This window comes from Peromyscus eremicus, chromosome 12, assembly GCF_949786415.1.
Source record: "Peromyscus eremicus chromosome 12, PerEre_H2_v1, whole genome shotgun sequence".
In the NCBI taxonomy this organism is placed as follows: Eukaryota; Metazoa; Chordata; class Mammalia; order Rodentia; family Cricetidae; genus Peromyscus; species Peromyscus eremicus.
The window spans coordinates 67,591,447-67,663,535 of NC_081428.1; the positions used below are offsets into that span (position 1 = coordinate 67,591,447).

At 39.2% G+C, this 72,089-nt stretch overlaps 3 protein-coding genes and 1 pseudogene across 3 annotated transcripts; 2 read left to right on the plus strand and 2 right to left on the minus strand.

Annotated features, from left to right (window-relative positions):
- Positions 1-1,412: 1,412 nt before the first annotated feature.
- On the minus strand, positions 1,413-10,328 carry LOC131922260 (low molecular weight phosphotyrosine protein phosphatase-like; annotated as a pseudogene).
- A 1,442-nt stretch (positions 10,329-11,770) lies between these two features.
- LOC131922558 (large ribosomal subunit protein eL30) lies at positions 11,771-12,183 on the plus strand. The gene has a single exon (XM_059277378.1). It carries the CDS (start codon positions 11,800-11,802, stop codon positions 12,145-12,147), a length of 348 nt encoding a protein of 115 aa, XP_059133361.1. The 5' UTR covers positions 11,771-11,799; the 3' UTR covers positions 12,148-12,183.
- Positions 12,184-12,496: 313 nt separating this feature from the next.
- On the plus strand, positions 12,497-33,288 carry Tmem207 (transmembrane protein 207). The gene is made up of 5 exons (XM_059277663.1): positions 12,497-12,623; positions 14,427-14,464; positions 22,366-22,410; positions 23,238-23,380; positions 33,114-33,288. The coding sequence occupies exons 1-5, from the start codon at positions 12,549-12,551 to the stop codon at positions 33,242-33,244; spliced, it is 432 nt and encodes a 143-aa protein (XP_059133646.1). The 5' UTR covers positions 12,497-12,548; the 3' UTR covers positions 33,245-33,288.
- A 16,052-nt stretch (positions 33,289-49,340) lies between these two features.
- Positions 49,341-69,860, minus strand: Cldn16 (claudin 16). The gene is made up of 5 exons (XM_059277677.1): positions 69,404-69,860; positions 58,860-58,962; positions 53,709-53,873; positions 50,321-50,512; positions 49,341-49,474 (listed from the first exon to the last, which is right to left on the minus strand). Exons 1-5 carry the CDS (start codon positions 69,515-69,517, stop codon positions 49,341-49,343), a joined length of 708 nt encoding a protein of 235 aa, XP_059133660.1. The 5' UTR covers positions 69,518-69,860.
- Positions 69,861-72,089: the final 2,229 nt, after the last annotated feature.

The following is a 72,089-nucleotide window of genomic DNA, read 5'->3' on the forward strand; positions in this document are numbered from 1 at the left end:
AAAGGAAAAAATAGAAACACCATCCTGAGAATTACAGCAGAACCCCCCAAGTAGACTCAAACAGCTGAGGAAGGACAAATTCACCTGTTCATTTGGTAATGAGACATTCAGTCCCTGTGCCTTTGGGTCTTGTAGCTCTACACTTTGCAAGCATTTGACCTCAGATTGAGCCTTGGCTAATCTAGTTTCTCAGCATTTGGATGTGGACTGAATACCACCACTGACTTTACTAATTTTCTAGATTGCAAATAATTTATACTAGATCTTCTAATCTTTGTCATTTTATGGACTAACTTCTACAATAAATCCTCTCTTCTACCTTTTTTTACATCCTTCTGGTCCTGCTTCTTTGGATAACTCTACTATGAAGGGAAGAAGGGAAGAAGGGAAGAAGGTCATATCACATTTTCTCAAAGTATGAATAAATTAGAAACGTAAAAATAATTCAGCACAGTGGTGGCGGAGAGAAAATTAAGTTGGGTGAGTATGGAGGTGAGGTAGACCTAGGAAGAATTAGGGATGATGAATATGATTAAAATATATTGCATGAAATTCTCAAAGGTTAATAAAAACATTATTTAAAATTTTTTTTCTATTTCAGTTGTATTTGTTAACTTCCCAGTTTAACTTACATTCTTTTCTGACGTATAGCCATTTGAATTTGAGGTTACTTTTCTGAAAATACACTAAAATTACTTATGCTTGCCTGTTTACTTTTTAAAATGCTGATGAAAGAACACTACAAACATACCACTATTGAGGCAAAATAGGAACAAAGCTCAAAAACACCAGACAAAAACCAAGTAAGAGTAAAAATGCTAATTTTATCAATCTGTTGCTCCCATCTCCAATGTATAGCCCAAGATGGCCTGCTGCAGGCCTGCATTATCACAGCCAGCTTCTCCTCTTACAAATATTTAAATGCCCTCAGTGTCTGAGTTTAAACTCTTCCAATGTTAAATGGAAGGCTGATATGGATGGAGTTATTGTCACAAGAGTCTAGGACAGAGGTATAAGGCAAGCAAATGGTACCACTGGGTGCTGCTCATGCACATACTCTAGTTAGACCAGACTACTCAGGCTGGCTGGGCTCAGAGGCTAATCTGGACCTTGTAGGTCATTCTTACTTTATTGGGTTCTATTTTGTTCCATATTTGCTTGTTCCACTATTTTGTAATTAGGACAAGGTGAGAGGTTCAATTAGTCTAAGAATGCTTAGCCACACCTCAAATTGTCTTACTCAAATATTTTCATCCTTCTGAACATATTCCTAATTTCCACCTACAGTTATTTTAAAGATATACAGTAGTAAATCAGCTGAAAAGACAGGTGGGGCATGAGTCTAAGGACTGCTACCACCCTTGGGCATGGCTCTGGTGACTAAGTTGCTCAATGGTGGTGGGCAGGACCATCTAGTGAGTCTTCTCCAGGAAGGCCTTGCAACACCTGAGGCATTGCTGGTACACCACTTTGAAGTCAGAATCATTGCCATAATAGGAATCTTCAATAATGAGTTGTTTCTGTGGATCATAGCTCCCAAGTAACTCAATTTTAGCTTTGCAGTTTTTAACTTGATTACTTCTTCTATTCAAATCTCTCAGATTGCTTTCATCCATACACAGTATATAATCGAATGTGGCAAAGTCTTCTTTTGTAATCTGTCTTGCCTTATGGGCTGTGCCAATGCCATGATTTCTTAGGCAGCTGACAGCTCTTGGGTCTGGGGGTCAGCCCACGTTCCAGTCGGAAACAGCGCTGCTGTCAATGGCCCAATTATCTGAAACATTTTCATCAGTTACCAATTTTCTGAAAACTGCTTCTGCAATGGGTGACCGGCAAATGTTACCGAGACACAAGAACAACACTGACTTGGACCCAACCTCTGTCGGTACGGACGCTGGCCAATTTAAATATATTTTGAGATAGGTTTTCCTACACCACTCTGGTTGCCGTGGATCTCAATAAGTAGAGTAGGCTTACCCCATATTTGCAATAATCCTTCTTTCCCTTTCACTGCTAGACTGATTTGGAAATATTTTAATGGTAACCAATTCAATGATTGCATCTATAGAAAAATTCAGTAGTAAAAACTGACTTTCTAGTAATATGAATAGTCTTTTACCTATAATATAAATTAAATTCATGGTTAAAACATCCCTTAAGAGAACACTCCAGTCCCCCTGGGTTACTGGTTTGTTGGCTTATATAGTCCTGGCTATGGATGGGGAGGCTGAGACAGGGAGATGATGAGTTCCTGGTCAGTCTGAACTACACAGTAGGAACCTGACTCAAGGAGAATAGGAAGAAGAAGAAAATGAAACCTCAACCTTCATGGACAGCTGGTGTGAATGCAACATGCTATGGCATGGCCACTCTGGGAAACATTCTATCAATTCTAGGAGTTAAATTTGAAACAAGTGTGAAGCTTTGAAATTAAAACATGGACCAATTTCTTTGCTAAGTTAGAACAGGCAAAAATTCATTAGAAAATGCACAGAAATCATAAACTATAAGACCAAAAATATTGGATTTTATAGAAATAAAAATGCAAACAACTGAGCGAGAGGAAACATTTGCAGCATGTCACATTATTTGTATCCAGAATATATAAAACTTATACAACTCCATATAACCTACAACTCATTCTTTAAAATGGTAAAATTTGGACATAATAAAAATATGTCCTAGTCAGGGTTACTCTTGCTGTGATGAAACACCACGACCAGAGTGACTTGGGGAGGAAGAAGTTTACTTGGCTTATGCTTCCATATCTGTTCATCACCAAAGGTAGTCCAGGCAGGAACCCAAACTTGGCAGGATCCTGTGGGCAGGAGCTGATGTGGAGGCCATGAAGGAGTGTTGTTTCCTGGCTTGCTCTTCATGACTTGCTTAGCCTGCTTTCTTATACCATTCAGGACCACCAGCCCATGGGTGCATACCGGCAATGGGCCAGGCCCTCCTACAATAATCATTAGTTTAGAAAATGTCCTACAGGCTTGCCTACAGCCCTGTCTTATGGAGGTATTTTCTCAGTTGAGCCTTCCTCCTCTCTGATGACTATAGCTTGTGCCAAGTTAACATAAAAGTAGCCCACACTGTATATAAACGGCCAGTAAGCATATGAAAAGGTGATTAATAGCTTTAGTCATTACAGTAATAAAATTTTTAAATGTAGTATGTTAACACACGTCCTTTGATCAGTAAGCAATGGAATGAATCAAATTTTGACAAAAACATTAATTAGTTTTAACAGTCATCTACTACTTCTCATGATGATGTAAACTATTAGGCATTGACAAACATTTAAATTTTTCATACATAGTTAAGTGCAAACCTCCCTAATCACATACCCATTCCACACCTAGGCCGTTTGCTAAAGAGGGAGAAAACCATGTGTTCCCCTCAAAGCTTGTTTGTGTATGTGCATGTAAGTTTTATTTCTAATCCATTATACTCGTAGATGACAAATTGTCTACAAATAAGTGACTCTATCAATAAATTGTGGCAAGCAGGATATTAATCAACAATAAGAAGTGAATGATTAAAATATGAAACTGCTTGCCTCCTAGTGTAAATCCGAGTGGAAGAAGGCAGACATAAAAAGCTCATGCTGTATGAGTCTATTTGCATAAGTTTCTGAAGCCTTCTTGTGATCAGTGTATCAGAAACCAGAGAATGAGCCTGAGAACTTGGAGGACTGAATATGTCACAAAGCAGCTATGGGAATGTTGAGAATTTGGGGGATTTTTCAGTATCTTTATTACGGTAAGGTCACAGGCACCTAATAGGTAAAAATTGAACTACAGATGATTTGTAATTTATTGAATACTCAATATGCTATAATAAATTTGTAAAAATGAAACAAAATAAAGTGATTGAAGCAAACTATTGATTATTTGATCTAACCTTTGGAGAAATTCTTTAGAATTGTTAGAACCGATGAACTCATGGTGCATTTTGATACAAGACTCCATAGTCTTTAGTCAAAACAGAAAGTGTGAACTCGACAGTTATGTGGATTCATTAGACAGCTAAAGCATAGGTAATGCATCCCTTGCCAATTTTTAAAGGAGCATGATGGACTGGATGGAAGCAGTAAGGAAGGTTTCCTTTCTCCATCCTGCCACTAACCCCACCTTTGCCCTCACCTCTCTTTAGATTGACACATGTCAAGGTAGTAACAGTCACCCAGAAAAAGATCTGTTCATGTAAGAAAAAGGACAGCAATTTACCTCTGCCCCTGGAATTTCTGTTTTGAGTTTATAGGTGAATGTGTTGACTGTGACCACACATCCATATAATTCTAGCCAAAGTGAGCACTCCTCTCTGCCACGGGCTTTCAGAAAACACAGAATAAAGTTCACTCGGGTCTCCCTTAGCTTTGTCCCATCTTCTTTCTTCCTTCCTCTTCCTTATCCATCTTTACTGCTGCCTCTTACCCCCACCACCACACACACACACTCCTCTTCCTCTTCCTCTTCTCTCCCTGCCTCTGCTTCTCTTTCCTCACCCTTCTCTTCCTCTCCCTGTCTCTGTTCTCCTCTTCCTCCACTACATTCTTTTCTTATCCATATTTAAGAAGGATTACATTGACTCATTAAGATCCAGAAACACTTGATCTGCCTCCTCCTACTTCTTTCCTTTATGCACAAAATTAGAGAGACTGAAATTTAATTCCGGAAGCTGTTGGAAGCCAATATGTATTTCTTAAGGGGCAGAATCATGTGATCAACTTTAAAGCTTGAAAATTCAGTCTGCCTAGAAAATTATAATGGGAGATGAAGAGAATGATAGGAAGTAGAAAATAGTAAAATCAAAATAAATCTATAATAAAAATAATAAATGGTTGAAGAGACTAGTCCTTAATTAGTATAAATAGAAGGCAAATAGGAGGCTTTGAGAGACATTGGAGGCAATGGAAACTGTGTGTTGGTGGACTGAGAGCTGGGAGTAAAATGATGGATGAATTATTATTGAACTACATTATTTATATATATGAAAATTCACAGAGAAACTCATTATTTCATACAAATAACATATATTTGTTGGAGAAATATCACACAGACAATACAGAATGAGTGCTGCCTGAATATAGGATTCTGTGGATAGATTTGGCTGGAAGAGTGTGTGTAGCTTTGAAAAGGATACAGCTGTATGGTAGATGAGGACACGGGCTACTGCTTAGAGAGTTCTCATTCAGTGAGAGCTATAAGTAGGGATAGCGTATAGATGACAATTAATGCCAAAGGCAGAATGAAGTTATCCAAGTTCCACCTAATGACCAAGGCAATCAGTGCTGGGCAACTCAGAAGACTTTTGTTGAAGAGGTTACATAAATAATAACCTTCATCTGAGCGATCGGAAGAAAGCCAAAAGAGAGGCATGCCACAGAAATGCAGACTAGGAAAACTGGAGGAAATGAAGTTGCCAACCTTTCCCCATGTACATGAATTTGGGACTACCACATTCCAGATGAGGCAAGCAAAGTAGTTAATCCAGAAAAGTGAAGAACATAAGTGTGAGAAAAAAATCAGTGTGAAACTGGAGGCCTAATGTCTAAAGACTCATCAAATGCAGGATAGAACAGATTAGGCTTTTTTAAAATGACTCCTGAAGCCAGGATTAGTAGCAAAGTACAGAAATTTGACAAAGAACCAAGTTTAAGGAGAAAATCCTCTTCATTTTGTAAAAATTACTCAAAGATTAAGTGGGAGCCTCTGGAAAAAATTTTAGTACTACATTGATCCAAATGGTCCATGTGTAGACAACATATAGACCTGTCGCCATCAATCAGATGTACTTACAAGGCAGTGAATAATATATTGAATAAGATATAATTGGCAATGTTAAGCAAGTTAATTAAAAGTGATCATTTTAATGATTCAATCTAATTAAATAAACAAATGAGTGAATGCTGGACTGGGAAGAACTTTTGATTTTCAGTGGATGAAAATGTAATTATTTCTCAAAAACATTTCTAAAATGACTAAGGACAATAAAAACATGAGCTGACTATAGTAGCAGAAAAATACAGAACAATATTTATATTTCATTTGAAAGTAAAGGGTTTATCTTCCAATTTAGATTATATGATTCCATTTCTGTTGGCTTTTACCACCCATTTCTAAGGGTCATAAGTTTCACAGAAAGAAAGAAATTGCTAGTTGTAGATTTTTTTAATGATTCTGAGTTACTATGATTATAATTTTCTCCTGTTGTTGCCAGGGAATCATAAATGTCACTACAAGTGTAATTTTTTGTTCTTATTTTGATTTTCATTGACAAAGCCTTTCCATTTCCAGCCACTTAGTGTCACCCTATTACAACCCAAATTATAGTCTAAATTACAAAGACAAAGTGTTCATTCCCTCAGCCACAGTGGAACTTCAAACTCATGGAGCAGGGACTGCTCCCTGGAGCATTGACGAGCCAACCTTTCATTTCCTTTTGCACTAATCATTCATAAGAATTTCTGGCAAAATCAGGTGATAAGAAAATAAATGTTTTTCGTCTTGGACACTTTGTTTCATTTATATTCTAAAGTCTATTTAATCAAACTAACTACTAGTATGTTTAACATCTGAATAAATACTAAGTGATTATATGATATTAATTCTGTTCAATAATCATTAATAATATTTGAAGTATCTACATTTACTTTCTGGTTAAGATGTTAATAATGGCAAGACCTTCACTTGGCATTTTTTCATCCTGAACCATAACCAGATAAGATACTGATAAAATATCCCGTGAACAGTTTCTTTCATAAAGGTAAAAACATGCCTGATTTCTTTATTCTGATAATGCAAGCCCCTGTGAGCTGCCCCTATACTCCTGCTCATAGCCACATGATAACCTTTGGATCCAATCCTCAAACAGTCTTACATATCTTGACTTTGTTTCAATTCTTTGCTTTATGTGTTCTTCAGAATTCATCTCCAGCATCTTCTTTTCTACAAAATCTGCTGTGAAATAGATGTAACACTTAAAACACTATCTAGTCCCCAGGCTTCTCTGGTCACTATTTCCTAAGACTTCATCTCTTGATCCTCAGGATCTGGTATACAATGGAAACCAAAAGGTCTGTAAATCCCAATAGAGAGAACATCCCACATATCCTTGAAGAAGCAAATGATGGCTCTGTGTATATCCCACATGTGAGAGTCAGTAAGTTGAAGATAAAGAGAGAATGTTTTGTTACACACACTGCTGGCAGACAGTCCTCTGTGCTGCACATTCTGTATCTACTCTCCTCACCACAGGAATGTTGGCAAATTGTCTAAGTTCCATGATGGTATTTACCCCACATGGATAAGGAATGGCTCCCTGCAGATCAGTTACAGAAAAGCCCAGGTGAATCAGCCTGAAAAAGTTCCACAGACCAGTTGTGGAAACTCAGGACACAGAAAGCATAGCTAATATGACCTGCTTGAATCAGAAAACCATTGGCCATTTAGGTTAATTTGGAGTATAGAAACAAAATATGTTTCCCAGAGTTGTGTGTGATCCACAATCCAAGGAAAGCCAGTTTCCTAACAATAGATGTGAACGGCAAGTCATGTGTACCACTTATTAACTATCATGTAAAAAATAATAGAGTTAAATGCTAAACTCATCCATTATCTCTTCTAGTTTTGAAATAACAAAGCAGCTCTGAAAATTTTTTAACCTTTTTAAAGTTTATGAGGAGAAATGAACACCAACATTCCAACTGGATTTAGAGAGGGAAGCAACATGATATGGAAGTGAAAAACTAAGAACAGAATCCCTCATGTATTCACAAAGGTTTTTGTAGTGTTTTATAAAACCGATTTTAGAATTGAGACTCCTGTGCTTCAAATATTTGGTCAGAAAAGAAAGTCTACTGAAATCTGTGCAAGGAACTGCAAGTTAGAGTTTATTATCGGTCACATAATATGTACTACATCAATGTTTATTCAATGGCTTTGGAAACATAACCAGAATGCATTATTTTTCAGGAATTCAGTGATGTCCTGAGTAAATAAACCAACTTCTCCTCTTACACACATCCAGACTAAGCAAGGCTTGTCAATTATTACCATAACCATCTGCACTTAAAGCAAATGTTTAACTCTAAGTTATGTCAAAGCACTTTTCAAAGGGGTATAATTTGTGTTAAATCTGCAGAGGACTACATTTAACGGTTCATTTCAGACATGGTCTCTTAGTAGCTGGTACAATCTAGTAATGAGTGTAGAACAAACCAATGTCAAGTTTTTCCACTCAAAATGCAATAGACACACTGTGTCCCCAAGCTGCTGTTTGATTCATCTAAATGGTTTTCCTCTGAAGTGGCCTGATCTGCTTCTTCCCATTGCACTTCAGCTTGATCTGCTTGACACCTTCTCATATTTATATAGAATTAGCTTAATAAAATTTCAGCAAAAGTGATCTAAAATTGAAGCTCATTTTTGCCCTCTGACATCAACTGGACTGTGACGTCACAGCAGGAGGACGTCTTCCTCCTATCTCCCAATTTCTAGGACAGTACACTAACAATCAATCAAGTAGTTAATGTAAATCACCAAATGTTTTTGACTGTCTACTGTGTAGAGAGCACTGTTTAAGGTACTTCAGATACTCAGTGAGTAAAACAAGAAAACATGTCTTTGTCAAGTTTCCACTCCAGAGGGTGGAGAAAGACAATGAAGAATTGTCATTCATTTGGTATTGTGACTTGGTATTTTCAAAAAAAAAAAAAAATCTCTGAAAAATAAGGCCGACAGAACAAATCAGGAGTATTGGCTGGGATATTATGGTGGTGTCACACAGAGTGAGAAGGAAATGTTAGCAGATAATGCAATGCCACAGCAAAAGAGGCCAGGGAGTGAGTGGCCTTGATACATGAGGGGATGCATTTCCAAAAACAAGAAAAGCAAGAATCTTGTCTGTTTGTGAGGCAGGAGCATACCAGGGATATTGAAAGAAAGTGAAAAACCAAAACCAAAGATTAATAACTATTTCAACACTTGCCTAAGCAGCAACATGTGTACTAAAATTGGAATGGTTGCAGGGGGCATGTAAGGACGACTCCCACATTCATAAAGCATTCCATTAAAAGATACATAACTGATTTACTGTTACACTGATAGTTAGTGTTGTCTTCAGTCATGATCTCTCAACTCCTAGAGCCTCACTCTGATCCCTCACTTTCTATGAAGTAAGCAAATGACCGCTTCTTTTTGGTTGTTTGGACCTTCTTTATGCATGCCACACACACTCATACCTTTTATTTATTCTCACTTAATCCTTTGAATTTCAGTCCTTAGCCCTTTTGAACAGCTGGATTCAATGACCTTTAAGGACAAACATCAATATGACTTCTGAGCTTCAGGGAATTGGGGCTTTTGCTAGGCTCAGAAATAGTTTTCATAGTCAATAGTCGCCATCCGTTTGGGCAGTGTTTCATTCTCTGTAGCAAAGAGAAGGCCCGGGGAAATGAAACTGAACAGACAAATGTATAGTGCCTGTGCTCTTGTTACAAACTTAAAGATCTAAGGCTCACCATGCAAGTACTCAGGAAATTCAAAGTGCTCAGTTTCATCTGTTATTACAATAACAATATTTATCCTTTTTCTTCTCTTCAGTTCTTCTTGGGAGTTTTGCTTCCTCAGATCCTTATATTCAGACATAAGAGTGTGTGAACCTAAGTGACCCCATTAGTAGCAAAATCAATTGTCCATGTTCAACTAGAGTTTCCTGTCATTAGGATTCACTAACACGTGTCCATGCTCATAAGCACAGTTAAAGAGATGTTTTAAATGATACAACACAAATAGTAAAAATCCTGTGGGTAGCTGTTCTGTCCCTGTGCATTTCCTCACTGTGCTTCCATACAACTGTTATGGAAGATGCTGCTACTAGGGAAAACTGGGTGAAAAGGAGATGCAAGCTCCATTCTAGCTCTTAAAACGGCGTGTGGCTCTCCAATTACCTTCAAATAAATAGCCAAACAAGAATTCAGGTCAAATGTCATTCATCATCACCACTTTTCCCCCAAGACCACCCAAGTGTGCTGATCCTTGGGAGTCAATACATAGAGAAAGCACCATCTTAGGTCCACTGAATCATGCACACCTTCAGACCAGCACAGAGAAGTCATAGAAGTAAATGCATGATAAACCGGGGGATGAAAGAAGTAATGAGCGTGATTTTTCTGCCAGCAGAAATGGAGCTGTGGTGCTTGCAGCATCACTGTGCCTGAAGATTGCATCTCCATTCAGTGGCTGAGCCTTTAGCCAGCCACCTGCTGCACAGTCATACGTTATTAGACAAGAAGTATTTAATCCTCGCATTTGGTTAGTCATTGTGCCGGTTTCTAAGGCTAACCCAAGCATGCTGCCCTTGTCTCCATTCCATCTCTTTTCTCATCATCTGGCCTTCCCTTCCTTCCCAGCAATTCTTAAGATCATTGACTTCGCTGACGGAAGTCAGGCTTCTGACCGACTAATAAATAAGTTCACCAGTGAAAAGCCTATTTTTCATTCTGTTTAATTACAGGCTTCAAAGACACTCAAAATGGAGGCTGTCTTGGGCACAAATAATACTGTAGGCTTGGTTTACTTTCCTCCTGTTGGCCTTGGCACTGAGCCCTTCCTCTGCTTTGAAATTCATGGCTGTGTCTGTGTCTGCATACTAAACAGACCATGGCCACCACTGAGCCTGCTTCGCCTGTCCAGATGCAGCTCAAATAATCCAGAAGCCTTAATGGCCAGTTCAGAGCTGGAGTTTAGTTAACTAATATGGTCCATTTGTTTCCAGTGTAATCTATGTATGTGATCATAAATGGGTTCCTATATAGTAGTTTGCATTGAATTTGTTAAACCTAGAGTGGGAGTTAGGCTGCAATGTGCTTCTGAATTCCAGATACCTGACTTCAGATTTGGCCCTTTGAATACGAATGCATAAAACATTTGAATGGCATATAGACACTGCAAAAGATACACTTAGCAAACAGACAAGAAACTAATAGTGAAAAGAAGTTTCCCCTTCCACACTTCTTTTCTTTGTGTCCCATTCTCATTTACAATCACTTTGAACAATTTATGCCACAAATTTTACATTAAGAAACACCCTAACTATGCCTTTCTTTTTGTATAAAAAATGCAACACGGTATAGGCAAAGTCCTAGAATTTATTCCTTTTGCTTAAAGATCGTACTTGGAGCTCTCTCTACATTATTTTCTGTATTCTGCCCACAGACTTAAAAACAAATTCCTAGAAATAACCACCACAGCCTCCAACTATTTTGTTGCATGGATGTAGCCATTTTGTATTTGTTCATGTTGATGGACATTTGATGTTTTAGTAGACAGCATTGCAAATTACTATAAATTGCATACAGGTTTAAACAATTTAAAGGTACAGGACACATTCTACAAAGGTAAAGTCTTGGCCAAATGGTGCTCTTTAATTTAGTAGATAATGCCCAATAATTACTTTCTAGTATTTTTAATTATATATGAAAGAATGTTTCTCCATATCTATCACTTCTCATTGTATTTCCAAATTTTAAACATGCTAATCTGATCATTGTAGACTCAAGGCTGAGGTCAACAGCTACTCAAAATGTTATGTAGGAAAAGAAGTTCAAGGATGAGATTGAGGAGGGAAGGGAGGGAAGTAGAAATGAAGGAAGAAAGAAAAGAAAGAAAAGAAAAGAAAAGAAAAGAAAAGAAAAGAAAAGAAAAGGAAAGAAAAGAAAAGAAAAGAAAAGAGCCCCCGGCCATCTTGGCGGCTGGTGTCGGTTGGGGGCTGTCCTGCACCTAAGGCAGGAAGATGGTGGCTGCAAAGAAGACGAAAAAGTCTCTGGAGTCGATCAACTCTAGGCTCCAACTTGTCATGAAAAGTGGAAAGTACGTGCTGGGGTACAAACAGACTCTGAAGATGATCAGACAGGGCAAAGCGAAATTGGTTATCCTCGCCAACAACTGTCCAGCTTTGAGGAAATCTGAAATAGAATACTATGCCATGTTGGCTAAAACTGGTGTTCATCACTACAGTGGCAATAACATTGAATTGGGCACAGCATGTGGAAAATACTACAGAGTATGCACACTGGCTATCATTGACCCAGGTGATTCTGATATTATTAGAAGCATGCCAGAACAGACTGGTGAAAAGTAAACCAGGAAAGTTTTTCTTTAATAAAACTTTACCAGAGCTCCTTTTAAAAAAAAAAAAAAAAAAAAAAAAGAAAAGAAAAGAAAAGAGAAAGACCTCATATGTTCCCTGGAATAAAAAATGTGCTTGAATGTTGAAAGTTATTCAAACAGCCAGCTGGCTTTGCAGGTCAGCATTTAAAAGCCTTGACAAACAGTACCAGTGTTCTGACCGTAAACTCCTTGAGCTCTTAGTACCAGAGAGCATGAACCTAACATTCTGTCCCTGGACGCCCTTTATTGGTCACAGAGTCCATCATTAATGCATACTGCAGCAGGACACATAGCATAGAGCAGCTAACAGAATTTGGGAGAGTTCATCAGAGTGAGCAAGCCTCTGTGTCTGGGCAGATCATTCCTTTGAGTATGTCAAGATCCAGTCCTTTCTGGGCCACTTCCAAAATCCCAACAGCAGGAAGCCTGTGTTTACCGCTGTTCCAGGTAACCATCAATACTTCTGGGAGCTTTCTGGGGTTCTCTATGGGCTTGATTTGCTGCGGGTTTGTCCTTTGTGTAACTCCCGCACATAAAAGATGTTCCCTTCCAGGTGTTGCTAGCACCTTGTGCGTTGTGTTATTTATTGCTCCAAGACTGAAAAACAAAACATTCACGACCTTAGACTCATTTCTTTGTTATTTAGCTGCGATGTTGTGGAACTAAGTGATGCAATATACCCTTTACTTTACTTTGTTATGCTTTGGGATGTTTTTAAACTCAGCAGTGCTGTTGACACAGAGATGCTATGACTATATTAATTTAGAAAATATTTATCAGTTTCTTCAACTCACCGGACTCTTGACAGTTTTTCAGTTCCGACTTCTTTAGAAAGAAGCATTTTAGGGTTTATGTGGTCACTCTGTGCCAGTATCTCTTTCTAACCAATAACGGCATCCTTGTGTCTCTGTTACTTGAATGTGATACATCTGAAAGATATAGGTCTACAGCGTATTAATCCCTCCTTTCACTATTTCATAACAACTTGGGAGACCAGCAGCTAATACATTGGCAGTTCAGTAGTAATAATGAGATACCATGCACTCCAGTAAGAGTACAGCAGAGTGAGAAGACTAGGAGCTGACTTGAAAGGAAAATGCTGGCTTAATTTGTTTTATCTGCTAAGTGAGATTCCAAATGGTTGCATCTACTCATAAACAAAGTTTCTTTATAGACAGAATTTGAATGTTCATTTTCCTCTCGGTTAGTATGCAAATCTCTTTGCAGCATTCCAGCAAAAGAGAATGCAACTCATTTTCTGTGCTTATAAATTGTTCATTATCATGCTCTCTGATGGTCAATCCATTGCTCCATCTGGCATAAATACTAGGTGCTGAAAAAGGCACATTTGGGATCAAGGGGGAAACACAGACCCCATGCAAAATCCAAAGACTATCACTTGAAATTTTGTAACATCTTACTTGTATTTGTATTTATCTATGGTAGTCTGGAAAAGTAAATGCTTCACCTGACCTCAACCACCCTCAAGGCTACGTGCGAGTGATGTTTGAAAAGTCTTCTCATTGTACAAAGGAATCTTAATTCACAGAGTTAGAGTAACACATCAACACAGTCTCCAGAAAGAAACATCTCTTTTCTTGTGATTGTTGGTGTGAAATGTTGTAGCCTCCTCTAAGGTTCAACACTGAGAACTAAGATAATTTTGTTAGATTGCTTAGGGTTTGGGCCTCTCAAAGATTATTTCTTTTTTCCTCTTTGATAAGGAGAAAATTTTATTTTATGAGTTTTTCCCAAACAGAAATATCATGTGACCATAAATTAACCTCAGTGATTCAAGTCACCCCTTTTGTACATATATTTAACTTCTGTCAATGCCAGCATGGTTGACTTCCCTTTCCCATGACTGGGAAAGTTTTTCCTTTGCATGAAAATAGTACTCAAATCGTGACTCTCCTCCCTCTCACTAAAATATGAAAACAAAGAAATTCAAGGGTGTCCATGACTCTCTAGATCAAGCAAAATCTGCAGAGAAAACAAAATACTGTTCTGATCCATCTCTTGGGATATGCAGAGGAATTTTAGTGGATCTCCTGCTCTTGCTGAGCTTAAGAATCTACCCAGAGAATTTTTTCCCAAATTAAACCTCTGTGTACCAACAATAAACTATGCTGCAGAGCTTTTAATTAAAAAAAAAAAGATGTAAAATCACACTGTCTCCAGGCACTGCTTTCATTAAAGGATTAGACCGATGAAATGTTTGGATTTTATTGTTCTAAATATGTGTTTCAGCTGGTGCTCTCAGATCTATCGTGTGAAGAAAATAAAATGTAAGTAAATAACAAGATATTTCATGTTTTTATTTAGCATTTGAAAACTACAAAGAATCAAACTCAATTCATTTGAAAAGCTCAAAGGTAAAAAAAATCATGATTTCTAAAAAAAAAAAAAAAGGAAATGCTATTGCCATTATGATCACTTTGCTGAATAATAATAATAATAGAGCTATCTGCAGGTGTGTGTAGGCTCTTGGGTTCTCCTACTACGAGGTTCCCGTGGTTGTTAGGCCACAAAAGAATTGTGATGTCCTCTTCCCTTGCCCCCACACTCATAAGTATGGCAATTTCAAGGAATGGTTTCAAGACAGGTCCTTTTCAGTTTTTCTTTTTTTTTTTTTTTTTTTTTTTTGGTTTTTGAGACAGGGTTTCTCCGTGTAGCTTTGCGCCTTTCCTGAGGTCCTTTTCAAATACAACCAAGGAACTCAAATCTTAGCCTGTGTTACGTGTGCATTTCAAAGGGCATCAGATGCAAATTATGTGAATAATTGATTCATCTCCTTACTTTTGGAGAATTAATGGTTCTCAGAATTCTACTCAGGAGATGAGGAGGTGCCATTAATAATGCCGATGATGATGAATGGGAACTGTAATGCAGTGTGGCTGAGCACAAGTGTCAAAAAAAGCACTTCTGCCAAGTGCTGGGTTCTGGGTGCAGCACTCTGCCAGCCAGCTGTTTTCAGTTATCATGGCCTCGTCCTCTCAGAGCCCTGTCTGTGGGCATCGCCTCTAAAGAAAGAGACGGGGCCGAGAGGGAGTTGTCCTTAGCCCTGGAATCACTCACTGTTTCAGATCATCTTGTCAACAGTGTGTGTGTGTGTGTGTGTGTGTGTGTGTGTGTGTGTGTGTGTCCCTTCTACTGCTATTTCTTTACATTAATTTTTGGACCTACTATTATGCTCTGTCTTCTGCTGCTTGTGACTGAGCAGTTTTTTCGTAGTGTTTGCTTGACTCTGAACTTCAAGGCTGCCCACATCTTGCCTCCTTAATTTTCTGCCTTTGACCCAGAATAATAGACTCCTATGATTGGGAAGAGCCTTAAATGTTGACTCTACTTGCCAGTCAATACGACAAGGAGGGATGGTACTGGGAAGCCTATAAGCTGCATTACTGCTTCTGGGGTGACTGCTTTCCCTTTATATAGAATAAACTGAGAAGAGGGGGATAATCAAGTCCACAGCACAGTTTTAAATGATGCTTAAATATAAGCTTTCTTTAGTAAGCCATTTTACATCTCAGCATCTGTTATATTTACCCACATTTATTTTCTGTTGAGTAAAAATCAGAAACTGCCTCAGTTAACATTCAAGATAGCAGGAAAGAAAGGTAGAAAAGACAAGGAAGTGGCTGGTATTCCAGGGAAATAATATAAAAGAAGTCAATCTATTGACGACAGACAAAGTCCTTTGTGCAAAATGCCTTGCACAAAGCAGAGTTAGTTGGATGAGTCTTAAAAAAAAGACATGCTACTGTAGGAGAGAGCAAAAGTCCCATATCCAAACAAGATTTTCTTTTTCCGAAGGACTTTTAATTTAGGCTCATTTCTATGATCTGAGACAATTATTTTAAAAATACAGTACTTGACTAAAAGATTAACATCATCCAATACCAGTTTTTGGGATAAAGAGTAATACAAATCCACTAGATTACAGGTAAAAAAAAGATCTAAAGGTGTGGTTAACTCTTAACATCTTTTAGAAAGGAAAAACAAGAGCAAATAAAGGCTGGCCCAAAGTTCATGTGCAAACCGACACTAAGAAGGAGACTTATGTTTGTATGGAAGAAAAAAGGAGGGTCACTGCTGGGGAGGGGGAGGCTTGCTTGGGTGCAGGCCCAGCCGAGAAAAAAGGTTCTGATTAGCTAGATATCTTTTTTTTAGTGCCTCAACTTTTATATTCCAAGAGTCTCCAAAACAGTTTATATGAATTATAAAATGATCAACTAATTAGTTCCACTTAAATTTGTTTTTAAATACTGGATATTTTTGTGATGTGAATTACTCTCTTTTATATTTGTAGCTAAAATTTTAGTGTAAATAACACATTGTTCTGCTTTGTATAAAAATCTATTTTTTTTTTCAAGACAGGATTTCTCTGTGTAGCTTTGCGCCTTTCCTGGAACTCACTTGGTAGCCCAAGCTGGCCTCGAACTCAAAGAGATCCGCCTGTCTCTGCCTCCCGAGTGCTGGGATTAAAGGCGTGCGCCACCACCGCCCGGCTGCTTTGTATAAAAATCTAAATACTATAATTGATTGTATGAAATGAAACATGAGGCAGACCCCTTTCATTTTAATTAGTTGTGCTTTTAATCCATTCCTCTCCCTATAAATAACCAATTATATTGTCAAAGAGTACATAGTGATTTACAAAATATGAATGTTTTATATATATATATATACATATATAAAAAATGACTTTATAAATTAATTACATGAATAGATTTCCTAATGAGATGTTGGCAATTTGTTTGGTTCAGTGGGTTAAACATTTTGTTTAATAATAGGAAAAGGTCAAGGTGTGATGGTGCATGCCTATAATCCCAGAACTCTGAGGGGAGGCTGAGGCATCTCAAGTCAGGGCTAGCTTAAACTACAAAATCAATGCAAGAAAAGCCTGGGCTAGGTAGTGAGACCCTGTCACAGAAAGTAAGGACACAACTAAATAAAGTAGGAAAACAAATAAAAGGCAGAACTTCTACCCAGAACTGAGAATTCAATGCCCCATATTTTTACTGCAAAGACATATTCATATTCAACTTTTAATTCAATTTCTTACATACTTGGTGAAATACCTGAAGGATAAGCAGTCCGTGCTTTTTGTAGAGATCTTGCAATTTACGGTTAAGTTTTAGATAATACCATTTCCCCCTCACCCACTTCCGAATTATTATAGTTGAATTGCACATTGACTCATGTTGAGAACTTAGTTTTCAAAAGAAAAAAAGTGAAATCGGTTGTTTCACTTATTCTAAGAGTAGCTATAAAGACATTGTCCCTCTTATTAGCAGAATTTTCTTCTGGTTTCTATACAAGGAGTAATTGTACAACTGACGAGCAACTCTTCACTACATTCCTCTCCATATGACCTTCTTTCTCTCCTTCTATTAACTGCGGGAAGCTTAGGCCAGAGTCAGAGATCAGCCCCCCCTTGCTGTTTTATATGAGATTTTCTGCATTCGGTCAGCAAACTGATGTCACTCTTGGCCTATTTTCTTTTCAGATCCTCTCCCTGAACTTGCCCCTCAGTTCTTTTCCAGCATTCCTTTAAAGCATTTTGGAACTAGCTTCTGGGTGTAAACTGCGTATGGAAATATGAAGCCTGAGGTTCTACTTGCAGTATCACAGGGTGCTAAAGGACAGGGCTCCATTGCCAGGTCATTTCTACTCATGCTCTTGCATCTCCCCAAAAAGCTATGCCACACAAGTCATTTCACCTCAGACTGAGTCTCCTCAGTTTTACAGGAGGAGCAGAGAAATATGCTCCCTCCTTATGTCCCTGGGAGTAAAGAATTTCACAGGAAGCTATGCACCCGTCCATAACACTTTCTGCTGTAGGAAACGCTGGATGATATCATCAGAGGAACAGCGCAGCAGCTCTCCGAGGTTCTCGAAGTTACCACATTAATGAATTTGCAGCTTCAGTCCATAGACTTACAGCACATAGAACAGTAAGGACCAGTCTAGCCATCTGTGTAAGCAGGAACCATTCCACAACATCCAAATAAAGACAAGCCTACATGTTCTGGTTCATAGAGCAATTTCCTTTGCCATCTACTTGAAGAGAATTATAATCATTGCAAATGTCCCCTTAAATCTGTTAGTATCTCTTATTTTTTATTTGTTTGTTTGGTTTTTCAAGACAGGGTTTCTCTGTGTAGCTTTGCGCCTTTCCCGGATCTCGCTCTGTAGACCAGGCTGGCCTCTAACTCACAGAGATCCGCCTGCCTCTGCCTCCCGAGTACTGGGATTAAAGGCATGCGCCACCACCACCCAGCTATAACTCTTATTTTTCCACACATCTTTTCCTTTTTTCTTGAAAACTTTTAGTTAAAAGTCTTATTTAATATTCAGTCAGGTGGTGGTGGCACACGCCCTTAACCCTAGCACTTGGGAAGCAGAGGCAGGCCAATCTCTGTGAGTTCTAGGCCAGCCTGATCTACAGAGCAAGGTCTAGAACAGCCAGGACTGTTACACAGAGAAACCCTGTCTCCAAAAGACAACAACAAAATATTCATACAATTTCATATGTGTTTGAATCCAATCTACACTTCCAATTCTTCTACCTTTCCCTTCTACATTTTTGTGCTCCCTTCTTCCTCTCTCATTCACTCTCTAGGTTGTTCATATCCACTGAGTTCATTTAATGCTGCCTATATGTGCATGGGTGTGGGACTTCGTTCCTGGAGAGTGAGCAGTCTCTCAGGGCCTGCAAGCCTGAAAAGAAGTGACTCTCCTTCTCTCAGTAGCTAACCACTGTCAATAGCTCCTAACATAGGGGTGGGACTTCATGAACCCATTCCCTGTCCATGCTGGGAATTTGTCTAGCTTAATATTTTGCATGTTTTCTACATGCAGTCCCAGCCACTGTGAGCTACTGTGTCTATCTACCACATCCATCAAATACTGTTTCACTGCAGACACACTCCCCCCTGGCTCTTATACCCTTTCTGCCTGCCCCACTTCCATGATGAGCCCTGAGCTTTTGGGACACCAGTGTAATATGGCCGCCCTATTTCGATCTGTGCACTCCGTGGTCTCTTTCTTTGCAGATGGACTGGTGGTTGGTTTACAACTAATATCAGCCTCCTAGGCTGACTATTATGTGTGGTGGTATTGTGTTCCCCAAAATATTGTGCACTCTAATAAACTTATCTGGAGTCAGAGAACAGAACAGCCACAATATTAAACATGGAGGTTAGGCACTGGTAGCACACGCCTTTAATCCTAGCATTCCAGAGGCAGAGATCCACCTGGATCTCTGTGAGTTCAAGGCCACACTAGAAACAGCCAAGCATGCTGACTCACGCCTTTAATCCCAGGAAGTAATGGCAGGAGGCAGAAAGGTATTTAAGGCATGAGGACAAGGAACTATAGCCTGGTTAAGCTTTTAGGCTTTCGAGAAGCAGTTCGGCTGAGATTCATTTTGGATGAGAACTCAGAGGCTTCCAGTCTGAGGAAACAGAATCAACTGAGAAATTGGTGAGGTGAGGAAGCTGTGGTTTGTTCTGCTTCTCTGATCTTCCAGCATTCACACCAATACCTGGCTTCAGGTTTGTTTTTATTAATAGGACCTTCTAACAATTCTGCTACAATTATTCTTCAATGATAACTTTATTTTCAAGAATGCAAACTCTTCCTACCCTGAAAATATTACATTAAAATCTGAGCAAATATAATATTTTTAGCGTGCACTTAAGAGCTCAAAAATTGCTTTTGTAAAACACAGTTTGGGAAAGGACTGGAATCCAAGAAGGAAGGATGTCCTCACTGTCAGAAGCGCCATCTTCCAGCTAAGACTTGCTCCTGAATAACTCTGTAGGCTTCTTCCAGAATTCTCCAAGTTCAGGAACCAATGTCTGTCCTCACTCTGGATATCAGGTCTGCATGTGTGAAATGATCAGAATGAAATAAATGTTCCCTCAATGCTGGACATTGTGAAAATAAGCCATGGCTTCATTTCTACAGTGAAGTTGCCTGACCTTTTGTTTATCAGAACCTCCACCAGGGGGTGCAAAGGGCTCAGAAGGAGAAAATGAAATGAGGTTATGTGTGTTAACACTGAAATCCATGTTAAATGGCTCAAAAGTTGCAATTAACAATGAGACACTTGGTATTTATAATTGGCTTTAAGTTATGTGGACCATCTCAAATGGAAAAGAATAGAGATGGAGATTTTTATTTAAAGAAAGATGAAATGCTCCATATTCCTAGCCAGGAGCTCAGGTCAAGAGTCTAAAACAAGAGTTCCTGTTTTGTTTTGGGGTTAGGACAGCATAGCTTAAGTAGCATTGTTAGTTAAACAGCGTGCTGCTTGTGAGAGGAGAGTGCTGATCGAAAGAATCACAGGCCATGGTTACCTTTTTAGAGCTTTATTGGGAGAGAAGAGGAGAGAGAGAGAGGCCAGACGGAAGGAGAGAGCAGAAAGTATTGGGAGAGAGGAGGGGGAGAGAAAGAGAGGGAGAGAGAGAGAGGACAGCCGGAAGGAGAGAGCAGAAAGAGAAGGGGGCGCACAGAGGACCCACCCACTTTTTAGGCTGGGACACCATGGCAGGATGGTGACGTAATTAAGGACAGAATCCTTATAAGCATACTATGTTTTTAAGATTTTTGCAATCAGTACTTTAGAATTTTATGACTACAAAAGATTTTATATATATATATATATAATTGTAAAAATAGTACACGATCTCAAAGGATATAATTTACATGTGATAATTTTTGTCTCTATGAGACCAACTAGACTCCTTATGTGTGGACTGGCTCCTGCTTTACACGGATGGTTTGACTCTTTGATCTTTATAGTTATTCTTTGTGCTCAGCTGGTACCGTATTCACTGCACCAGCACTTGCACCTGACCTCAGTCCACAGAACCGGTGATGAGAGATCATGTCCGCTTCTAAGATGTGCCTCCGATGATTTTCAAGATCCTGCGCTGATACTCACTTTGCTCAGGATCTATTTGTTTGTCTGTTGTTTGGTTTTTCTAGACCGGGTTCCTCTGTGTAGCTCTGACTGTCCTAGGACTCACTCTGTAGACCAGGCTGGCCTGGAACTCACAGAGATCTGCCTGCCTCCGCCTCCCGAGTGCTGGGACTACCAGTGGAGTGTCACCACGACCCGGCCTCTTAGGCACCTTTTTAAGGTTACATTTGAGTGTCCATTTTTCTCTTAGCCACTTGTGTTTATGAACTTTTCTAGCAACTGCAGGTATCCAAAACTGAAAACAAACCTCAAATTCAAAGTTCAAAAAAAATCAAAATTAAGTCAAATTCTGCCTTAGTGAAATCTTTTTTGTCTTCTAAGTTTGGAAAAAAAAAAAATCCATGGTGTTGCCTTAGATATGTCACACATGACTTCTGACTACCGTAATGGAACACCTGGTGCACCACCTCCTGGAGGCTGCTGGGAGCCATAGTTGATGAATGCTTTCAAGCTCAAAATGACTTTAATGTTGCCTGAAGATAACATGACGCAAAACGGCTGCATCTCAGAAGCTGATCAGGCTCTGGGTTCCAGTCATTCATATTGCTCACGCTGAGGAAGCCATGACAGCCTCTGTGTTTTGAGGTCTTTAAAGAAGTCCCTCGGCATTCAATGTACTGTACTTCCCCACATAGAGGGGCACTCTGAATTGAATAACACATGCATGGTCACACCCTAGAAATTAATCCCACAGATTATAAACCCTCCTCAGGGAGTTTGAATTACAAAGGGCTCTACTCTGGGTATCTGAGAAAAGCAGAATGAGAATAGTGGTATGATTATCTGCCCAATGCCTCTGGCATTTTGACCTTAAAATGCTCCTCACTAACCTTTCCATGCTTAAGACAAGACGGGGAGGAAGGAGGAACAGTGGATGGTATGTAAAATGGAAAAAAAAAACTTTAAATAAACAAGTAGACCTGGGGGGGGGCAGAAATCTATCTGCTTTGAAGCTATTGCAATGAAGCATTTTCTTTGCACGTCTAGTGGTTTCCAACTTTCCTGTCTTCTCAGCACCTTGAATGAAGTAGACACGGGGAAAATATTCTCTTAGTCTATTGGGAACGGATCTGTAGGGCACTGAGCAACCGAATATTATAGGAAAATAGATGTGTTGAGTATAAAGTTTAAAGCACCAAAGAATAGTCTTTAGCTGTCTAGAATTAGACACTCATGCTCTTTCTTTATCACTAGGTGTGTAAACTATAATAACCAACATCCTGATGGCTGGTATATCTGGTAAGGATTTCCTCAGATTGTTTTATAAAGCATGTGGTTGTCCATATGTACTTGTTCTCCTAGATAATTTGAAACAGCACGTGCAATCAAGAGCTGAAGGGAAATTTAGGGGAGTGTAAGTCAACAGCTGTAGAAATATCAGTATCAGGACAGTATTTACTAAACGCCTCCTGTGATAAAGAGTCTATTGTTTTCAAGACTGGATTTATTCTATAACTCGAGTTTGTTAATGATAAAATAATTGTCTCCTCTTGAAATCTTTCTAAATTATTCTTCCACCTCTGGTGGTAAAACCCATTCAACATAGCCAAATGTGTCTTTAATGAGATACTCCTCCAGAAAATTTAAAACAGTTCTAATTCCCTAAATCACAACTTTTATACCTTCCAAACTTAACACTAAGCAATTCTGTTAATAAAATACTCAATTCCTCAAAGGCAGAGACACTGTCTTGGCTATCTTGAATCCTTAGCCCCAATATCTCAGATATTTACATTTGTTTAAATACTAATGAAGTGGATAGAATGTTGAATAAAAAGAAGAAAAGAACAGAAAAAAAGGAGGAAGCAGAAAAGACTTCACTTTTTAGATTAACCCTCTAGTTTTCAAGGAACAAATGATTGTCACCAGCCATCAGTATCAACCCTGCCTGAGGTTCTCCAGTTGCACTGGCAGTACAGGATGGTAGTGGATTGCCCCCCCAACTCGGCATTCTGGTTTGCTTGCAATTAAGCTTAGCTGAGTCCCTGTATACTTGCCCGGCACTTCCAGAAACTCCAACTCCTACATGCTCCACCTCACTTCTCCCCCATTACTTTTGGTGCCAGGTTCCTGCTGCTGATTTTCTTGGCGGTTCTCCTCTGTGGAGTAGTGCTTCTCTGTCTCCAGTGCTGGCTGAGAAGGTGCCGAGCTGACCCTCCCAGACGCACCGTGGCTGTTTTTGCTGTTGGAGACTTGGATCTCATTTATGGTGAGTTGTCTGCATACTTCTGGATTCCTCTGTGAAACCTCGAAAAACTATCACTGAAAGCACATTTATACACTTAAAAAAAACCGCATACCTATTGGGAGACTCAAAGACATGTATTAAAGATAGACCATACATGAAGAAAAGAGACAACAGAGAAGAAGTATGCCTCACCGACTCTCAGAGAATGGCAAAAGAGGCTAAGCAGTTTTTTCAATCAACAAATGAAGAGTGTTATACCCAGATCATGGCGACCCCCAAAAGACCACCACAGAGACTGAATCCTGTATGTAAAATCAAAGAGCCTTTATTCAAGCCTGCTCAGTCTTGGACCCTCAGTGTGTCCGACTCAGGGGTAGGACTGGAGAGTTCTGGGCCAGGCAAGGAGGAGTTTTTTTCATAGCAGAGGTTGGGGGTGAGGAAATTTCCAGGGTTCAGGACCCTGATAGGCTAGGGACATCTTGGTAAAAGAGAAATGGATGTGTGCCTGGGCTAAAGGACACCAGGTGATATCTTACAATGGTTGGAATGGAACATTTGGAATGTCAGGTATTTCCCCTTAGATGCTGGCCCTCCCTGGGTGGGGTCAGTTTATGGCTTTTCCTGGGAACTGGGTGGTACCTGGCAGTAAGCTTGTCCTGGCAGCTGTGTGGTCAAGCTGTTTTGGGCCCCCCACAAATAGAAATTTGAGGAGATGAACACTTGAAGTTCAGAAGAGCATCTCTTGGCTTTGATGTTCCTGGATCCTACACTGTAGTTAGAACCTTAATCATTAAGCCTTTGCCAACTCATTTAACTCATCGGAAGTGACGCTGAACCATATTTTCTGAAGTATCAGTTGCCAGTGCAGAGTCTGAAACCATCAGCATCGGGCAGAAGAAAATCAATAGTGGTGTACTTTCTCTGCAGAAACACCAAGGAATGCCAAATCTGCCCGCACCCATCTTATCTATCCCAAGTCATGCCATGCCCATCATTTTCGAGTTTTCATTTAGGATTAAAAAAGGAAAAAGAATTATTTGTAGCAGTCAGTCTTTTCAGTACGCCAAGTGAAAACCACTTATCGCTTGATTGTTTCCAAGTGGCTACAATTGATAATCCTTTCTTAACCCTTAAGCATGGTCCTTTCACCCAGAGATGGTGAGATTTTTTCCCTCCTAGATTTTACTTGACCACACAGTTACCCCAAGAGTTCTTGATAAAAACTAACTTGGCTACCTTTCAGAAACTTGGGCCAATGTGGAATTTTCAATATATAAAACAGAAAAGCTAACAACTGTGTTGAAGGGGTAAAAAATAAGCTAAGAGGGTTTAACTTGAACATGTAGTGCTCTTGAGACTTAGGGATTCTTAAGCATCTTTGGAGTGTTCAAACACAAAGGGGGACATCAATATCACCCCCTCCCAATGTTCAGGGATCATTGCAGAAGAGAGAGCCAAAAGATCACGAGCCAGAGGCTCCGGAACCAAACAGTGTCTTCTGGGCACAACAGGACCACCGCACTCATCAACTCACAACCGCTGTGGTTGCCTGCACAGGACCTGCTCCACGCAAGTCAGCCAACATTCCAGCATGGAGAGAGGGGTATACAGGACCCTGCTCCTAGATGGGGAGCTGTTGACAGTTAACCATTTCTAAGGGTGTGGCCCCTGGTAGGCCAGTCATGCTCCAGGGGATGGTCTCTTCCCACAGGCAGCACAAAAAGGACTCACTTAGTGGGTTAGTAAAAAAAAATAATAATAATAAAAAATTTTTAAAAAAAAGGATAAATAATTGAAAAAGTTGAAAGTAGGTAGGGAGGTAGATGTGGATCTGGAAGTGGGTGGGAGGTAGGGGTGGACCTGGGAGTGGTTTCCAGAAGGAGTTAGAGTAATTATTATCATGTACACGTGAATGCAATTATCAAAGAATTAACAAAAATACATTAAAAAGAAAAATATTTAGTGATTCTTTTTGTTTATACGCTTCCCAGCATGAAGTCATTACTTAACAAGGAAAAGACACTATCAACCTGAGAAATTGTTGTTTGGGAGAGGATAATTAAATTCTACAATAAAAAAATAGATTTTTCTCCTAAAATAAAAATTACTTTTCATGTGGCATCAAGGGAATTAGGGTCACTAACCTAACAAAATGTTTGTCAAAGGGATATGCATGGAAATATTGATCTCCTTTTCTTTATTTAAATAGAGTTAGTTAATAAATGTAATGTTCTTTCTTCCAAGTAAGCTTTTATTCCTAAAGAAGAGCACACAGCCTCATTGTCTCCACTCTTCCCTCCCTCCGAGGAAAACACTTCCATTAGGCTACCTTCAACCTTCTGAAAAGTCTCCTGTATCTTCAACATCATACTGCCTGATGATTCTGCTACAGTTCTTAAAGACTGCTACTGTAGCCGTGGTTGTGTGGTGTTCTTGGTGTCTCACATATCTGCTATTGAATTTTCTTGCACAGCCTCAGAGTTGGGGAAGAAAAACATTAAATCTAACACATAACAATAATGTGCATAGATGTCTTGAAGACCTGGGCCTTAGAATTACAAGCTCTGTATTAGGCTGAAGTCATTATAAACATAAATAAACAAATACCAGAAAGAAACTGTCTTCTAAAAAAGCTAATATTTATTTCATTTCTACCAAGTCCTAAGCGATAGTTTGAGACTTTTCCAACCTTATCTCTATTTCATAAATGTCCTCTCCAGAGAGTGCTCATCAGTTCTCTTAGAGAAGATCTGTTCCGCCACCCCCCCAGTTAATATATTAGTAGAGCTTTGCTATGAAATGGGGATAGTTAGCTATACAAATTAGGTGTGAGTGCTCATATCCTAGCCAACTCATCCTATGATACATCTAACATTCAGATACTTAAAGACCCATCCCAGATGGTAGGGATTACATTACAGAATCTTAATTCTTGTCATTTTCCAACCTTTCTTCCCAAGCCGGCTAGTAAAGCTTCTGGTTCTTACTTTTAAAGAAACACTTAAACGCTCTTGCGATGTCTCTTCTACTGCTGTGTATCGTGGAAGACATGGGCTCAGTTGCTTCTTCTCAAGGATACTTCTCTAGCCAGCTCAGAGAGGGCAGAAAGCAGCCCTACCTTCTGCCCCTCCCCCAGCCTGTCTAAGGCGCTCACCTTCCTGAGAAGGCAGTCTTTGATGCAAATATTGACCTCGAGCTGTGCCTTTTGGCCTTCTTATTTCTGTTTTCAGGAACAAAATACAGGAAAGTAATTTAGACAGTGGCATTCTCTGTCATTCTAGGGAGTGCCAACTAGCAATTTCAGGAAGTAAATTCCAGAGAATTAATATTTTGGGACAATTTGCAGCCTGGACCCACACTATATTTACATAGTAGATGAAACTGTAATTATATTTTCACATTCTGAACACATCTGTTTCGTTGCTACGTATTTACTCTCCCAGGAAATAAGAACTCTTCTTGATCCTGCAGTTCCTGCAAGATCCAGGAAGGGTCAAAACAACCATGCCTATCTCCACAACTCCTACAAAACATGTGCTCACAGTCCTAGCCTGAGCCAAAGCCTGAGCCCAGCCACTGAGTGATTCATGGGCCTACTCTAAGGTTATGGGAGTGCATTTTTCAGTTTTTCTGACATCCACTATTTAGAAGAGGGAATAAATAAATAGAAATCACGTGAATGACACTGATGAGCAACTAGAATATAGAATAGGGCTCCTGACTCTCTGCCATCTCTGACACACAGAGGATGTCCCCCCTGGACACAGGATGTGGGAAGTAAGCCATTGGAAACGTCTTAATGGACACAGTACAACTTCTGTATTAACCTCCATTTCCTCCTGGACCTTTATTTTATCTCTTTAGAAGTTATTTCACTTTAATATCACTACTTATTGCATATATTAATTGAAATTGCTCTGTCATTCTGACATAAGGGGCAGAGGTTTCACACTCAGGATCTCACAAACATTGCCCTCAAGAACGAAAAGCCAAGAAGAAAATTTTTTTATGATTATTAAAGGCTGGAATTAATTGAACTTTACTATTACAAAAATGTATAAAATAGGCAATTTTATATACGTGCATTTCCTGCCAATGTTACATCGCTCAGATTGCCAATTTATTTGATTAGAAATACTAAAGAGGAGAGTAGGCACAGGGCTCTGCATCCATATATATAAGGCATACTTAAGGAAGGTGTTGTCAGCACAGTCCATAGCAATGTCTGATGAGATGCCAACTCTGAGAAATGTCCCTGCGACCTCGGTGAAACACTGCAGACCCGGGGAGCATCTCGTGGCCCAGTGATGGCATCTTTTCACAGTACTCTGCTGACTCAGTGCTCAGGTAAACAAATACTACCCACTTCTCCCAACACCTATGCCCTTGAATGAAGTAGTCTAGAGTCAGAAGCCCCCTATGTAGCCACTGGATCCAACAGAAGAGACCTTGACATTTATTGCACTCGATCTTCCCTTTTGTGTCCATGCTTGCTATATGTTCATTATTCACGGGAGAGGAAGACATAATCCCTCTGTTATAGCTTGCTGTGAGCCACTTTGTGTACCCATCAAATTCATCTTATCAGGTCCTATTGGTTAGTTGTGTTTGGACTTTCTTTGGACCACCAGCTCCAAAATAAGGACTCAGAAACTTCTTATTAATTATGAAAGCTTGACCTTAGCTTAGGCTTGTTCCCAACTAGCTCTTAAAACTTAAATTACCCCTTTTATACTAATCTACATTCTGTCATGTGACTTCTCTTTGGTACTGCATGTCCCACTTGCTCTGTGTCCAGTTGACAGATCTCACCTAATTTCTTCCCAAAGTTCCTATCTCTGCCCAGAAGTCCCACCTATTATCTCCTGCCAAGCTATTGGCCATTAAGCTCTTTATTATACAAATCACAAGGTGCCTAGACCAAGACACATCTTCATGGTATACAAAAGGATTATCCTACAACACTTAGTACCTCTGAGTATGAAACTATTTGGAGTTACAGCCTTGAGAAAGGCAGTTCAATTAAAATTGTATAACAAGTGTTGATCTTAATCCAGTCTGACTAGCATTCCTCTGAAGGGATATTAATTAGGCCCAGACAGGAACAAAGGGAGGATACTGTGAAGACACAAGGGGAAGATGGTGTCATCTGTAAGCTGAGGAGGGAGATTTCCCAAGACAAGAGGGCTACTGACTCTTGTTCCTGAATGTCTCCTTCAGGGTCATGAGAAAAAAAAAAAATCTGCTGATAAAGGCACCCAGCTAGTGGTACTTGGCTGCAGCAGCCCTAACAAACTCATACAGCATCTCAGCAGGAGCAGGGGTTACCAGAGAATAGAAGGAATAAGAAGGACAGCAGTTAAAGGAGTAGAGCAAGAATCTTAATTGGAGGTATGAAAAGCGCCTGGCATGGATTCATTTCATAGAGACTTTAAACCATTCCTTTCTGTTCTGCTGTGGGCGCACTTCCTCTTCCTGTCTCCAGCCACAGACTCAGCTAGGCAGTTTTCCTTCCTTCGTTATCCTCATTCCGACCCTACACCATCTTCTGTGTCCAGTTCTGCATCAGCATCTCTGCCACAATATCCACTCAGCCCTGGGTCTTCCCAAGTGCCACCAACTACCAGCCAGCTTCTCTCTTACTCCTTCCTGTTTCTCCCAGGCTTTAATCCTACAGTTATTTAGTTGTTTTTTCCTAATTCCTATTGATTTAGGCGTAAAATGATAACTTGTTTGACCTTTTTGTCAACTTCAGGATGTCTATGATTTTAATAATTATTCTAATGGATAATTGAACAGAAAATGCAGAAGGTTTGCAACCATCAGTTATTATTATAATCCATTATGTAAAGTAGAGATAGTAAAACAGTGAAATAGACATCGCTGTGATTTCAAAATAAGTAAAAAAATAAATAAGTAAAAGAATTTGAGTTTGTTAGATCGTGTTTTAGTTTGTATTTGAAAAGTAATGTCAAGTGACTTTTACAATGTATTCACAACAGAAATAATGAATTCTCTAAAAATAAAGGTAAAATTGTGATCTCATGGAAAGTAAAGTGATAAAGCTGAATATTAAAATGGAGCCCATTTTAATAAGGAAGTAGGCATTTGATGATATGAAGGAAGACAAACTGGAGGTTTGGGAAGTGAGTGGAAGACAGTTAAGGTATGTAAGTGACCTAGCATTCATTAGAAGAGCGTATAAGAGACAACTCCAGTGCTCACTTCGGCAGCACATATACTAAAAAAAGAGACAACTCCAACTCTGTTTGTCCACATTTAAACAAACAACAGCAGTTTACTATGATTTCTATGTAGCAGTCCACCTGTCCTCATTCCACTGGTCCTACTTGTCCCTGACAAGGACCTCTGACTTTCCTCCCTCTAGGAAGCCTCACTCTGCCTCAGCCTCTTAGGGCTGATGGCCTAGGTACGCTGCCTTCCAGCTACGCAATCTCTCTAACCCCGACTTTTTCTGCAGTTTCACAGATGACTTTCTGTTTTTCATAGTTCAGGAAAAAAAAAAAAAAAAAAAAAAAAAGAGCTTCTGGTTTTTTCAGCCATGATTAAATGTGAGTACTCTCAGTTGGAAAGAGAAAGGAAGCCAAGCCTGGAGGGATGTAGACAAGAAGAAGCAAGCCTTTGCATATCCAAGTCTTTCTTCTTGTAGGTGGCTCAGGATTGTTTTTATCACAGGATCTGTTAGAGATTTTCTATATAGGGTTTACGTTGCACATGTGAGTATCTTACGGCACATTTGAAAGGGAAGTGTGCAGGCTTCATTCCCACACTGGTGGGAAGACCTATGAATGGCAGATGATTCGGTGTTTCCCGCATGTATATACCTCAACTTTCACTTCTTCTTCCCAACGGCGCTCTGAAAACTTTGCTACCATTCTTCATAATCTGAAGACAAAGAGAGAAAGGTGTTCACAGATGAAGCCACATGCTCAGTGTATGATAGAAGGATGGCTCACACTCAGGCTTTTTAGCCATTCCTCTATGTGAGGAGGGAGAGATGAAACGGGAGTACGGCCAAGCCTGGTGATTCATATCCATAATCCCAGCACTCAGGAGACTTAAGCAGGAGGACTCAGGTTCCAGGGCAGCCTGGACTACATAGTAAGTTCAAAGCCTGGAGGAGGAAAGCAGTGGGACTTCCTCCTTCCCCACTTCCCAACACTCCAATGAGGAGTAAGAAATGAAAGAGGTAGAAAAAGTATGTTAACATACATCAGATCTGTTGGAATTACTATCAATGATATATGAAATCTGGACTCTAATTATAGTAACTCAGTGATAAATGTGTGGATTTTACAAAATTGAAAAATAAATAGGTCCTTCAAACAACAGTTTTCTGGCAAAGCCATAGGGTTTTCTCAATACTGTTAAACTGAGTTAACTTGTTATAAGGTAAACATAACATAAGACTAGCAAAATGTCTCAGTTGGGTAAAGGTGCTTGCTGCCAAGCCTGATGACCTGAGTTCAATCCCTGAGAGCCACATGGTGGGAGAGGAGAACTAACTCCCACAAGTTGTCCTCTGACCCCCATACATGCCCTCTAAATAAATATGCAAACAAATAAATAAATCCCCTGCTCCACCTACTCCATGCCACATGCAATTGTATATTAACATACTCAAAAAAAAATGACAATTGGTATATCTTCAGTTTCCAAGTTTTCTAAGATCATTGGTTCAATTAGTTTATCAATAAAACACCTATGGTTTTCATAACAACCATAAGAGTAGCAGGCAAATTTGTAGTCAAGAAATACTACTTCCCCGCCACAGAGACCAATTGTCAGGATCATATCACTGGGATCACAATATTGATGTCAGCAGGAGAAATCAATTAAAACTAACATAAAAAAATAAATGTGTCAAGCCACTGGCCAAACATTCCCAGGCAGCAGTCTAAGTGACTTCTGACTTTGTGCTGAGTACATTAGCAGCAGTCTACCAGGAGAACGGCTACCGTTCATGGCTTTAGTTCTGAATGGAGGTAATTACTGAGATAAGGGTACTGTAGAAAATCAGCTTTAACTCTATCTGATGGAGTCCCCCCGCTTAGCTGACCTCAGTCCAAGATTATGCACTTCATAAGGTTTTACCTTCTACACTTTTATTTAGTGATTTTTGTCATATCTAACAATGATAATGATGATTTAAATCACTAAATAACCATTAATATATAGAATTGATAAGAAAATAATGTTACAGATTTAAATTGCTACACTTTCCTAACATGGCACCATATCTGATGCTATGTAAGAGCTGTAACCCTTAACTGTATGCCTGGCTCATTTTAAACATTAGACATGTGTTTGGTTTTCCTGAGATTTCCTTCTTCAGTGCTGGGGATTAAACTCAGGCCTTCTACATGCTAATCACATGCCCCACCACATCTCCAGAGAGTTAATGTTGCTTTTACAGAGATAGATACCATCATTATCCTTTAGCTCAAGAAGAGAAAAATGAGCTAAATAATTGTAGTAGCATAGGGGTGGGTTATTCAGTTTAAAAAAAAAAGCATTCTAAGAAAAATCCTGGAGCAAGAAATAAAACATATTCAATACATTTCTGTCTTTCTCATGTAATACTAATAACCAAGGATCAGCAAGATATAAAATAAAGCAAATGCACGTGTGGAAAACATGATTCTACATTATCATAATTCATACAAAGTAATCATTTTGATAATGTGCATATGCATTCCTTTAGTGAGTAATGTCTAGTACTCTGAATTCACTGGTAACTATGGTATATTCTTTGCAATATAGCATTCTTCCAGATGCTACCAAGTCTGAATCCTTTCAGGAAGGTTAGTGAGCCTCTTCTGTTGGAGGACAGAGAGAAACAATTTTGACTTTGTAACCCATAGAGTTTCTAGAGGAACTAATGACCCAGTCATTGTAATTTAAAGCAGACATAATCAATATGTAAATATTTGAGAATGCTTGTGTTTCAGCTAAAATTAATATATAAAAATGTCAAAGTAATTCAGCGTTAGATAAATATCCAGGATAAAAATAATAAGTATGCAAAAAGAGAGGGTTATAAAATATTACTATTGATTTTTCCAGTGACTCAAAATAATCCTTCAAGGCAATCCTGATTTCTGAAAGAGCCACTGGAAAAAATTCAAGGTCCCTCAAGGTTACCACTTTGTAAAAGGAAATGCTTGTTTAGCGGCTGTATTGTACATGATCTAGATGTAAGGACGTCAATTTGAAAGTTTTTCTTTTATTTAGAATGTTTTGTGTTTATTATGTATGCATTTTAAGTGCAAACTTGTCACCACTTATCTCAACATGCTTATTACCTATTACAAGGAAACACCGAACTGTTTGTATTTGTTGTATTTTGAAAACCTAAATATGGCACAATGGAGTTTAGTAGTAGTCTAATGTTCCTAGTGAGACTTGGGTTTCCTATTAGTGAAACAGCATTAGCAAAAACAGCATTAATATTTAGAGGAATCATCTCCATGGTCCCCAACAGAATATTTCTTTCTGGTTTCAGTTGCTACATTGTAAAGTTTCCAGGTGGGTTAGTCAGTAATGGTGTAAGCAAATCATTCTGGGTATTTTCCCCTTGTAGTGACTCAGCTGTCGGTGTGGCGAGAAAGGTGATTGTGAATGTTTTCCTCAAGGGCACAAATAAATTTCTCAGTGATGCAAGAAAGGCCAGATTCATCTCCTCTGTGCGTTGCCTGAAAAGTGACTCACACCCCCTGCATTTTTTTTCCAGGTACAGAAATGGCTGGAAGTCCAACGGCTGGAATCTGCCTTCCTACACCAAACACTGAACTGTGTCCTGCTCCATGTTTGGGTGCCTTAGGTCCTCCACCTCCATATGAAGAAGCTCCAAAAACAAGCTGATGGTAACCAGGATCAACAGTGGAATGCGTTAGAAATATTTGTAAACAGAGACAAAGAGTTTTAGGCAAATTTTATGGCTTAGTGGAAATTCTTGGAGGTCTCTTATAGAGTCTGAAGTACTAGCAAACAAATGAATGGATGGAAGGGGAAAAAATAGCCATAGTGATGTTTTGACAGTGAATTAGTAGACTCTGTAGCAATGCTTCTTTACACATTTAGACTAGACAACAACCACATTTCCTTTGGTAAGGAGGCAGCAATAGGTGCTAGGAATCATGTGCATTAATTAAGCCTCCCACTGCCTTCCACAGCATATCATTTGATGCTCTAAACATCTCCATCTTCATCAAGCCTCTAATAGAGTCAGTGAAAATAAATAAATACATAAATAATTTAACAATGACTCGAGCATAGATTCAGGTGTGACTAGAGGTAGAATATTGGGTTAAAGTCGAAATGAGAGAGTGGGAGGAAAGTACTGCATTTGAAGTTGACAGAGGAGAACAAATGGAAAGGAAGAGGAAAGATTGCAAGTCTCAATACAGGAAGTTCTGCTCCCCAGCTGGAGAACAGAGAACTTGTACCTAGAAGCAGAAGATTGCCTAAGACATAAACTGTGGGTAATGATGACATGGGGAGAGAAGGGGAAGGGTGTCATTGTCCTTGGGGAATGTGAACTCCAGAGCCCAGTCTTTCCTGGGTCCCTTAGGATTTGCAGCAGAATAGAAAGAAACTTTGTTATAGATGACTTTTGCTTCTTGAGGACTGACAGGAGAAGTAGCAACTTGAAATTTCCCTGCCAGATTCCACACTAGCTGAATACAGATAGTGAATTTGTTTCATAAAATAATTGACCCAGCCACTTGATTGTCAATCTAACTTGACTAAACCTAACTCCAATCTTTTCTCAAAATTGCTTTGTGAAAGTGTTTCCAACCTTCCTATAGCTCAGCCAAGGACTTGTGTTACTTCATGTAACTATGTTATCTGAAAGTCTTGGTGACCCCAGTTTTAGAATTTCCAGACTCTGAAGGTTTCCTACTTAACACATCTCTGGTATGAACCACCTCTGTAAGTCCTTGCTGGAGTCCTACAGTAGATCTAAACTGGTCCAGGAGCCCGTTTGTTCTCGGGTATCCTGTTGACTACACAGCAGCCAGGAAACCCTTTCAAAGTTTTAGAACAGTTTTAGATTTGCGTGCATACTGAAGAGAAAGTGGAGATATTTCCCATATTTCCTGTACTCACACATGTACAGGGTCTCACAGTGTTGCATCCTTCACCTGATGATGCTACATTCATCACAAAATGTTATAGCACGAATCTTAAAAGGTCTTATTAATTAATAAAAACAAACCTGGAGCCAGGTGTTGGGGTGAATGCTGGAAGATTAGAGAAGCAGAACAAGCCACAGCCACCTCACCTTGCCAGTTCCTCAGCTGACCCTGTTTCCTCAGACTGGAAGCCTCTGGGTCCTCATCCAAATGAATCTCAGCTGAACTGCTGCTCCAAAGCCTAAAAGCTTAACCAGCTCTAGTTCCTGGTCCTTATGCCTTAAATATCTTTCTTCTTTCTGACATCACTTCCTGGAATTAAAGGTGTGAGTCACCACGACTGGCTGTTTCCAGTGTAGCTTTGAACTCACAGAGATCTGGATGGATCTCTGCCTCCAGAAGGCTAGGATTAAAGGTATAAGTGCCACCATTTTCTGGCCTCTATGTCTGTCTAGTAGCTGTTCTGTTCTCTGACCCCAGATAAATTTATTAGGGTGCATGGTATATTGGGGAACACAATATCACCACAAAATGTTGTGTTGTACATTCTATGTGGTTGGTGGATTTGTTATGACATCCGGCACCACCATTGCAATATCTTACAGTTTCACTGTCCTGGGAAACTCCGTACTCTACTAACCCAAGTCCCTTCCTCCACTCTAACTCCTGGCCACCATCTTTTTATTGTCTCCCCTGTTTTGCCTTTTCCAGTGGAGCATTTATTTGAACAGATGTAGCCCCTCCCCCCTTTGTTTTTGCTTGGCTTTTTAGAGTTTTAAAGATGTATATAAGTTTCTTCTGAGTCCTTCCAGTTTCTTCTGTGTCTTTCGTGGCTTGATAGCACATCTCTATTCAGTGCTGAATAGTATGCTGCTGTCTGGAAGTGCCATGGTTTAATCACGCACTCACGGACTTCATACCATGCCTTGACATGGAGAGCGGTCTTTTACAAAGTTAGCAGTCTGATCCTCTCCTGATGCTGCAACTTAAAAGTCCTTAGCACATAGCTCCATGAGATCTGACCTTACCTTGCTTTCCCTTTCTTAGGATGTTCTGAATGCTACAGCGTGCTCACCTGTCCTTTGTGCCCTTGGGCTCGAACTCTGCTGCTCATTTTGCTTGCTTTTGCCATCCCCATATATTAGAACTGCTGCTACCCCTCACCTCCTTTTGTCTTTTTAAACATGCCACCCTCTTCACAGGGCCCGTTGCAACTACCCTGCTTTAATTTAAATTGCAGCCAATCCCTCCTTTGGCAAACCACATCTTCTAATTCCAGATACATTTTCTCTTTCAATAACATTGAAATTTGACTGCCTATCAATGAACAGATGTATGTGCTCTCTTGCTAGAATGGTGATTTTTCCATGAAGGGGACATTGTTCCCTGATTTGCACTGTATGTCTGAAATAGTTTATTGGGAACTTAGTATGTATTTTAAACAAACAAAATTTATACTTTCCATTCCCTGGTCCTAGGAAGTCTCAAAAACATCCACATGGCCATCTAATAGGTGTGAGGCCTCATGGTTATGAGCATGGGGGAAATTAGGGTTGGCTCATCCACTTAGGCTGCAGACTAACAACTCTCTACTGAGTCCATTGACAAAGGAAGTCTAGAGAAATGTATCATTGTGCTGTGATCTGCCTGGTGGATGTGCAGGACTTTGTGTTGTATGAACTGTCTGTGTTCATACCATTGGATTCTATGTTCCTCACTGTCTTATGACCTGGCTAGTCCTAACCTCAAGCTGTACGTGGTAGAGTAGACAAGCCCTCTTTTCAGAAAGCCGTTATGACTGCAGTAAAGGTGTAAAAAAAAATGCACTTAAGTATTTAATTCGGAAGAAAAATAACAGTAGTGAGAAGAGGGCAGAAGAGGGTTGGCTGCAGGACGGTGGTACCGGAAAAGAAGAAAGAAGAGCACAGAACTGTCCTCAGAGATGACGGAGGCTTCCACATTGCACCTCTTGCTCAGTGCCTTCTGAGAAGAAAAGGAGAAGAGGTGAGCAACTCCAAGCTGAAACCATGCAGAAGCACCAAGCAGGAATGTGGAGCCTATCCACACTTGGTGGGGAACGTTAATTAATTAATTAATTAATGTAATTAAGGGATATAGAATTGCAGCCAGCAAGAGGAGAGTCACTCCAGTGAGAACATGCATGGCAGTGGCATGCAATCAGGTTCTCCGAGGCATGACACAGAAAGAAATAGAATGCAAAGGTGTTCATACACCGGTGATTGAAAAAAATGGAAATAATCAAAGTATAAAAGCAATTATTAAAACACACAAAAAAACAGAAGTTGAATGAACTAAAAGATAATTAAGCTCTGACTAATATAAATGGCACTATTTTAAAATGATTGACTATAGATAATATAACCGACATTGTTTAGAAAAATTAGAATTGTTAATATTTTAAAGTGTGTTGTAAGTTGCCAAGCAAGGACAGAAAATTACATGAGAAGTAAAGTGGCAGGCTGCAGCATCAGGCCTATAGTCTGTTCTCAGATGCGAGAAAGAAAACAGATGCTGAATGAAAACATTCAAGTGCATCTTCTGTAAAACCATGGGCATCTGAAACAAGACACTGAGAACTGAAGTGTTGTTTCTAGAAACAGTACTGCAGTGTAGCTGTGTGGGGGATAAAGCAGAGCAGAGAGCTCTGATTGGTTTTCATCTCCAGTCTGTAGTGTTATTGGACTTAAGTGTATGTACTGCTTTACTTAGACATACAATTAAGCAACTGGATGCCTTGGCAGTAATAACTCTAAATTGCAAGCCTGAAGAGGAGGTCAGAATGTAAGGAAACACAAGATGTTAAGGGAGCACAGGAGATGGGAATACAGGTAGTTTCATCTTCCACACACACTCCAGGACTAAGAGTTTGATTGTCCAGACAATTACTTACTTAGCTGAAAATCTTAGGCAGACATGATCCTCTATGCCTGTATGTTGGACACTGGAGAAGTGAGACAGGACTACCAACTGGAGGTCTGAGGCTAGTCTGCACTGCATACTGAGCCTCCGTCTAAAAAATGAAAAGGGACAAAAGATGAAGAGAAAAAAAGGAAGGAAAGGAAAGCTCAACCTTCTTTTTTAAGTGTCTAGTGAGACGGGTGTGCCACACACTCTGATTTGATGACTGTGTGTTATATATGGGCTCAAGCATTCTGTACCTCTTGAATGTGTACAACGTATGTATCAACTACAAATAATATACCAATGGATTATCCCTTAAACCAGACAATGAAGGTAACAATTAAATTTATCTCAAGTAAATAACTTTAGGAAAATAATTCTTATTTATATCCTATGAAATAAGGATCTCAAATCATACTCCATGTGGATGTCAGGCAGTGGTTATAATTTGTATCTAGAAAATGATGGGAGAATCTAGCGAAGGGGGATGGTGATTCAGCACCTGGACTCTGTCTAAGGGCAAATACCAGAGCTGAAGTTATCAGAACCTGCTCCAAAGCTACTCTCACATGTGTGTCAATTCAAGCTTAGTCAAAACACATACTGGGTATAGTTATCTGGATGGAATGCTGTTGACTAGACGTAGTTGGGGGTGTGTGAGAGACTAGGATAGGTGGGTATATGCAGGTGGGTTGAGGTGGCAGAAAAAAAAAAACATTTATTTTCCTAGAAGTTTTTTTTTTTAAATAAAGGTCTCTGAACAAATACCAATGGTTGTTTTCATTCGATGTTTAAAAGATACCCAATGTCTTCTATGTGTTAAGCATCAATGTTTCTCCAAATACATCTGTAGCAAACGTTGGTACTTGTGCTTAATCACAATAATGGGATTTCAAAGAACTTCCAGCTTTGAACAACCAAAGTAAGTGGAAATTACTCTAACTGCCAGATAGAGACTCAGAAGATCAATAATAGATATCCTCTATGATCCATGGAAAAGCCATGTTGATTAAAATGATAATACTGATTTAGATCCCATGGTTATCCTACACTTAAAATAGGCATTCAAGCCATTACATTTCTGTTGTATTCATAATCTTTCCCTATATTTTGATTGCTTGATGCCCCATTAAAATTTCTATTTCAACTGTATGTCTCAGATTTTTTATTTGAATAGAATTATATTTTAGCTTTTCTTCCCATGTCAGTGAATGTTTAGGTTTTCTCTCTGCTGTAGCTTGTTCCCTAAGTATCCACCAGAGGGCAAAACCCTACCTACATTTCCAGCCAGTTAGCTGGATTTAATTTAATGGGTAAGCGAATCTTGAAGTTAGGTTACTATTGATACTACACTTTTAACAAGTCTAAGCAAAACAAAGCAACAAGGAGGTTAAAATTCTCAAAGAATAGAATAATAATAATGAGGCTCCAATTTGATAAGAGGTATTTGATACATTGAGTAATACCAAACTGAAACTGAGCATTGGTGGATGCCTGTTAAGCCAGAGTGTAGAGAATTGGAAATAGTCACCCTCAGAAGACCACACCTCCAAGTGTGAGCTGCCTGCTGGCTGGCAGCTGCAGTGTGTGCTGTCCATTATGGGCATGACATTATGGGTACACTCATTCCTCCCTTACTTGACCACACGTTCTCCTTATTTTGTTTTGTAGCTTCATGTTTATGTCATTGTGTTAGAAGCACAACTTTTTGTAAAAGCAACCTTAAAATTCAATAGTTTTCCACGGAAATGAAATAGAGGCCTGATCAGCTTGGATAGCATTTGTGTAGAGTGTAAAATGAAACTCACCTTGAATATCACATTAAAGCAAAATGTGGAATCCTTCAGAATTGCATAAGGGCAGAGGAAACAATGAAAAATGTGTTGCTGTAAAACCCTATTCTTGGTAGAGATTTCATTTTTTAGATAAGAACAAAGAAAGGAAATAGAATATAAGTTATAAAAGAAACTTGCGCTTTGAAATTAATTTTGCTCTGTGATTGTATACAAAATAATTCCATATGGGCCTTTAAAAAAAAATCTATGTTATTTATGTTCTGGTAAAATGGTATCATTTTTAATGACATTTCACTAACTGCAATTCCAAGAAAAATGTAATACAAATAATGTTCCTTTACAAAAATGGGTTAGTTTCACAAAGAACACAAATTGTTGTATATTTGTGCATTTGGAAAATAGTTCTTGCCGCTCCCCACCCCCACATTACATCAGTGACCACAACGACCTCTAACAGAAGCATGGCTCGTCAGTGAAGATGTCAGATTTTGGAACAAAGAGTCACAGCTTTCAGAATTACTGAGCTCATCAATACATGCAGGTTCCTTGGTTGTATTTTCATATTTGTCAGGAAGGTCTTACTCTGAAAATCTATTTAGAAGCTATAAAAAGCAAATTTATATAATTTTGTCTCTCATAATTAATATCTAGTTACATTTAATAAACAGTGGTGGTGGTGTTTTGGTTTATTCCTCCACTGGGTAGGAAAATGAGCAAACATACCCAAGTAAATTTATAATGATGGAAGTCTTAGCTAACACTGACTAATTTCCTTCTGTATTTAGGTCTATCATCAGCACGTTCCCTTGAAAGATCTTGAGAGGTGGAATCTGAGAAAGCCCAGGGGTTCATTAGAAATAATTAGTGGACAACTGCATGCTTACCTGCTATCTGTGTGAGGATTGTCATTTGTACTGGGTAACAAAATATGCTAATGCTATATGAAGCAGCCTGGGTTGGGAACAGGGTGCCAAACTCTCTAGTGCAAAGACTAGATACCTCTAGAATGGTGATTCCGTTGCTCCAAGGACAGTATGCAGTTGGAAGTAATACTTTGGTAATCTGCTAAAGGGAAGGAACTGCCATCCACAGACACATTCGGTTAAAAATAGATGGTTGCTGATAAGGGTAAATCTGGATAATGTGTACAGACTTGAGGACAGGTCTAAATGTGTAGACTTTTAGTTTGTTTATTTATACTAGATGACAGATGGACAATAGATAGACAGATAGATAGACATGTAGTCAAATACATAACTTAGATGACTGATAGATAATAGATGATAGATAAATAGATAAATTAGATGATTGATAGACAATAGATAGATGCATAGATGATAGATGACAGATTATTAATGGCAGATATGTATAAATATGTAAGATATGTATTTGTTGTAATTTTCTTATGATTTTATTTCACTGTTGAAGACAAGAAGAATCACCGCAGAGCAGCAGTTACTGAACTATTGTCTCCATGGGATGAGTCTGTACTTGGCTTTTAGCTCTTCTGTTTTTATTCCCCAACAATAGTATATGTTTTCAGTTACCCCATTTTTTTTTGGTATTAAATTTTTTTCACACAATATATTTTGATCGTATTCTAACTCCTCCAAAAACCCTTCCTGACCTCTTCGCACCCAACTGCATGCTTCCTCTTTCACTCTTTCTCTCCCTCTCCTGTTCTCCCTCCCTCTCTTCTTCTCTCCCCCAAAAAAGAAAGAAATCAATCAATAAAACAAACAAAAAACTAGCAAGACAAAAAATATCAAAACCAGACAAAAACAGGTGCAAAAAAAGAGAGTCCGTTTTGTATTGGCCAACATCTCCTGAGCATGGGCCTGCTGGAGTGTGGTTGGCCTACCACTCAGTGTCACTCAACTGGAGAAAACTATTTTCTCTTTCACAGTGGTTAACAATTACAAATAGCTTCTTTGTTAGGGGTGAGATTTTGTGACAACTTCCTTTTCTCAGTGTTGGGATTCTGACTGCTTTGACCCTGTACAGGTCTTATACATGCAGCCACACTCTGTGAGTTCATCTGTGCATCAGTCCTCTTGTTTCAGGAAGAAGCTGTGTCCTGGAGTCATCCACCACCTCTGGCTCTTACATATCTTTCCACATCCTTTTCCACATAGATCCCTAGTTTCTCCGTTTTCAGCAAATTTCACTTTCTACTGCATGAGCTGAGTTGGCTGATTGTGTATCAATTCAATTAAACCAGAGATTTAAATTGCAATATATCATTTGAATCCTGTCAGTTCAGGTTAGGTCTTGGACTTTTAATGTCAGGTCTTGGAGTTTTCCATACAAAGACAATGGTACTTTGCGGACACCTGGAGTAGAACAAACACTGGGGAAAAACTGATATAAGGAACTGTTAAATATTAGTGTTATTAACTGTGATAATGAGGTTCTTAGTTATTTTACTAACTCCTTACAAGAGAGGGAAATATTTATGCGTAACATGATATGTTTTCTGAGATTTCTGTTTTAAGTAACCAAATAAATATTTTTTTTCTTTTCCTACTTCTTGGCTCTTAATAGTTATTATGCATTGAATTTCAGCATAAGTCTACTTTATGCTTGTTAACTCTAATCCTAACTCATAACTCTTTAAATTAACAGTGAAAATTAATAAACTATCTTAGTTTTTGTACAGAGTTTTTTTAATTATAAGAATAATATAAATTAACTCAATGAACATTCAAATACAATTGCTTACCACAAACTGAAAAGAATCTTAATACATTTTAATTTTTAATACATTTTAAGATAAACTTTTCTAAAGACTGAGAATATTAAGATAAAGAAACAAAATCAAAAAATGATAAAAGAACTGATTTGAAAGAAGATTAAAATGCAAAGGAAAGGATATGGTGAGGAGATTCATTATGAAATCACAGTTTCATCCTTGATGGTAAAGTCTGGCTTAGGAAGACTTTACTATATGGATAGTACAGGTACTTACTCTAGATTGCATTCCAGCAGAGATATTGAAGTTTTTTACATAAACTTCCTAACCTCAATTTTCCTGTCTTGGAAGGAATAAGAGATACTATTTTGTATACATTAGTCATAGTGTATCTGCCTTCTAGCTTATAGAATGATGTAACTTTTTATAACATTCAGATTCTTAAAGATTTAGATATGTTTTTATTATTGTATATACTATTACTGGTTTTAAAGTCTTGTATATTATTTTATTTATAAAATCAGGGAATTAAATAAGACGACTCTAAATTTCTGTCTACTATTGTATTGACATTGTTCTGTACTTCTAAATCATTGAGATAGATTCTTTTCCAAGTTTAATTTTTTTCTCTTATGCTTTTCCAATGTTTGGCAGAAAAAAGTTGCATTTCTGGCTCTCATTGTTCATAAGTGTTTGTGCAAATTTATTTATTTGCTTGTTTGTTTATTTATCTTATGAAGGGAATGTTAAGACACCCTGTGGTGTTTGTTCCTCCTTCTGTGATCACTTCTTTGCCGAAGTAAGTGTGAGGTGAACGTGTGGTGTATAATTAGCATAGTAGATGTTATGATGGTTGGCTACTTCATAAACTCAGTAACCACATAACATCCTCCCCATCTTTTATATTCTTATTAGAAAAATCTTAGAATAACTCTACCTTCCTTTCTATATATTTCTGTATCCTTATTTTTCTATTTTTTTAAGCTGAAAGTTAACAGTCCTTTTAGAATTTACACTCTCACCTTTGGAACCTGCCTTTGTCCCTGTTCTATTGTTGTGAAGAGACACCATGACAAAGGCAACTCTCATCAAAGGGGAAGAATTTAACTGGGGCTTGCTTACATTTCAGAGTTAGTCCATTTTCACCTTAGTGGAGGCATAATGGGAACATGGTGGCCCTCATGGCATAGGAACAGAAGCTGAGAACTACATCCTGATCCATAGACAGAGAAAGCAAGACTAGAGTGGGCCTAGTGTGGGCTTTTGAAACCTCAAAGCCCACCCCAATGACACACTGCCTCAAAAAGGCCACACCACTCAATCCTTCTAAAATAGTGCTACTTACTCCCTGGTGACTGAGCATTCACATATATAAGCTTACAGGGGCCGCAATTATTCAAAACACCACAGAACCACTCATTTTATTCTTTAAATAAGTTTATTAAAATATACTCATCTTGAAATCAAGCAGAAAATTTGAGTGCTTAAAGGAATAAATGGTTGAGAATTCTACTGCATTAAAAAAGAAACAGGACTGGCTAGGTGACTTGGTTGGAAAAGAACTTCCCACACAGCCATGACAACATAAATTTGACCTCCAGAAATAAAAGTAGAAGGAGAGAGCTGACTCTGTGAAGTTGACCTCTGATCTTTACACATGTGCAACGGCATGCCTCCTTCTCCAATGATAGTAATAATGATGGCAATGATGATGATATTTAAAAATCAAACAGCTGATTTTTTTTTAGTTAATCTTGTATCCTGCCACATTACTGACTTAATATACCAGGCTCTGAGGACTCCCCATGGGAGACCTTGCCTTTTTGGAGAAGGGGATGGAGGGTGGGTTGGGGGAAAAAGAGGGAGGAGGGAAGACAGGGGAATCTGTGATTGTTATATAAAATGAATTAAAAAATTCCTTAATAAAAAGATACAAAAAAAATCAAACAACTGTTTGTGTTTTCAAACAAAATAAATATGCCAATCCTATGTTGTATGAAACATTTCTCTAGTGCAAACTGTATTCAGAGGCATTAACACTGGACACCGAAAAAAAGAATTCTCTCTCATATTATACTCTAAGCACTCTATATGATATTAATATCAATAAGTTACACAAGTGTGTAGTAGATACGTTGGCATGTGTGTGTTAGTATTCAATCAACTTTTTAAATAATGCACTTAACTGAACAATGTTATCATTACATTGTAATTCAGATTATTGAAAATTTAAAGTTCACAATTCTACAAACAAAGAAATTAAAGGCAAAGAATATAAGAAGAAAGCCGTGTGGTTGTACAGCACAATAAAAGTGTATGGAAATTATCTTCTCTCAGCTACCACACATGATTTTCAAAGTTCAGTCAGTTGTTAACCACATTACAGAGTAATTATGCAGGATGTATATAAATAATAAGTCAGGAGTTTTACTTTATTATTGTTTCTTGATCTCAAACCTAATTATATAGTATGTAGGATGTTAGGTTTATTAAAACTATCATTCAATGAACTTGAGACTTATACACTTTTGTATATATGTTACAGTTTGAATAAAATAAAATATAAACGATATTATGATAGGTAGGCTATAAAAAGGCAGAGGAGAATATCCCCAGAAAGTCAGAAATATTTAATTAGAACATGAAAAAATAATAGCTACCAAAGAAATATAAAGACCTGGATCATGTTAAAAATAATTTCAGTCAAAAGCACCATTCATAGAGTTAAAAAAATGCGTTCCATTCATGTTTTGTATCTCTGAACAGGGCCTTATGTAAGAAATAAATGATAACTACCTAAAAATCAATAAGAAAAAAACAGGGAACACAATAGAAAAACTTGTAAATGCATTGAATATTAAACTCATTTTTATGATATCCAAATGACTAATTAAACTTACACAGTATACAACAGTCCACTATCCACTAGGGAGACTAAAATTAAATGGAATTTTAATTTTGTTTTTTGATGACAATGTATAAAAACTAGATTGGCTATAGGAAGAGAGAACACCAGTGTTCATACAAATGTGTAGCAACCAGAATTTTCACACATCTGTGAGACTGAAGTTGGTACTAGCATGTTAGAAAACTACTCCATCCATTATAATGAGCATACACATACTTGTGATAGAACAATCTCACTCCCAGGTACGTTTACAAGAAAAGTGAGTGCAGATGTCTGCCAAAATCACATTTAGGAATGCTCATGGCAACATTATTTGTAATAGGCAAATACTGGAAACAAATCAATTATCACTACTAACATGGAGTTTGTGAGCATGTTCACGCAGCAATGTACAGTAACAGAATTCTGTTATATGTAGCCTAAACTACATAAGCTATATAGCCACATGCAACTATGCGGATGTGTCTTAAACTTCACAGTATGAGAGAAAGAAACTGGACAGGAGTGATAAATAGGCAATTATTCAAAGACTGATAAAACTGATCAACTGTGTTTGAAACAGGATGGTCGTTACCCCAGGAACCAAGAGAGTAAGGGCTGGAGAGCAGGATCCAAACCTTGTGGAGGGATTGTCTCTTCTCTGACCCTTAATGGTTAACCTTGATTGAAAACTGGACCAGACTGAGAAGCACCGAGGTCATCATGAGGTCTGCCTCTGGCTGTGCCTATGAGGACTTTTCCAGACCAGATTTATCAGAAGGGAAACCCTACCCTGAACCTGGCCAGGCTTATTATAGAGGTGAGAATGGGCAAAGTCAGGTAGCACACTTTCCCCCTGCTTCTGGCTTCTTGGACCTGAGCTACTCTGTCCCAGCAGGCTTTCCACACAAGGGTAGACTGAAACTGAAAGTCACAATGAACCCTTCCTGAATTTAGATGTTTTCAGATACTCTGTCGCAGCAATAACAAAGTGACTGATACAGCATACGTCTGACTGCACAGGTAAATTCACACTGTGACTATGTGGCCACCGAGTATTCTTTTGTGCATATACTTCAACAGTAACATTATTGGAAAAACTAATGACAAGATGGTAAATAGAAAACATTTGAGGTATCTGATGAAGTCTCTCCTAACCAAAGCACAATAATTTGGGAAATAATATAATTAAAATGGATTCAATCAAAGAAACTCTGGGTCCCCAATGATATTTTAAAATGCATAGCACTGAAAACCTGTACACATCATTTTCAGCAGCAAAGGGACACACCTGTGTCCCCATGTCACCCTCACATGAGTGTAGGCAAACTTCACTGTACAAGTGTCCCAATTTGGATGATGAGATGTTGGAAGGTCACTGGGGGCATGTCCCTGAGGATGTGTCCCTAGGGATGTGTCTCTGGCATCTACATCTTGTCCTGGAGTCTTCCTTCTATTTTTTGCTTTGTGATCACGATGAAGGTTCTCTGCTCTGACATGCTTTCCCTATGAGGATGGACTAACATCTCTAAAATACTGAGCAACACCAAAATAAACAATGCCTCCCTTGTTAAGCTTTTCTCAGGTATTTGGATACAATGAAAATAACACTAACACAATATTTAAATAAAACATAGTTTTGATTGTTTGTAGTTCACATCTTCTTATGAGGCATATATAAGTGTATAATGGCAAAAGGCAGCTTTCAATATATGTGGGAAGGGAGGTAAACAATATTGCAGTTTTATCCCATCCTATCTTTTGTATTGTGGTGAGCAGCAACAATTAAATGCTAGAATTCAGTATATTGACTGTTTTCATGTCTCAGCCTAAGAGCATCATGTGTGTGCACTTAGGTTTATGTTATCTTTTTCTTTCTTGGCATTTTGAGTGACCACTCTGTCCCATTAATTCCTAACTAATATCTGTTTTGCACCTGCTACTATACAAGAAAACGTTTTATGCCTAGTTTTGTGATGTTTCATTAAGCTATAGTGTACTAAGAATAAATATTTCAAATAACTTTCAAAATCCCAAATATATTTTAATTACTGATACATTTTAATGCTGATATATTTTAAAAAACATTTTAATTAATAAAAATTTTTGAAATATAATCAGTCTCTGAAATAGTCTCATACAAATGAAATCTTTAAAATTCAAAACCATTTATAATCTAGAGGGCTATTTAATTTTCTTGTCTTTCCTTGGAAGAACTGTAAGATTCTTATTAGACTATCTAAAGTGTGATAGATACTGTGACAAAATTAAAGCAGAAGAAAAAAATACAAGGTTGAAGGCCTGGAAAGACCATGTAGTGACTAAAAACACTTGCTGAGCATGAAGACCTGCATTTGGATCCCCAACACCCAAGTAAGAGATTGGGAGTGGTGTCACAAGCCTGTGTCCCCAGTGCTGGAGGGTTGTGGTATGAGGCAGAGATGGGAGGATTGATGAGGCTAGCTGGCTACCAGGCTCAGGTTCAGTGAGAGATCCTGTTTTAGTGCAACAAGATAGAGTAATGGAGGACACCTAATATCTTAGTTTCATTTTCTCATGGTGTGTGTGATAAAGCATCCCAACCAAAGCAACTTAAGAAGTTTACTAAAGGGTTTATTTGGCTCCAAGTTCTAGGCTGCGGTTCATTACTGTGGGAAAATTAAGGGCGTAGGAACATGGCATCCATAGCCAAGAGCAGAGGCCAACTAATTAGTGCATGAGTGCTTAAGCTCAGCTTGCTTTCTCACTTCCTTTACAGTCCAGGAACCCCTGCTGAAGGAATGGTGTCACCCACAGGGAGTGGTGTTCCCATCTCAATTAATCTAGTCAAGATAACCCTCAACAGACATGCCAGCAGGCCACCCTAATCTACACTGTCCCTCCTTGAGACTTTCCTCCCATATGATTCTAATCTGTGTCAAGTTGAGAATTAACACTATTACAACTGACATCTTCCTCTGGCCTCTGAAGACATCTGTATACATGGTCACACGGGCATATACCCAAAATATTCCCAGCTAACATTCAAAATTAAAAGCAAGTTAGAGGGAAAAAAAGTGCAAAAGGTTTGGAAATGTGTAGAATAATATCCATATGATGATCATGCAGATTTTTATGTGTCCGCCACAACATTAATGATATCTGTGAGGTAGGAGGATCCAGCTGTTCTTAGTAGTAAGATTAGATTATAATTACTCCAGAAGCCAGCATTAAGAGGATACTCTAAGATATCTCCATGAATTCATCAAACACAGTAGGGTTCCGACATTTCATTTTCATATTACTCTTAGTTTTCTGAGTTAGAAGCACTTGTTTTTTTTTTGGGGGGGGTGGGTGGGTACAGAAACTCACAACTTCCTTTCTCCTTTCCCAAAGAATTAAATTTTAGTTTGTTTGACAGTTTTTAAGGTAGTATAAGAATATTCACATATCTCATATTATGAATGAGAATAAATTGGGAAACTTGATATTAAATTTTCTAGCCTTTTAAAAAACTTTATGATTTAAAAAAAATTCAATATATCATGTTGTAAATATGCATACATCTCTTTAAGAGCCTTCACTGACTTCTTTAGGTGTTTATATTTTTCTTTTTTATCTTTCTTAAAACAAACCTCATATATTTTATGAGGAATTTCTTCTGTAGATTGGAGGAACAACTTGAGAATATTAAAATCAATATGTATTTTCTACATTTTGTTACATACTGGATATTTAGCAGCTGGACTCTGAGCATCTGGCAATGATTGGGCATCTTCACTGGTGAATTCTAATGTGGTGCATTTTGGATGTTCAATCCATATGTGAATGACTCCCTGGTCAAGTCATTATACAACCGAACATAATTTGGCAATGTATAGGCAGATTTGGGGTACTACAAAAATTTTCCTCTGATCTCTTGCATTAGTGAGGAGAAATTGCCCTTGACTCCAACATCAATTTAACATTTGCCATTGACATTTAGAATGTGAAAGGGAAGCTTCCATCTGCAGCTCCCATTGGAGGCTAGTACGTGACGCTGCTATTTTCTGCTTCCATTTTAATAATATTTGAATATGTTAGATTCTGATCTATACAAGTTTAAATTTAGAACAATAACCTTCCTTTGAGTTATTGACGAATTCCCTGAGAATATAAAAATTGTGCTTTGAGTCAGGAACAGCTAAGAGCTCCTCGATCCCTTCAAAATTAGAACCTTGGACCTGTTTAAAATTGCCTTGTGTTTCTGAAGCATCATTTCACTTTAATATCACCACGTCATAATCTTCAAAAGCAATAAAGATATCTGAAACATATTTCTACATTCTACCAGCCTTAACTCAAAATACAGTGCGCCTGTGGGGCAACAGTAGAGAGATTCATAGATGTGACAGCAGAATCAAGTATTTTGATTGACCCAGCAATTAATGAGTTGAATTTGAAATGTTAACAAAATGCTCCGAAATTGATCAGTTATTTTTATTAACTTGAACACATTGATTGATTAATTAAACAACATAAAGCACAGACTGACATTTGGCCAATTTTACACCCTGGTGTCTACAGCATACATTTTCGCTGTCTCTGTCCGAGGGGCCATGTAGGACTTAGCCATAGAAGTACCTGCGGTGGAATAGCGCTTCCTCATGGCATAAGGATAGTTCCTCTCGGGTCCAACATCTGTTTCAAAGAGAGAAATGCAGAAAAATGAAAATAAGTATGACTCAGTTAATTTTCAAAAATAAAAAACTAGAGTCATTTTATATGCTGTTCTCCAAAACAGAGCAGGACACACACGCACAAACACACGCTTGTGTACACACTACACACTCAGACACATACACACTCATGCATGCGCACACATATGCACATATGCATATATACACATACATTCAAACACACAAAGACACATATACATATGCACACACACTCACACACATGCACATATATACTCTCTTTTACACATACACACACACACACACACACACACACACACACACACACACACACAAGTCTCCAGTTGAAATCATCTAGGAATCCTAAATCTCAGATGAAGATCTGAGTATTTCAAACTGAAGTTATTTTTATATCAAAAACGTGGCTGAATAATTTCTTTTGTTTTATGATGACGAGATCTAGGTATTTCAGGTAGATTTTTAGAAAACTAATATCATAATATCATATATTAAGTTCCTTATCAAAAAAAAAGTTGGTTGGCCCTCAGGCAAGCTCTCCATTTAACCCTAAACATAAATTTAATTGATTTAGTGAGGTTAGATGCATAACAATGATCATTGTACATAAACTGCTGGTACATGTTTAGATACTAGACAGAGTTGCAACTCTGGGTTTTCTTGGCTACTAATATCTACTACTGTGATAGACCTTGAATACTGCAATTCAGTTGTCTTTGAACAACTGAAACTGTGAAGGGTATCAGAGTCATTTGGTCTGATGGAGAAGTGTTTCTTTTGAATTGGGAAAGACAAATGTAAAAGAGTAGCTCTTACTCTGCTTTGTCCTTACCTTTAAAGAGGTACAAACAGCAGGTGAGGAGACCTCCAGCTAAAAAGCAACCCAGAGACCCAGCCATTCCAAGCCAGCAGGACCAGCCAAATTTGTATTGGATCCCAAGAAATATATTGTGTATAATCAGAGATGAACGCTCGACATAAACATCCACAGCATACCACACAGAACCAATGATTCCAGGGGCACCTGAAAGAGACATGGGTGGGGGCAGGGTTCAGGAATAATGTAGAGCATTCTTCAGATTTAGGTCACAAGGACCTGCTTATTGTTTGAAATGCATGGTGTCATCTGAAGCAGTGATACTGCTACTGTGATTCATGAACAATTGAAGTTTGGACAGCTTCTACTGTTGCCTTTCAGTGTCCCTCTTCACAAAACAAATCAGCTAAAATCAAAAACTCTGAGGGCAGCTTATGTTGGAGAGGATGTGGAGTAAGGGGAACACTCCTCCACTGCTGGTAGGAGTGCAAACTTGTATAGCTACTTTGGAAAGCAGTATGGTAACTTCTCAGAAAATTGGGAATCAATTTACCTCAAGACCCAAAGGATCCTCAATCATACCACAAGAACACTTGCTCAACTATGTTCATAGCAGCATTATTCATAATACCCAGAACCTGGAAACAACCTAGATGCCCCCCCATGAAAAATGGATAAAAAAAATGTGGTACATTTATTTACACTGAAATGAAATAACACAGTTCTCATCTGTTTGTGTAACTCTAAAATGATTGTTATGATTCTTTTTAAAAGTTTCCCATTTTCCCAAAGTTATTTTTGGTTAGCTATATATCATTTAACAGAGAAATTTGTGTGGTGGCATGCTATATACATGAGCTACATGTCATGCCTATGTGCACACACACACTTACATGTATACAAAAATATCACAGCTCATTGCTTCCAAGGCCACAATGAACAAAACAATTTTAAATTGAGGTCAATAGCAGGAGAAAATAATGCAGTGAAGAAATGCAATAACCATGAGTGACAGAAGTCTGCTGTAACAGGGTATGATGCTTTACAGAAAACATTTTTTAAGTGGAAGGAGTACACTATAAAATAATGGTAAAAATATACTAACTATATCAGCAGTTAACATACTGTGCATTATCATCAAGTAGCATGTGCTATAGTTGTGTATGTTCATCTGTGCCAACATTGCCACAAATATATGAGAAATGCCTTATGCTAGGATGATATGACAGTTACTGCATTCCTAGAGAAAATGAATTATTAGTTCCATTATGCTCTCATGAGGCTCCCATCATATATATGTCTTGTCCCTCAACAAAATGCTTTATGTGGCTCATGAGCATTTCATAAATGAAAATATTTAAAACAAAATTTGAAAACAGGAAACACAAATAATATAGAACATGTTTTCATTCTACGTTAATTTTCTTCTTCTTAAAATTTCAGTTTTTGAGACAGGATTTCTCTACACAGCCCTCACTATCCTGGAACTCACCATGTAGATCAGGCTGGCCTCATACTCACAGAAATCCACCTACCTCTGAGAGCTGGGATTAAAGGTGTGCACCACCACACTCTAGGCCTTCTACGTTCATTTTCAATTGAAAGTATATTCTGTTAAAAAAAAAATTCTGCTTCCAAGACTCTTGTCTGAGGCTCTCCTAGGTACCTGGTCAACACCTTCATGTAAACTGTGCTGTCTCAGACACACAGTCAACACCCACATGTAATCATGTTGTCCAAGATATGCAAGCAACACGCACATGTAACCATGCTATTCCAAATAATACACAGCCAACACCCACATGTAATCATGCTGTCCCAGATATACAGTTAACACTCTCATATAAACTGTGATGTCACAGTACACAGTCAAGACCCTTGCTGTGCTACATGGTTTTATATCAATTTTACATAAGCTAAAAAGGAGGGAACCTCAAGTATGAAAATGCCTCCATAAGATCTGGTAGTGGGACGTTTTCTTAATTAGTGATTGATGGAGGAGGAGTCAGCCTATGGTGGGTGGTGCCGTCTCTGGACTGACGGTCCTGGGTTCTATAAGAAAGCAGGCTGTGCAAACCATAATGAGAAAGCCAGTGAGCAGCACCCCTCTACGGCCTCTGCATCAGTTCTTACCTCTAGGTTCCTGCCCTGTTTGAGCTTCTGTCCTGACTTCCTTCCATGATGGACTATGATGTGGAAGTATGAGCCAAATAAGCCTTTTCCTCCCCATCTTGCTTTTGGTCATGGTGTTTCAGCATAACAATAGTAACCCTAACTAGGATTCATGCTGCTCCAGATTCAGAGTCGACACTCACATATATACTGGGCTATTCCAGATACGGTCAACATCCACAGGTCAAGCGGGCTATCTCAGACATGCGGCCAATACCCACATGTAAACTGTATCTAATGCCGTTCAATTCAGTGTGCAAGGGGCAGAGGGGGAGATAAACACATCCCATGTTAAAAAATAAAATAAAATAAAACTCGTTCTTTTCTAGTAATCGCTGTTCCATATTCCACACCATGTCAAAACGAGCCAAGAAATCGCATCCCTTTTGCATTCTGACTAAAGCCCACAGATTAGCCCCTTGAACAACTGACTGGTTTGAAATGATAGCACAGGGTTCCACTATTCTAAGTATGAACTGCGTATCGAAGGCCAGATCGGAAAGAGAAAGGCGACAAGTGGGAGGCAGAGCAATGAGTTGAAAAGGGTGTTTTGAAAAATGTTTGCCCTCTGAGAAAATCGTGTCTTCCCTCCCAGAGAGTTGCCAATATCTATTTTAGATATTATTTGGGTTTATGATTCTAATTGTTCGTCCAAGCAATTCAAACACGTAACTATTAAAAAAGGGTATGTTTCCATCCCTTTCTGCCACACTGTTACACTTACCAACTAATTAGAAAGACCTTTTTGCAAACTTCAAAGCAGACGTGCTTAAAAAGGCTGGAGGGTGGGAAGAGGGAGGACAGGGGAATCCGTGGCTGATATGTAACATGACTAGAAAATCTCTTATATAAAATAAAGAAAAAAAAAAACCTGTGTGTGTGGCAGACTCATTTGAGACAATGCTTTTGATCCTTAGTTATCTTGGGCCATTTAATTTGACTGCATTTATTGTAACACCTACAAGGATTTTCTTAAGTGACTTGAATTTTTGTTTTATTGTTTTATGAAAAACAGAGTATCTAGTGAAGCCTTAATTTTTTTTTCTAAAACAAACTTACACAGCATGACGCCTGTTCAATAAATTCACGGGTATATATAAGAGCTGTACACTGTGAGGAGGCAGGTCATGGATACGGTGCCTTAAATGAGAAGAAGTGATAAATTCCGGTAGCAAAGCCCGGGAATGATCAGGGACTCACAGTCTCTGGACATAACAAACCAAGCCAGTACCTGCAATAAGCAGTGTGGTCCCAGCAACAAAGCAGAGGCGGACTTTAATGTGTGGCTCGCCAGGTAGGAACTTCACACAGTCGAGCCCAAGGAGCAGGGTGATAAATCCAAAGCCAGCAAGAATGTCCGCTGTAATCATCAGTGCCCGGGTTGCCACCAACTTCACTGGGAAAGTGTGGAGAAGAGGAGACATGGTAACTCCCACAAGGACATCACAGAACACAAGATTAGACAAAGCAACAGAAGGCCATGCACAGAATTCAGAACTCATACTTATGTAGGCTTCAATATGAGCGCCTGTAATTTCTCACGAAATTCAAAACTATCACGAAGCAGCTTCTGTGGTGGAATCAAAACTCTGAGTGACAGTTACACAGACTTCTACATAAGAAGGGCTGGTATATGGCTCAGAGTCAGAACACTGTACTAGCATGTAGGAGACCTTGTGTTTCCTCCTAAATACTAAAAAGAAAGGAAATTATTTTCCAAGTAGAGTATGAACTACTGTTACATTACCTGGATCATAGAAAAGATTAATACATTTATTCCTTTCATTATATACTAATTATATTTTATGCATAATAATCTGGAACCTCCCTGTCTTTCAATATTTTTTTCCAGTGAGGAAATAAAATTCTGGCTTATGTTTGTGGAAACACAGCCAATTTTCCCTGTTTAAAATTTTAAGATATGTATGATACATCTGCAGAAAAAAAAAATCAGTGTACCTGGGGTGATATTTTATTTGTGCTCTAATAAGTAAAGCTTGCCTGTAGATCAGAGGAAAAAGCCAGCCATTATAAGTAGACACAGAAGTCAGGCAATAGTAGCACACACCTTTAATCTTATCCCTTGGGATGCAGGGATCTGTCTGGATCTCTGTGAGTTCAAGGCCACACTGAGGAACAGAGCCAAGTGTGGTGACACACTCCTTTAGTCCCAGCACCAACCATAGAGGTCTGGAAGTCTATACAGACAGACAGGAAGTGACAGAGCTGGGCAAGTAGGGGAAGTGATGTAGCTAGGCTGAGACAGCCAATGAGAGAACAGAACAGAAAGGAATATAGACGTGGATATACAGCAAGTCACATTCTCTTTGGAAGCTGTGGAGTTGGTGAGGTGAGGTAGCTGTGGCTTTCCCTATTTCCCTGATCTCTCGGGTTATCACCCCATATTGGGCTCCATGTTTTTATTTAATAAGACCATTTAGCAATTCGTCTACATGCACAAAATTTCCTCTTACCTTATCAGCAGATGACTATACTCTATACATGTCCATATATTTTTATTGTGATGATTCTCATTAACTGTTAACATGACAGGAACTGGAAATGCCTAGGAGACAAGCCTCCAGACATGTGACTGAGGGATTACTTTGTCTCTAGGCCTGTCTACAAAGGATTCATCAGTGAAGTTAACTGAGATGGAAAAATACCCATCTTGAAAGGGTACAACACTGTTTCCTAGGTTTGAGTCATGGGCTATGTGAGAAGGATGAAGTTAACTGACCTCAAGTGTTCACCTTTCTCTGCATCCCAATTGCGAGTGTAACGGGACCAGCCATCTCAAGTCCCTATTACATTGACTTCCCTGCCTCAAAACTGAAAGAAAGATTAAGAATATTAAGCTTTATGAGCTAGTTTGTTTTACTTTCCTTTATTTCAACACACCTTCTTGATTATCTCTGGCATAGATGAGTGGGCCCCCTACTGAGAAAACTTTGCCCCACCCAAGGCCATTAATGCCATTAGGACGAGATAGTCTGATTTCATCCATATCTACATGGGCCCCAGTTTCCTCTTCCTCTAGAGACTCTCCCATGTTCTGTTCCATACAGAGGGTCTTTGTGAAACTCTAGGATTTGAGCCCATGGTCACCCTGGTTCCAGGAGGGCAGACCTACAAGCAAAATGTTCAGGCTAGCTATGAAAGAATTTCATTGGGAGGGGGTTGAGCTCTGGCTAGCAGAACAGGGTTAGCTTTCTTATTTGGGGTTGCTCAAACTATTTTTGTGAAGAGAAGCCCCATGGGACAAATGTCCATCTGGAGTCACATACCCTGGGTATACAGGGCAAATTGTAGGAGTTATTGAACTCGATTCTATGAATTTAGGATAAAATGAGGAGAAATCTCTACTCCTCATAGATAGCGTCCTAACCAATAGAATATAGAGATGTTATTGTTCCAGAACACATCTTTATCATCACTGTCTCTAAACATATGGCAATATTTAAATAAAAGTGAAAGGTCTTCAACTTGTGAAAACTTAAGCAAGGACAAAGGACAGACGAGAGACAGCACGAGCAAAGCATTAAGAGTAGCATATTAAAATATCAACAGTTATTTTCCTCAAGAAAGGTTCTAGGTCTTCTTCCACCACTGTATGTACCAACATTTAAAAGTTCTAATTCTTGATTGTCTTCCCACACCCACAAAATGGCTCATCAGATAAAGGGGTTTATTTCCCAGCCTGAAGACCTGAGTTCAATCCCCGAAACCCAGAAAGAAGGAATGAACTAACTCTCTGACCTTCACAACTACACCACGGCATGTCCATGCCCCCACTCCCCCCCCACATAAATAAGTCAATAAATAAATGAATAAGCAAACAACATGATAAATAAATAATTAAGAAAAGAAATAAATATGTTTGTCTTGTTGGCTTTGTCTACACATTGCATTTTTAGAATAGGCTGAAAGCTTGGCCATTCCTATTCATCAAATCATGTTGGTTATTTGTGTGTGTGTGTGTGTGTGTGTGTGTGTGTGTGTGTGTGTGTGTGTAGATAGAACTAACTGAATATAGGGAGGAAATGGGGGAGTCTTAAAACTTTTTTTAAGCTCATCCTGAGAGAGGTAACCCAGATTCAGAAAGACAAACATGGTATGTACTTACTCATAAGCACATATTAGATGTAAAGCAAAGGATAGTCAGACTACAACCGACAGCTCCAGAGAAGCTAGGAAACAAGAAGAACCCTAATAGAGATGCATGGTTTGCCCTGGGAAGGGGAAATAGATGAGATCTCCATGAATAAACTGTGGATGGTAGGCAATAGAGGGGAGAGAATGGGGGATGAGAACACGAAGGAATGGGATGGTCTAGCTGGGACAGAGTCAGAGAGCAATGAAAGAGATATCTTGATAGAGGGAGACATTATGGGGTAAAGGAGAAATCTGGTGCTAGGGGAATTCCCAGGAATCCACCAGGATGACCTCAGACTAGACTACTAGCAATAGTAGAGAGGGTGCCTGAACTGGCCTACCCTGGTAATCAGATTGGTGAGTAGCCTAACTGTCATCATAGAGCCTTCATCCAGTAACTGATGGAAACAGATGCAGAGATCCACAGCCAAGTACCAGGCCGAGCTCCTGGAGTCCAGTCGAAAGGAAGGAACAGGGATTCTATGAGCAAAGGGCATCAGGATCATGACGGGGAAATCTACTGAGACAACTGAACCTAGCTCATAGGAACTCACGAACTTTAGACTTTCAGCTGTGGAGCCTGCATGGGACTGGACTAGGCCCTCTGCATATGGGAGACAGTTGTATAGCTTGGTCTGTTTGAGGCGTCCCTGGCAGTAGGATCAGGATCTATCCCTGGTTCATGAGCTGGCTTTCTGGAGCCCATTACCTATGGTTAGATGCCTCCCTCACCCTAAATGCAGGGGGGAGGGGCTTGGTCCTGCCTCATCTGAATGTACCAGGCTTTACTGACTCCCCATGGGAGGCTTTACCCTTTTGGAGGAGGGGATGTGGGGTAGATGAGGGCAGGGGAAGGTAGGTGGGGGGAGTGGGAGGAGGGATGAGAGGGGGATCTGTGGTTGGTATGTAAAATGAATAAAAAAACTTTAATTAAAAAATCCAAAAAAAAACCTTTTCTAAACAAAAATTTAATAAAAAAGCTTTCTAAATTATGGCAAAAATATTTCAGACACCTAACTCCAAAAATACAGATGAAGTTTTTTTGAAGATTGCTCTGTTTAATTGTTTTGGATTTTTTTTTTCTGGACTGATATAGATGTCTGGGGGAAAAGAGCATTACATAGGACCCACTTTTCATTTATCTTCTCATGGGGCACTACCACCCATCATTGGCTTTGAAAGGCACTAATAGCACTTGCCTTTCGTAGCAGGACTGGTATTTCTTGGCATGGTTCAAAGTTCTAAGTAAATAAGTCAATGCCTTGGAGAAGAATTGAGGCCATCAACAAGGGCTTGTTAATTTAAAGATTGCTTTATTTATAAGAACATGGCCTTGCAAATATCAAGGTAGGATTTAGAGCTAAAAGAAAGTAGGATGAAAGAATTGACTCCAACACCGACAATGACGATCCCTCACGTTTACTGGTGTTCTCATGTCCTGGTTCAATGTTCTCTCTCTCTCTCTCTCTCTCTCTCTCTCTCTCTCTCTCTCTCTCTCTCTCTCTCTCTCTCTCTCTCTCCATCTGGCACTCATGTCCTGATCCAATATCCTGTCTCTCTTTGACTCTCTCTCTCTCTCTCTGCATCTGATACAAATCTATCTTAGCAAATCTTCAAGTGGGAAAAGAAAACCCAGGAAACTTTCTGCTTGAGCTAAGTTGTAGTTGTAACACATCTATGAATGCTATTCATCTACTTTGTCAATTCTAATGATAAAATCATAACACCCAAAGGGGAAGTTTTAATTATTGAAATACTTACTATAAGCCCACTGTATATAAGGCCTTGTGTCAGGTCCCTTGTCACATAGATGAGACAATATTTTTACTATAAAAGGATTTACAAAATCAGGGGGAAAGGTGAAATATGATTAACGTTTCAAAAATGATATCAATTTCTAATCATCAATATTTCAAATTAAAGCATCAATACCGTATAGCAGTAAACATAAACAAATAGAAATTTGAGCTCAGAGCTGGGTGGTGGTGGCGGCGGCGGCGGCGGCGCACGCCTTTAGTCCCAGCACTTGGGAGGCAGAGCCAGGTGGATCTCTGTGAGTTCGAGGCCAGCCTGGGCTATCAAGTGAGTTCCAGGAAAGGCACAAAGCTACATAGAGAAACCCTGTCTCGAAAAAACCAAAAAAAAGAAAAAAGAAAAAAAGAAATTTGAGCTCAGAATCCCTTGGCACACCCTTTCTGGCAAAAAGGAAGGTTTGCAGTGTACGTACAGGGGTGTTCTGCATATATGGAGTCATACTCGTCACAGGTTCGTATCCCATCAAAAGCGTTGGTGACACACTCCCACCAGAGGCCTCGGCATTTTGTGCTCACCTGAAGGTGGGAAAAGACACTGTGTGAAATAACTCATGAAGCCCATTTCATTTCTTCTTGGTCAAATGGAAACTCTGCTATCATATTTGCCAGCGAAGTACAGTGGTTACAAGCATGATTAGAATTCTATTTGTATAAAGCAGCAATGCACATTAGAATTAGTTTCCCTTAAACAATGACAATTAAAGGCTTTCTAAGCCAAGAAATTAATTTACTTCCTGACTGGAGGGGGCATGTGGAGAAATAAGTCATGGCTGAAAGGGATGAAACCAGAACTAAATATATTCTTCTGTCTTTGAGTCATGCTTTAACATAAAGACAATCCATTTCACTTCCATGTCCTAACATTTACTCATAAATAAATCCATAAAACAATAGATGGTAATGGTAATGTCTCAAGTCTATCAGCAATGCACATTAATTCATCTTCATTACAGACATTGACTTTCATGAAGAAAGATGCTGTTTTATATGAGGTTCATAAATTTAAAATTAGCAAAGAAAACCAATAAAGGAAAAAAGGCAGCAATAAATGACTGAGAATCTCTGATCATCTTCCTGCCTGCTATACTGACATATTACAAATGTTGAAGCTATAACATGAATATAAAAGAACCAAGAAGTAATCTAATATAATTTGACAGTTGTAAACCACTTTTACTTGGGATTAGCCTGCAGATGACAATGTCCACTTAGAGCTAAACGGTCCCAGCGCTGTGAGTCTTCTAATCCTTTGTTGGTGGACTGGAAGTCACCATAAACTTTTTAAAAACAGTGGTAAACATCTCAGCAGACAGCCGTTTCAAGTGTTCCTGACAGAGTCATGAATATGGAGCAGAGACAATATGATTGTTTCTTCAGACTCGATAACATACCCTATTACCTTGGAAATCTAAAGCTAGCCTAGAAAACTTTTAGCATTACTGTGGAAAGTCCCACTTTACACCCCATCCCCAAAGAATAAATAACACAGTAGGGTGGGGAAACAGCCACAAAGGGAGAGGTGTTGGAATGGTACCCAGAGGAGGGAGGGGGCAGAATCACATTTTTCAAAAAAGAAAATCACATTAATATGAGCATAGTAACATAGCAACTCTGAAACTCTCGCCCATGTTCTGCTCGGGGCCTGATAAAACTCTTACGGATACTCTCCTTATTGCTTTTTGCATAAACTACTTAAAATTGGTAATGATTAACGATCATATGGAGTCTATACTTTAAAGCATCTGCTATTGAAGTATATTATCATGTCATTTGTTTCTTAAATAGCATGAATGAGATATTTATCATCCATTCACAAAGAGGGAAATGGAGGCATGGGAAAGGAAAAATACTGTAACAGCACAATCAATCATAATGCAGGAGACCAAACTCCAACTGAACCATAGGTGTGCGTGTGTTCCCAAGCTTTGCTTGTGGTGTGCTTACAACCCATTATTATTATTTTTTTTTTAAAAATCTATTTCAAGTTAAGATATCCAGTACTTGGTACTTGAGGGTTGGAAGACAGCCTTTGGTGAAGTGGCCCTAACATGATTCTCATGCCAAGGCTCTCATTCTTCAAATCACCACTTTGGCAGGCTGTCCCTCCGGTAATGCCATAGATTTTATGGACGATTACCTGACCTAGAGAAACACAGAGGTCAAAGCTCTAAGGAAGGAAATCCATCCGGTACAACCTGACACAATGATTTCTAAAAGAAAGATATGCACATATACATGTATATGAGCATGAGCTTGAAAGACAGACTGACACTTTTAATAACTATGTTGTAACCTTGGGCAAGATCTTCCATTTTTTGAATTTCAATTTCCTCACCTGTATACAAGAGCTAATAATAGGATGATTAAAAGTATTAAAAATCACTAATATATAGGATAAATTATTAGCTCAAATGAGAATGGTAGCACATTTCTAAACACCATGAATTAAGTAGAGCTTCACTAAAAATGATGACAGTGAAGAAAGCTAGACATAACAGGATGAATGACAGCCTTCTAAAAGGTTCAACCAGTCGATGACCATGGCCCTGTTTGCAGATACGATCGACTTAAAGGCCTGAAAGAAGACATCGCATTGGGTTGTACTGATGGATCCTGAACTAACGGATAATGGTATCCTTATCATATGTCCACAAATGAAAGGCACACAGGCAGAAGGGAAGGAGGCCACAGAGGTGGCCACAGGAATACGGCAGTGATGGAAGTCACATCAGAGTCACAAGTCACGGTCAACTCAGAGCCACTAGAATCTGGAAAGATCCAGAGCAAGTCTCCCTGGAGCATCAGAGGCAACAAATGAAGCCTTGCCAAGATCTTGATTTTAAAGTTTGGGCCTCCAGGACTATGAGAGGATGATTTCCTTAAGGTCATTTATGATGGCTGCCTCAGGAAACTGATACAGTTAGGGTACACACTGACACACTAGCCTAGGAAGGAAAGCAGGCCTTGGTAGTCCGTGTCCTCAGTCTCTCATCTCACAGATTCAGTTTATTCTAACTTGAATAGTACACTATGGATATGAAGGTGTTGCTCCGTGATCAAACAGTGAATTTTCACATTTTCCTACTGTCTAAATCATCCGAGAAAACATTCATGCTATAATATACATAATCACTCCTGCTGCACATGATATAATTCACACAATCCTTAATAATAAGGGTATTCAGCTATAATCCAGTACGGGTGTCAATTTCAAGGCTATTGATCATTTACCTGCCATGACCATATTTCGAAAAGCAATGAGGTCATTAGAGGAAACAAGGAATCCAATTTCATTAGGTATTAATGCTCAGGGGCATACTGGTAAATCGCTTGGTATTCACACTCAGCTAAGATACGTGAGAATAGTGGCGGTAATTAACTAAACTTGTGTGTTAATACAGCACTTACTGCAGACGCCCTTAAAGGTGCCTTTGTGCACAAAAGACAAGGTTAAAAGATTTTTATGTTATCATTTTAGGAAAGCCCTCCTGCTACAGTCTATCACTTTCAGCCAGCCTCACTGGCTGTGATAAAATGGCTTATTTAACTGTTTTATAAGGTAAGTCAACGGAAATTCTTGAAAGCCTTAAAATAAGGTTCTTTAAAGGCTAACTAGTACTTAAATAGTGTAGCTAACCTTTCTTAAAGGGAAAAAACTATAAAATCGGAACTAATCATTTTAATCTCACAGGGTCATTTGAAATAGGAAATTCTAATTTTGAGCTTACTCCTTTTAACATGCAATCGATGTGTTTATAAATAACACAGCCAGCAATGCTGAAGGGATTTATGCTTCAGTGACGTCATTGCTCCCGAGAGTGAGATGGGGATCATTTCCCACACAAGGAGATGAAGTTTTCCAAAGCATCAGGAAAGCAGAAGCCACAGCACATCTCCCGACTGCTTGTCAATACTCCAAGTGGAGAGATGCCGCCACAGAGAGCCCAGACACCTGGCTCCCCTTGCTCGCGTGGGTAGCTTCGTCTCCTGGCCTCCTGGTGGATGGCAACATTTAGCAAGAGTGAGTGGCTGCTTGCATCTAAGTGAGGCTGTTCTCATCATGTCCCTGCAAAGTCCATTTCACTCATACACAGTAGCTGCCTGGTTCCTCAGTATATTGAATGATTCAAACTTGGTCTATACTAAAAATGATGCTCCTTGCTCTCAAATTTCTACCTGGAATTCAAGCCCCACCCCCTTCAAAGACATTCCTTCTTCTATGAGGCACCCCTCTACGCTCTTTCTTGCTGGAGTTTCTCTCTTCCTACTCTGTGATTCCCCAAGAATTTGTCTACAATGTCATGTTCTAATCTGTATCACTGAATGCTTGTCATGTTCTAATTGTCACGTCAACTAATGTTGGGAACACAGCAACAGCAGGGCAGCTGTGACTCCTTGTTTCAAGGATCCTGTTATTCCCCTTCTCGGTATATAACAGATGCTCAATAGATGTTTCCTGGAGAAAAAGTCTGTCAGTTATTGTCAACCCACACAAATGCATATTAACTCTGCTTTGAGATCTGAAATGCAAAGTGGCCAATACTACACTATGCACTTTCTGCTTCTTATGTACATATGTTCAGTTGTTAATTCATCTTTTTCTTTTGGTTTGATGCAACGGAGACTCAGTTCATTAGCCCAAGCTGTCCTGGAACTTGCAGCCATCCTCCTGTCTCAAACTCTTGAGTTCTGGAATCACAAAGATGGACCACCATGCCTGGCTTCATATGTGCTTTTAAGCAAAATCAACAAACTATAACAGTTAAGTTCATGAGATGAAAAACTTCATTCTAACTGGAGATTTACACTGACTTAGTGTTTCTCTAAAAACCTTTAGAAATCATATCAGTGAAGACTCTTCCCAGTGAACTATAGTGTCACAAACTAGTTCCTTAATCCTGAGTTGGCTACTGAGAATGTCGAAGCAGTTGTCCTCTAAAGATTCTGTCCTATGGCACAGGCTGCCAGACCCCTTCATGGCTAAATGACTTGACCCCCACCCCAGAACCTATGAAAACACTTAGATTTTGATATAATTCTCTTGTTGCATGCATTAGAATACTGTCTTTAAAAATATGCTCAGTGTCAAAGGTCACAAATATTTCAATAACAGTTAGGTTTTTCCCTTTCTATATAAAATTTTCTCTCTTTGAAGAACCAAGCAGAAAAGCCTCATCATTTAGGCCAAATCCACTTTTTCATCAGCCTTACTAAACAGCCTCAGGGGATAGATCTTTAGTTCTTGAAAAACAAAATGTTCTTACTAAAATGATGGGCCAAATGCATGTATTAGTTCTTTAAATTGTAGCAAGGTATAAGACCCTGCTTTTAAAAATATGGTTGTTTCGCCATAGACATACTTCTTACTTAAGGTTCAATGTCAGTTTTCAAAGATCGTCTTTTGGGGGCTGGAGAGGTTGCTCAGCAGTTTAGAGCACTGGCTGTTCTTCCAGAAGACCCAGGTTCAATTCCCAGCATGCACATGGCAGCTCACAACCATCTGTAACTCCAAGATCTGACACTCTCACACAGATATACATGCAGGCAAAACACCAATGCACATAAAATACAAGTAAATAAATTATTTTTTAATCATCTTTCATTCATTCCCTCAGCAATATGCTACATTTTATAGCACATTCTCCCTGAGTTCATGTGTACAAATGCATCCTAAGCTCATGTGGACCTCAGTGCAGTAGGAAATCATAAGTTGCATAGGAGTTCATGCAGCCTCAAACGTCTGCTAAAAGAACTTAGAATATAACAGGAGGCAAACTGGTATATAAATAATCAGTGCACATATTACATATAATAATTTTAATGCATACTTTATGTCTGGAAGAATTATAACATCGGTAAGGCAAATAGAAATCTCAGGAGAAAACCTGATTATGAGGGTGAAATAAATTCTAATGTGAACAACCTTCTTTTGAAGTAATAAAAATCTAATCATAACAGTGCTCAGAGTATAGCAATTCCCAGGAAATAATTAACAAAAAATTAACTGGAAATTGAATCATCCTACGCAAACATTTTTTTTCCTCCTTCTGGTAATGGAGAGACCAGCAACTTTCTTAAGAAAGTATTGTTTCTATTCCTGTAAGATAATAAATAACTACACATCCTGCAAGAGAGTTAGCATCATAATAATGTGATTAATCCTCCTAACCCTTGTTTATTGTAAGCATTCACTGGTAGACGGATAGCTTCTGCTATGGGACTCCATTGTCTGCCTTGCTCCTCAAGTTAAGCAATAATCAGTCATAAGTATAAAGCTGGGCAAATCACTGCCCAGAGAAACAAACAACATTCCTCTGAGAGGATCAATAGCAGAAATGAGGCCAGAACTTCATTCTTCAATCTCTCAGTTCAGAGAGCATTACACAAAATGTCATCTCCTCCCCCAGAACAAAACAAAACAATGAACTATAAATTAATCATAATATATCTGACGCTTATTGGCTGATCTGTGTTTACCTGGTGCTGTGGTAAATACTTTGTAATGCACAGGCTCATTTAACCGGCACAAGAAGCTATGTCAGAGGAGTTACCGTTCTCCTTATAGGGGAGACAAATGAAATAAAACCCGGGTACCTCTGGCACTGGGTGTAGTTTATATACTTCCCCACTGACAAACTGTTTCTGCTGACATGCTAAGCTAAGCCAGGAAAAAAAATATGGTGTTGCAGGGAGCATGCTCCATAACTTCAGTATAGAAATTCATATTTCCATTTGACCACTGAGTGACTGATCCCATAATCCTGCCAGTGACCCCAAGTTGGTAAGGTGGATTTCAACCTAGGCTTCTTTCTCCCCGTTACCTTCTTTAGCACAGGCAATCAATCACCAACCCTACCCATCTGAAATACACCTTTCCCGCACCTTTCCACATCTTTCTACACTTACTACCATTATTGTTCACACAACTTCTGTTTTCCTCCTGATTTATGCAAACATTCTCTAAATGGTCTCTTTATAGCATATTTTGCCCACTTGAAACATCCACCAGGAGCAGCCAGAAAGGCTGATATTTTTTAAAAACATGTATGTATTTGCCTACAGTGAGGCACTCTTGCCTATGGGGATCAGACCTATATTTTGCATAAGACTTTAAACCTTTGATTACCTAACCCCATAATTTCCTGTCTACATCAGAAAATATGGACAACACCACAAACATACAACACTACCTCACCTATAGCTCTGTGCATTCCCGATGTTTAGTTCAAACACTCTCTCCTCTGGTTCATTCACTTGCTTTTGCAGCCCTACTTTAGAGGTAACTTCTCAGAAGACTCCTCTGAGTATCCAAAGCAGAGCATTAATGTTCACTCACGGTTGCTCATCCTCAAGCGTAGCACTTGACACACCGAACTGGAACTGTGTGTTCACCAATTCATGTCCCCCACTACACTGAGAATCACCCTCAGATGCTTCAGAGAGGGAGCCACTCCGGTGACGCCCTACTGTAGATGCTCAGGAATGTTTGTGGTGCAAGAGGAGATAGAATGAACATAAAGAGGAAAGGAGAGAAGGAGATGAGAAAGAAGGATAAAAAAACAAAGGAGCCGGGCGGTGGTGGCGCACGCCTTTAATCCCAGCACTCGGGAGGCAGAGCCAGGTGGATCTCTGTGAGTTCGAGGCCAGCCTGGGCTACCAAGTGAGTCCCAGGAAAGGCGCAAAGCTACACAGAGAAACCCTGTCTCGAAAAACCAAAAAAAAAAAAAAAAAAAAAAAAAAAAAAAAAAAAAAAAAAACTAAGGAAAGGAGGTGAGGGAAAGAGGAAGGAGGGAAAAAGAAGTCACAGGATGTGGGGGAGATGTTGAAGACTGGGGTGTGGTAAGGTAGGGATGAGAAATGAGTATATGGAATAGAGTGAAGCAAGAGAATATTCACACTAAATTCCCAATGGAGGTTCTGTTGTTGATGTTATTGTTGCTTTTCCTAAGGAAGCTCTTCATATCTTTGGTCCCTTAATAACTAACCATTGCTCAGGGGTTGCAGACAGTCAGGGTATCCAGATGCTAAAGAGAAAGGTGACAAAGGGACCACTGAATTTAACTCCATCTTACATTTGAGGAAAGAGAACTGAAGACAAAGTGTGTGATTCGCCTGAGAGAAGGCAGTTAATAGGGGCTAAGAGCTGAGTGAGGACTACAGGCTTGAAAATCTTTGGCCCCTTCTTTTCAGCGCCCAACTCTTCCCAGGAACAATAGACTTAAGGTTATAGTGAGGGCAAGACAGCAGCTCAGCCCGTTGTTCAGGGTCCTGCCCACTGTGCTGTTTCTTTTGTCCTAATGTTTTTATTGAATACAAAGAATTTTATCCTTCAAGGCAGGTGCATCATAGTAAAACCAAAGAATATCTTTCCTTGTGCCTTTCTTTCTGCCTCTTGCTTTGAGTTATATTCTTTTACAAGCCCAGAGCTTTCCCTCATTCTGTATTTTTACCATCCTGGCCTGTCATCCAAAGCCCCGGCTGCCATTTCTACGCTTTGAAATCGCATCATTTTGAGGCTTATGTTGAGAGCCCATTCTTCCGCAAGACCCATTTCAATACGCCTAATGGGGAAGGACAGCTTGGTCATCTCTGCTCCGATGGTATTCTGCTCATTTACTCCTCAAATGTGAACTAATCTGTGTCATTTGTTATAGTTCATGCTTATCTTTTTTTTCCACCTGCACTCAGCATCCCTTCCTGAAAGGCAAGATGCATTCCTGCCTTATCGTTGCCTCTTTCAGTATCATGGGCACCGCGCCTCTTCATGACATACAATTTATGTATTTGCCGAGTTGAACTGATCCATAGAACCAATTTTCCAACCCACATGTTTATACTAACAAGGCCATGAGCCAGAATACTTCTTCTGCCGCTTCAAATGTTTTTGTCTACATATTTTTATTGCACTTACTTTCTCCCCCCAACAATTGTTTAAAGAAGGTAAAATGTTAGTGTGGACTAGTGGTGATTAAGCAAAAGACAGAGAACAGCCTAAACGGGCCAATGATGATCAGGACCTTCAGATTTTTGCACAAAATATCAAATTTTGTCCCAACCAATTAAAGAAATTACTAAGAGAGATTGATGTCTCTTTAAAAATATTGGTAGATGGGGATCGTGAAAGAAGAGTGGAGGCTGGGGCAGACAGGGTAGTTTCCACATGCAGCCTCTATGGCCAACACACGTTTCCCTGAGAGGAAACGGAAAGGACGTTAAGAAATATCAACTTTTCCAAGGTTAGGATTTACTTAAAGTGAATAATCTGGGCTGCTCATCTCATTCCTTTGAACTGGTAGATGTTCTTGTGCAATGTGGAGGGCAAATTGATTGACAAGCTACAGTGAAAGGGAAATGCTGCTTCCACGCCCGTGTTCCTGCCTCCCTCTCAGCAAGCCTGGCTCTTCTTCAGACTCTATTTCTCAACGGAGAAGGTTAGCAACTTTCTCACTCAGAGCAACAAGACTTTCAAACTGCTTCAGAAAATATTTAATCAGTGGCTTTGGATGGGATTTTACATATTTTAAAAACATTTTTTAAAACTCAATTTAAAGTATACTCAAGTGCAACGTATTTTTCTATTGATCACCAATGACTGGCAGCCTGAATAATGACAAACTAACAGTAGCTGAGTGTTAGATCTACACTTTGCCCTGAGCACTGTCCAAAGGGCACATTTTTTTCCCTTCATTACTGCGCAAAAGAACTGCATCCCCAGACTCACTGCAACGCAGACAACCCAGAGGACTTCAATTTTATAACAGTTTTTGGAAACGTCAACTCTCAGCATTAAGGAGGCATTTATAACTTTATTGGTTTTGAAATGTCACGTAGAAATCAGAAGAAATTTAAACACAGAAAGAGAGAGAGAATGGAGAAGATTCCACAAAGAAACAAAAAAAAAAAATGTGAGTTTCACTTCTAACTCCAGCTTAAGAGTCTAATAAACAGAATTCAAATAAAAACATGTCAGCTCCCCACCCCACTCCTGATATTCCTTAGCCATCATAGACGTGACACCAGAGCATTGGGGGGTTTAGACCATTCCCCCAGGATACACAGAAAAGAAAAGATGGATTAACCTCTCCCTCTTCTGAGTTCCTCACTCCATAATATTTGTCTGACCTGCATTTTTCTCCGTCCTTCCAAGGAAAAGCAGCGAATTTTGAAGATCTGAATTTTGTTTAGCTCTGCCTTGCTCATATCCCTACTATACCACAGTAAACACTTCTGAACTTTGCTTTTTACAATTTTTTTCAGTGAGGGAAAAAAAAAATCAAATTCCCAAGGGTAAGTTCACCCAGTTGTCTCACCCTAAGCAGCAGCAGCTGTGATGTAACCATGTTCAAGAGTGGAGTTCTTAAGTCCACAGCTGTTCCTGAATGCTGAGAGGCACTGGAAAGACTTTTCCCCAAGTTTTCTCCTACTTAAAGTAACTTGTCCCCGTGCTGCATCAACTTAGTGGTTTTAGACACCTTGAGTTTCTTTCCCAAAGAGCTGGGATTACTTTCTCTCTTTCAGAAAGTCTTGCACAGAGTACACTTGCTCAACAACTCAGATAATTAGGTTTGGAATGTCTCTCATAGGAGTCTGAAATCTGCTATCAAGGTTGACACATTTATCTTAGAAAAAAAGGCTGGGACTGTCCCAGTGCTCGGCTTGCTATATAAAAAAGGGAGGATCCTGTGGCAGACATTATATAATTATACTTGTGAAAATTGTCCTTAGAAAAATAGATGGATTATTAATTACCTCATCTGTGAAATGGGACAACAGTACTTATGGCATAACCACTTAGTGTTAGGGTTTAAATAAGCTCACAGTGTTAAGATTCATTAAGGATCAGTTTACCCTTGCTGGCTGTCTTTGCTCACATTAATCCTACGAAACACACTGGTTTGGGTTTGGCTGTAAGGCTGACAGGAATTTTAGATCAAAACCGAGATTACTGGCTTCTTACCTCTAGAGAGTCATCAGCGTTCACCATCCAACAGTCTGTCCAGGTGGCCACAATCAAAAACCCGGTGGAGAAAAGGGCCAAGAAACAGGCAACATACTCAAGAAGATCCCTCATGGCAGCAAGCAACCCGCGAAGAGACACATGGGCAGATGCCAGCCCAGCTGGAATGCTATTGGCTTCTGATGCTATTGGCCTCTGATGCCGGTCCCTGGGGACAAGAGTGCCCAGTCTCACACCCCTCTTGCAGGCACCTTAAACTGCAGAAAGACTTGTACAAACAGGCTGTAATCGAGCGAGGGTCCTGGAGGTCACTATCCAGCAGCCAGGCTCCCAATCAGAAGCCAGGGCAGGCGAAGAACTGAGCACATTGTGGTTCATGGGAGATGGAGCCCTGGCTGTGAGCTAATGGGAACCTATGGTCACAGAGGCCTGTGGCTGTGCCAAGATGGAGGACGGAGGAAGGATCCCGGGCAGGGCTGGAGCCTGTAAACTGATCTTTCTCAGGCCCTTAGGAGAAGGAGCTGTTCTCCTCCCCCTTGGAAGGTGGCTGTATGGTTGACTGATTGCGATTTTATTGTTAGACTATTTTAATATGCCCCGACTACCTTAGACAGACAAGCTACCAGTGAAATTATGCTAAGAAAGCACTAGCTCAGGCAAGCTCACATTCCAAAGTGTTGGGCAGAACACTCGGCAGGAGGCAGGGCCAAGGACCCTAACCTTTCAGGTCAGGGCTGGGAACAAATGTGCACATGTGAGTTATTGTTTTATCTTTATTGACACATAACATTTAGACACACTTATGGAGACAAGTGTGGCTCGTTAACTTGTCAGTTAAATAAAAACTCAAGTACCTACCCTCAAACCACAAAAAGTAAAAACACAACGATTTTCAATAACGCCCGAATGTACAACAAGTACAAAAATACAAAATTGAGCTATTTCAATATTTTCTTTCTTAATGCAAGATATGGTCTGTGTGCATGTGCGTGTGTGTGTGTGTGTGTGTGTGTGTGTGTGTGTGTTCAGCTGGCTTACTGTTGACTTACTTCAAAATACACTCATGAAACCATGCTAAATGACTTACAGACATGGTAGCAGGCTCCACAGCATGTTAAGATAGCATCAGAGTCCCCATTGTGCTGGATCCATTGCTCTTAGCATAGCAGTTTTCAACCTGTGGGTCTCCACTTGTTAGGAGGTCCAGTGACCCTTTCATAGGGGTGGCCGAAGACCATTGAAAAACACAGATACTTTCATTACGACTCATAACAGCAGTAAAATTGCTGTTATAAATTAACAGAATTAAAAATTGAGAGTCATGAACTAGCAACAAAATTAAAAGTTATGAAGCAGCAGCAAAAATTATTTTATGGTTGTGAGTCACCACAACATAAGGAACTATATTAAAGGGTCACAGCATTAGGAAGGTTGAGAATCACTGTCGTAGGACAAAAGCTTACGTTTTTGTTTTTTTTTTTATTTAAATGCTCTAATATAAGTCAGAACAGGCACTGTGAGAGACAATGGAGATTCCTCAAAAACTAAAAGTATAAAAATGTAATTTAGCACTCTCACTCCTGGGTCTACATCCAAAAGAAATGCAATCAAGATCCTGCCCAGACTTCTTCACTTGGTCCTTCGTTTTGCCTGAGATGGATAAAACCTAAGGGTTCATTCACCAATGACTGCATAGAGAAAATGTGCTGTCTATAGACGAGGTAATACCCTTCAGCCATAAAAAAGGATGAAATCCTGTCTTTTGCAGTGACACCAATGAAACAGGAGTCATTAAGTGAATAAGCCAGGCACAGACAGAAAAATGCTACATCGTATCCCTTGTTTGTAGGATCCACAAAACATTGATTTCAAAATAGATAAAGTGGAACGGTAGTTATCAGGGACTGGAAAACTCAACAGGAAAGGCTAGAAGACTTTAGACAAAGCTACAAATAGCAGGAATAAATTTGAGTTGTCTATTTTACAGCAGAATGACTATAGCTACAATAATATGAATTTCAAACTAGCCAGTAAGGCTTTTGAGTGTTCTCCTCACAGAAAAATGGTAAAGGATGAGCACAGTCACTGTGCTACTGACTCAGATTTGATCACTATACACTGTATACATGATACTTTGGTTATTGATTTATTTCAAACTTCTCTTTTAAATATCTTAGGGGTGTGTGTGTGTGTGTGTGTGTGTGTGTGTGTGTGTATGTGTGTGTGTGTGTGTGTGTGTGTGTGTAGGTTAGCAGATGATTTTCAGGAGTCAATTCTGTCCTTCAACCAAGTGTCCCCTATGAACGGAATTCAGCCACCCAGCCTTGCCCTGCAACTTCTCTTACCTCCTGAGCCATCCTGCTGGTCTTGTGACACTTGTTCAATGATCATTATTTCCTTCGTGAATGAAGACACAGTCTGTAGTGTTGGACATATTACATAGCATTACGAAGTTCTGTTAATACTATTTGAGAGGACTGGAAATTAAACTCAGGACCTTGCTCCTGCGAAGCAGGTGCTTCCTGCTGAGCTACACCAGCAGATACCTCAATTATAAATTAAATCTATTTGGCTTTTTCTTCTTGCAATTGAGGGTTTTTTCAACCTTTACAAAGTTTGAATCTTCTTGATGGACATACATACTTACAATAAAGTTTATGTGATGAATAAACGCTTTCTTTTCTTT

Bases quoted from the DNA above. Each gene is read 5' to 3' on its own strand.
- LOC131922558 (XM_059277378.1), top strand. From the start codon at position 11,800: ATGGTGGCTGCAAAGAAGACGAAAAAGTCTCTGGAGTCGATCAACTCT.
- Tmem207 (XM_059277663.1), top strand. From the start codon at position 12,549: ATGTCAAGATCCAGTCCTTTCTGGGCCACTTCCAAAATCCCAACAGCA. The intron at 22,411-23,237 runs GTAAGGATTTCC...TTTTGGTGCCAG, and splicing joins CCTGATGGCTGGTATATCTG to GTTCCTGCTGCTGATTTTCT. The intron at 23,381-33,113 runs GTGAGTTGTCTG...TTTTTTTTCCAG, and splicing joins AGACTTGGATCTCATTTATG to GTACAGAAATGGCTGGAAGT.
- Cldn16 (XM_059277677.1), bottom strand. From the start codon at position 69,517: ATGAGGGATCTTCTTGAGTATGTTGCCTGTTTCTTGGCCCTTTTCTCC. The intron at 58,963-69,403 runs GTAAGAAGCCAG...TCCCACCTTCAG, and splicing joins ACGCTGATGACTCTCTAGAG to GTGAGCACAAAATGCCGAGG. The intron at 50,513-53,708 runs GTACTGGCTTGG...TGTCTCTTTCAG, and splicing joins GACCACACTGCTTATTGCAG to GTGCCCCTGGAATCATTGGT.